Source organism: Nannobrachium achirus, assembly GCF_963921795.1.
Source record: "Nannobrachium achirus genome assembly, chromosome: 20".
Lineage (NCBI taxonomy): Eukaryota > Metazoa > Chordata > Actinopteri > Myctophiformes > Myctophidae > Nannobrachium > Nannobrachium achirus.
Window position 1 is genome coordinate 32,031,211 of NC_137827.1, and position 60,948 is coordinate 32,092,158.

The 60,948-nt window shown below is 42.4% G+C and overlaps 3 protein-coding genes and 1 gene segment (V, D, J or C); 2 read left to right on the forward strand and 2 right to left on the reverse strand.

The window, feature by feature from the left end:
- LOC308306394 (receptor expression-enhancing protein 6) overlaps nt 1–10,440 on the reverse strand; it is a 15,202-nt gene extending 4,762 nt beyond the window's left edge. Inside the window, exons 1-2 of one of the 2 annotated variants that reach the window (XM_080751369.1) lie at nt 10,386–10,440; nt 10,142–10,286 (exon numbers count right to left, since the gene is read on the reverse strand). In XM_080751369.1, the coding sequence (XP_080607495.1) occupies nt 10,142–10,259 (118 nt within the window). In that variant the 5' untranslated portion in view covers nt 10,260–10,286; nt 10,386–10,440. The remainder of the gene's footprint in view (nt 1–10,141; nt 10,287–10,385) is intronic. The other variant, XM_080751370.1, reaches the window with a different exon arrangement.
- Nucleotides 10,441–18,411: 7,971 nt separating this feature from the next.
- Nucleotides 18,412–32,926, forward strand: elavl1a (ELAV like RNA binding protein 1a). 4 transcript variants are annotated; one of them, XM_080751420.1, is made up of 7 exons: nt 18,412–18,490; nt 20,692–20,751; nt 26,057–26,237; nt 26,880–26,983; nt 27,593–27,776; nt 28,201–28,426; nt 28,609–32,926. In XM_080751420.1, the coding sequence occupies exons 2-7, from the start codon at nt 20,716–20,718 to the stop codon at nt 28,931–28,933; spliced, it is 1,056 nt and encodes a 351-aa protein (XP_080607546.1). In that variant the 5' UTR covers nt 18,412–18,490; nt 20,692–20,715; the 3' UTR covers nt 28,934–32,926. The 4 variants fall into 4 exon arrangements, with proteins under 4 accessions (XP_080607546.1, XP_080607548.1, XP_080607549.1 ...); XM_080751422.1 differs by having other exon boundaries at nt 27,593–27,746; XM_080751423.1 differs by having other exon boundaries at nt 20,692–20,741.
- A 1,678-nt stretch (nt 32,927–34,604) lies between these two features.
- On the reverse strand, nt 34,605–51,422 carry slc1a8b (solute carrier family 1 member 8b; the record flags this gene model as incomplete). Its single annotated transcript, XM_080750379.1, has 11 exons — nt 34,605–34,766; nt 34,911–35,043; nt 35,161–35,295; nt 35,446–35,640; nt 36,500–36,733; nt 37,499–37,598; nt 38,654–38,867; nt 39,280–39,322; nt 44,068–44,283; nt 44,997–45,076; nt 51,258–51,422. The coding sequence occupies 11 exons, from the start codon at nt 51,420–51,422 to the stop codon at nt 34,605–34,607; spliced, it is 1,677 nt and encodes a 558-aa protein (XP_080606505.1).
- A 5,121-nt stretch (nt 51,423–56,543) lies between these two features.
- Nucleotides 56,544–57,385, forward strand: LOC308306085 (Ig lambda-2 chain C region-like). The segment is given in 2 exons: nt 56,544–56,628; nt 57,060–57,385.
- Nucleotides 57,386–60,948: the final 3,563 nt, after the last annotated feature.

The following is a 60,948-nucleotide window of genomic DNA, read 5'->3' on the forward strand; positions in this document are numbered from 1 at the left end:
TCGGGTAATGACGCCCCCTGGCGATCATTCAGAGAAACTACTTCAGCTCCCGTACTAACGTAGGTAGGAAGGGCCTGTCACTCAAACCGGAGTGACCCGCCTCCAGGCTATATAAGCCCCCGGAGGCGGAAGTAACATCCTCTTTTCACTCTCTGCGATATCACATTCAGATAAGTTGAAACTCAGCCTTGTATTATTATTCTTCGCGCATTAGCCTAAAGCGGTGGCATTGGAGTCGCCCACTGGCGAGTGTTGAATTAACCCGTACTTAAGAATACTTATTCTTGTTCCGTCCTAAATCGACGGTTATTTCCTTTTATAACAAAGGATTATTACTGCTTGTTCAGGCCTCCGCCGAAGCAAGCGTGGCATAGCATTAGCCGTTAGCTTGTTAGCTCGTCTGCTATTGTTAACGTTAGCTACACTGCTTACCGCTTGTTCAGGCCCTGCCCGAATCAAGCGTGGCCTAGCCTTAGCCGTTAGCTTGTTAGCTCGTCTGCTTCTGGTTAACTCTATCTACAGTGCTTCGCCATGGATCCTCTGGCCTTCCTGCCGAGGCAATGTCCAGGCTGTCCAGGACTCATCGACGGACAGGATCTTCACCATCTCTGTGTCGGCTGCATGGGCGTTGCACACGCCTTTTCTGCACTGAGTCCTCAGGGGAGAGCAGGACCTTTCTGTGACTGCTGCGTGGCCTACGACCGCGATGTACTGATACACCGGTTCTACCTAGCCAGGGCAGGCCTCGGGGCCTGCGCTCCACCAGGTGGGTCCACTGCTCTCAACCCCACAGCCCAGTCTTTCCTTCCCCAGGCGGACCGCACCGTTGGTCAAGGTGCGGCGCTGCCTTCCGGAGATCCGCTTGGCAACCAGCGCGCCATTCCAAGTCAAGATGGCGCCGTGCTACATGAGACACCGCCTGCCGCGCAACCGACCGCAGCTAGCTCCACTGTCACTGGAGCTGGCGGGTCTGGTGAAGTCGCCGCTAAGAAGGCGACCAAGAAGGCTAACATCCAGACGAAATCTCCGGTAGCCTTTTCCCCTTCGGGCGCGGTGCCCAAAAAGAAACGCTTGGATGTGACCGTCGGGGACGTCCCCCTCGACGTGAGCATCACCAAAACAGTCCAGACCTTCAGGCGAGAGTCGGACCTGAGCTCCTGTCAGAGCGAGGGTTCTGGTTCTGAATACACGGCCGAGGAGGAGGAGGACTCCGTCGATGACGAGGGTTCTCGACTCACGGTCACTGTGAAAGGTAATGCCCCTGCGGCTCCAGCACGTCAACTGGACGCCGCAGGGAGCTCCCAGGCCTCCTCAGGCACCACTGCCCCTCCACCCGCCAGTCAAGCGAGTGAAGCGGGAGCAGAGGACGTCGATTCTGCAGCAGAAATGCTGGATCATCTCACAGTCTACATGAGAGCTCTGGCCAGAGTTGGAGAGGAGTTGCCACCTCCTCTCCCCTCTGAAGAGGCCGAGGATGATGATGAAATGCCCGGGCAGGAGCCTTCGGTTCCCGCCCCGTATGTCCTCTCCAGGCTGCCGCTGGTGAAAGGTTTCACCAAGGCCCTCCATTCCTCATGGAAGACACATAAAGACCCCAGGAAGCTGCCTTTTTCTGTGTTGGATTTGGTGGGCGGTGCGGAGGCAGGCATGTCCACCTGCCCTAACCTGGACCACCTGTTGGCACAATCTTTTCTGAGTTCTGTCAGACCCCAGTACAAAGATGTAGGCACGGCTAAAAACGGGCCGTTTGTTGGCCCCGTCGGCACCAACCCGCCGGGGTTCACTGTCCTGGAGGACAAGCTACAGTCGGACAGGGCTCGTAACGCCTACCGGTCCGCTGCTCTGGCCGCTAAGGACCTAAATCTGATCCAGCTCTTGCTCGCTTCCACCAAGGACCTGGTCAAAGGTCTGCCCACGGGGGAGCACACAGCTGAACTGAACACTCTATTTGACATCATGCTGAAGGTCAATTGGCATGCGGTTAAGTGGATGGGCAGGTCCATGGACTACAACCTCCAGTCTGAGAGAGCCCGCTGGCTCGACTATGTCGACCTCGAGCCTAAGAGGGACGTGGGCGAGAAGCCTCTAGGTCCTCGCGGGGAGATGTACAAGTCTCTCATAAACATGGAGAACAGTCCCACCACCCTCATGGGTGGGGGCTTGGAGCTGCTGCAGGGTAGAGTTACCTTCTTCAAGGCGGCTAAGGACATCGTCGAGTCCACTACAGTGCCACAGGATGAACCGCAGCAAGCTAGGAGGACGTCCCGCTCCTCCCGCGCCAAGGAAAGGGGCCGCTCTGCTTCTTTTAAGAAGCACTCGTCTTCCTCCAGGGGAGCCTCTGCAGCCAGGGCGCCTGACAGGCCCCGCAGCAAGGCTGTGGTTCCCGAGCGCGCTCAGCCGCGCCGCCCGTCCAAGGATGGCAGGCAGCAGTCTTCATACCGCGGTGGCCGCGGTAGGGGACAGCGCAAATGACACTCTGAAGAGGGGAATTGTGCTGGGGCGGGGGTCCGAGGTGTCTCTCGGTCCCCCTCCCCCCAAACGAGGGCGTTTTTCGGTACCCCGTGTCGGGGAAATGAAAATGTTAATTTTGATGCCTCCTGTGTCGACAATAAACATGTTGAAAGTAGGGCTGTCACGATTAGGATTTTCTCCAGACGATTAATTGTCATACAAATAATCGCCGATTGACGAATATATCGTCTTTTTTCCCCCCTTCATTTTATGCCACTATGATAATAGGCTTTGAGCTCATACTCACACTGTACCTTAATGAGCAATTTAATTGCTTTTTAAACATCAGTTCAGTGGTGTAAAGTAACTATTAAGTACATTTACTTGCTAACTTTAGCCCTATTTTATACCGTAGCTATTTGAAAATAAATAGCCGATCTGTAGGCTCACAACGCGTCGCGGTGCGTTGTGAAAATAGCCGATCTACAAGCTCGCGGTGCGTTGTGAAAATAGCCGATCTACAAGCTCACAACGCGTTGCGTTGTGAAAATAGCCGATCAACAAGCTCACAACGCGTCGCGGTGGGTTGTGAAAATAGCCGATCTACAAGCTCACAACGCGTCGCGCTGCGTTGTGAAAATAGCAGACAACTGCAAAAATAGCCGACAGCTGAAAATAGCGACAGTAGCCTAATAGGCCTAATGTTTATCACGACCACGATCCAACATCTATAGTTAGTTAGTCGCCGTCTGTGTGTAATCATCATCATCATCCTCTCTCTCCACAGCAGAGCAGCAGTGCTAAGCTTAGCTCTGGTCCATAGCGTTAGTGGAGGGAGAACTCCACTAACGCTATGGACCAGAGCTATGCTAAGCTAAGCTGCAGTAAAGGCACTGACTCCAGTCCTCTGTGTTGAAACGAAAGTGAACGCCTTTTTCTGTATCGTATCAAAGGAATATATAGTCCCGGGATGTGTATGGTACATGTGTCTGTTCCGACCGTCTGGAAAAAACAAACTGTTTAAGCATTTTTAGTTAGCCAGCCAGCCTGCCTGTGCTGTGTGACAGTGCGTGCCGTGCTGCTGTTGTGTTGACTGACTGAGGAGCCGAGAGGACCAGCATTGAGCGTTCACGGGTCCCCGTGGCAACAAGGGGGAGGCGCATTCAAGAATGCAAGTGTTGACGTGAGGTTTAACTTGTTTAAGAATGGTTTTATTGTCAAAACTCACTACTTTTTTAATTAAATTAGATAATTGACGATAATCGCGAATATGAAAAATATTCGCGAATATGAAAAATAATCGCGAATAGACGATTATGTATTAATCGTGACAGCCCTAGTTGAAAGAACAAAGTCTGTCTCTGTCCAACTCTCTCGCACTAGCACAGACGACCCCATCGTGCATGCCTCCTGTAGTAATGATGAAGTCCTGTCAGGACTCGATAATCAATCACAGGTTTTATCAGAAACCAGTAATGTTAATGTCAAACAATTATGTGGTTCCTCAAGCGCGCGAGTGGGATATCCCTCGCGTCGACAATATGAATCCTTTATGCATGCCTCCTGTAAGAATGATGGAGTCCCGTCAGGACTCTTTAATCAGTCAGAGGTTTTATCAGCAACCAGTAATGTTAACGTCAAACAATTATATGGTTCCTCATGCGCGCGAGTGGATTTTCCCTCGCGTGAGCGATGCTATGAATTTAACCTTGAGTCAGAAATTCTGTCGGCCTACTATGAGCCCGGGTCAAGGGACAAGCATAAAGGCCTTAGAGCAGGTATTAAACGTAAAAGTTCCTCTCCTGTCAGGGGAGAATGCTTTAGTTGTGGGCGAGTCTGTTTATCAGTCGAATCGCTTTGCTCTTCCTGTCGCTCTATCGAGCCAAAACCGAACGCTTCCGGTTTCACCGGATACGGATTCGCTAGCTCCCCGCTTCCGGTCCGGCCGCAAAAGAGCTCCGCTAGTCAAGCGGTACAATCGGAAGGTGTTCCCACCTTGCGGCCTATTGAACCCCTGCGCTCCGCATCCGGGTGTCCCGGATACGGATACGCAGGTTCCCCACTTCCGGTCCCGCCGCAAAATAGCTCCGCTAGTCAAGCGGTACAACCAGAAGGTGTTTCCGCCATGCGGCCTATTGAACCCTTGCGCTCCGCATCCGGTCGTTCCGGATACGGATACGCAGGTTCCCCACTTCCGGTCCGGCCGCCAAAAAGCTCCGCCGTCACGGAAGCACAGTGGTGGGGTTTCTCTCGCTCAAAACACGCTAGCACGCTGTGCGCGCCAGTGGAAGTTATGCAACCCGAGCCATTGGGTATTTCGAACGATAACCAGGGGTTACAGGTTACAGTTCGCAGATATACCCCCGCTTTCGAGCAGGGTTATTCATACCAGAGCACGTGGTTTAAAAGCAAGTCTTTTGAGAGAAGAGATCAGCTCATTGCTAAGCAAGGGTGCTATAGTGGAGCTGGACAGGACCCAATCCCGCATGGGATTTTGGAGCCGTTATTTCCTGGTGCCCAAAAAGGGGGGGGGGCTACGTCCCATCCTGGACCTAAAGGCACTAAACGTGTACCTGAAGAAATACGTTTTCAGGATGCTAACAGTACCCACCATGTTACGGTCGGTCAGGCAAGGGGATTTCCACTGTTCAGTGGATCTGAAGGATGCTTATCAGCACGTCCAGATTTATCCCCCACACAGGAAATTCCTTCGGTTCGCCTTCGAGGGTCGCCTGTACGAATATACAGTACTCCCTTTCGGTCTGTCACTGAGCCCGAGGGTTTTCGTGAAAGTGACCGAAGCAGCCATCGCCCCGCTGAGACAGCAGGGCGTCAGGTTGGCGACGTACATCGACGATTGGATGATTTCAGCGAGCTCCGCCCACGAAGTGGCGCGTCACACACAAGTGGTTTTGGCTCACCTGAAGGCCTTAGGTTTCATAGTCAACCACGGCAAGAGCATGCTGACTCCAGCAAGTCGTCTTACATTCATTGGGGTCCTTCTGGACTCATCCGACATGTCGGCCCGTCTCTCAGAGGAGAGGGTGGACAGGTTTCGGGAATGTCTCGACTCCTTTCAAGTGGGCCAGGAGGTCACTTACAGGAGTTGCATGGTACTGACGGGAATGATGGCTTCCGCAGTACATCTGTTGCGTTTGGGCAGGTTTCATATGAGACCTTTTCAAAGATGGATGTTATCCCTCGGGATCCCGCCCTCCTTGAAGTACAAGAAGGTTACGGTTTCCCCTTCCTGCGCGATCGCCCTGTCTCCGTGGCTGGTGGAGGGGTTCCTCACCAGCGGAGTCTCGATTGGCGAGGTGGTTTCCCACAAGTCGATCACGACAGACGCCAGTCTCAGTGGATGGGGAGCCACTTTCGAGGGGCGCACAGCGCAGGGGCTTTGGCCTCTGGAGATGAGGGGTCGTCACATCAACTATTTGGAGTTGATGGCTATACTCCTGGCGCTCAAGCATTTCGAGCCTTGGATTTTGCATTGTCACGTCCTGGTCAGGACGGACAATACGACGGCCATGTTTTATGTCAACAAACAGGGGGGCCTGTCGTCGTTGCCACTGGACCGTCTGGCTCGAGAATTGACGGTTTGGTGCTTGTCGCGCCTCAAGTCGATCAGGGCCTCACACGTCCCAGGTCTCCTCAACAGCGGAGCAGATCTCCTGTCCAGGGGAGGTCCTCGCTACGAGGATTGGTCTCTCCACCCCAGGGTGGTGAGCCAGATTTTTCGCAAGTTTGGTCAGCCAGTGGCGGACCTGTTTGCGTCAGCGGAGAATACGAAGTGTCCGTTGTTCTTCGCGGTGAAGGGCAGTCCTCCCTTGGGGTTGGACGCCTTAGCGCACACGTGGCCGAGAGGTCTACTGTACGCGTTTCCCCCCTTCGACTTAATCCGACCCACTCTGGAGAGAGTCAGGAGGTTCGGTCTGGAGATGCTCCTGGTGGCTCCCTACAAGGGCACGTGGAGATCGGCGATCGCCCCTCTCCTTTGCGAACCGGGTTGGCAGCTGCCTCAGTGCAGGGACCTGTTGAGTCAGGCCAGGGGGGAGATCTTCCACCAAGACCTGCAGGTCCTAGACCTGTGGGTTTGGCACGTGAAAGGTTAAACCTGCTGGCAGCCGGTTTTTCTTCTGAAGTGGTTGATACCATTCAGAGTGCTAAGGCGCCCTCTACGAGGGCGTCTTATGATGGAAGGTGGAATGCCTTTGAGGACTGGTGTGAGTCGCGTGTTCCACCTGTGGTGGCTCATGTGGCGTCAGCCCAGGAAATTCTGGAATTTATGCAGAACCGCTTGAGAAGTGGTCTAGCATTTTCTACCCTTAGGGGGTATTTGGCGGCTATTAATGCCTGTCACCTGGGGGTGGCGGGCAAGGCACCTTCTAAAGTCCCGGAGGTCATCAAGTTCATGCAAGGAGTTGAACGTTTGAGGCCGGTGACTAGGTCTTTGTTCCCAGTTTGGGATCTGCAGGTGGTTCTAGGGGGCCTATGTCGGGCTCCCTTTGAGCCGCTTGTAGGGATGCCTTTGAAACTTTTGAGTTTCAAGACGGCTCTTTTGTTGGCTTTGGCCACGGCTAAAAGAGTTGGTGACCTGCAAGCTCTCTCGGTGTCTGCGGAGTGCATGCAGTTTATGAACAATGATCTCAAGGTGTTGCTCAAGCCTCATCTTAAGTTTGTTCCTAAGAACATGGTGGTTCCTAAGGAGCCTGTTGTTCTTCTGGCTTTTCATCCTCCTCCGTTTGTCTCGGTGGAGGATGAACGGCTGAATTGCCTTTGTCCTGTCAGGGCATTGAAGGCCTACTGTGACAGGACTGCTGGTTCTAGAGCTTCTTCTCAGCTCTTTGTAGAAATGGGCAATGTTCTTGTCAGAAAGCCGGTGTCTAGACCCACTCTTTCGAGGTGGATTGTGGATGCTATTAGGCTGGCTTACTCTAGTGCGGGTGTGGAAGTGCCGGCGGCACTTAAAGCCCATAGCACTAGGGGTGTGGCTACTTCGTGGGCACTGGCAAAGGGAGTCTCCGTTCAGGAGATTTGTGTTTCGGCGAATTGGTCTTCGCCTTCTACCTTTGCAGCCTACTATCACCTGGATATCGAATCCTCTTCGCTAGCGCATTCGGTTCTGGGTGCAGTTGCCTCCTCTACGTCATAGAGGAGTCGGATCTTCCCCTCCCACAGGTGGGCATGTAGCCACCTGGGGTATTTTGGGGGGACCCTGGGTTTTCCTTATATAGTGTGTCTTACTTATAAGGCGGACTTGTCCTTTTCATTTAGTTGAATGAGGCGGACTTCGGTCTGTCAGGGTCTCTCTTTATTTTCTCATGCCTTCACACCCAGGTCCGGTGGGCCTGGGACCTTCTGGGTGATGGGTCACGCCCGTTTGGGCTGTGCTCACCCGTATGAGGGGTGTGTGGGGGTATGAGAGTAGGTTGTGGCTTAGAGGGGAGTTTAAGAATCCCAAGTGGGAGGTCATCCTGGAATATTGACAGTAAACGGTAGGTTCCGTACGGAACCATTGTTTACTTAGATATGGAAGGATGACCTCCCACGTAATGCCCCTCTGTTTCACTGAATGTGGCAGAGAGTGGTATTAAGAGGATGTTACTTCCGCCTCCGGGGGCTTATATAGCCTGGAGGCGGGTCACTCCGGTTTGAGTGACAGGCCCTTCCTACCTACGTTAGTACGGGAGCTGAAGTAGTTTCTCTGAATGATCGCCAGGGGGCGTCATTACCCGAGTGGGAGGTCATCCTTCCATATCTAAGTAAACAATGGTTCCGTACGGAACCTACCGTTCTGGACAACCACCCATCAGACGACTTCCTACCATACGAGTAGTACGGTGTCCACTGTCCACCCACAAAGCAATTTCAACACAGGAAAGAGGAAGGATATCAGCTGATACCGATATGATGAACGATTAATCATTAACCCCTCCCTACCTTACAGTGCCATTGTAACACAATATCCCATTATCTCAGCGTTCTGCATTTGTTTAAAATATCAAAAATTAACTGCAATGTACATAGGCCAAGGCCTAACCTATGTTATATTGTTGTTCTACCACAGAGAACCCAAAGTTACATTTCCATGTGTGGTCAACTCAATATAGCCTTGTAAACCAGCCTCCCCCGGAAATCTTTCAAATTAATGTAGATTTCCGGAGGAGGCTGGTTTATGAGGCTAAACTCAATACTGTTTTTATTCAAGTAGTACAGTAGTTCAATCAAATAGATGCCATCTTCCATTTTACCAACCAGCTATTGACTCCTTCTTTGGAAAGTTGCCTTGCTTTCTCCTCACATTAAGTGACCAAAGCTGCTGACACTTAACTGTGCCACTGGGCTGATTTCTTAATCTGTCCATTTTGTTATTATATCAATGTATGTATGTACCATATATACCAGCACGTACCAAGAGAAAAAAAGGAACAAATCACTAGTAGTATTTTAGTATACTTGTAAATAGTATACTTGTAAAATACGCCCACAAAGTATAGAAAGTCAATGGGAGCCCAACTTGATTTGGCCGCTGTGGCGACCCCGAAGGTCGCCGACTCAGGCGCCCTAGCTAAATCATTAGAGCGAGCCCTGGGCTACATCTGTGCAAAATATTGCACTTTTAGACTGATTGGCACGAAATTAACATTCTATCTCCCTATAAGGCCTCCGACTAAAATTACTTTTTACATTTTAGTATACTTGTAAAAGTGACACTATAAAATGTTCCAGGTGTAGTGTTCCAGATGGCATCACATACTGTAAGTTAGAACAACAATAAGCATTGTATTTCTCAATATCTTCTGATACAACATAGCTGGACACACATCACAGAATTTCACAGATGGTGTTAAACTTCCACATAAGTATGAGAAAATAAAAATAAAACAAGTAACACGAACATCGGTGCTGGTGGGGAACATTGCAACTGATACAGTAGTACATGCAAAGGGGCAACTGTGTGGTTAATTAAATTATGATCCCACAATGGTTTTGAAAGCTACCAATGCCTGTTGAAATGACAATGACATGTACAAGCTTGCTTGTGCTTGTATACATGGACAACAGAGCAATGAAAAGCACTACACTGAGAGGGATACGCCAGTCATAGAATCTAACTCCATCTGAGTGTTGCACGATATATTTCAGGACATGTTAAAAATACCCACTGCAGACAGACCAGCTGTTGGCACAGGGAACTCGAACTAGTTATATCATAATGTACTTCTGATGTGCATAGTCAAAGTATATAGCAGGTGACTGCAGTCTTCTGGCCTATCTTTATGAACTTTGGCATATAAGTAGTAAAGGGGTCATAAAAATGCAAGCAAAGTGGCATGATGTAAAACCAACAGAAGAAAGCTAAAGTAACCCATTTCTGTTGTCACTATTACTTATTTTTGCCACATTTTGTGTGCAAGAACAACTTTTTAACTTTTTAACAATCATTTTAACTTGCGTGGTAAACTAAACAAGATAACCAACTGTTGCTTTGGAGGGGAGAATGTGCTGAACTGGCTATCCAGAATATTGCATAACGTGGCTCGACCATGAGACAAGTGACAACTCTTGCCTTGATACAAGGCAGGCAGGCTATGAACCATGTCACACAAGTAAAAAGGCATATGTTTTAAGTGAAATCCAACATTGTACCCGCGTTTTTGCTAGCTCACCCGAAGAATGAACTTACCCGATGCAATATATTGTTTCTGAACTCCGGTTTTCTGTTCCAGCGTTGTCAACAGATCTGTCACAAAGTTTTTCTCATTCAGAAATGCATCGTAACGGTCTTTCAGTTGACTCAACATCTTCGGGCCTCGTCGAACCTGCGTGTCCTTGACAAACAAAGGTTTTATGAAAACAAATGTCTCACAAAATGCAATGTATATGCTGTACTACTGCAGCAACGATGTCAAACTGATTACTTCCAATACCTTACAAATAAAGTTTCCCGAAAGCGATGCTGGCCGCTGAGTCGGCTTCTGGTTTGGGAGGAGTTGGAAATACTTTAACAGAAACAGACCAATCGTTTTGTTTGGTTCCCAGCCACTGGGTTCCCATGATTCCCATTGCTCGGGACAGCTAGTCGCGCCGTGATAGGCTATTAAGCCTACTATGATTTTATACTAGTTTAACATGACATTTTATAGAATTGATGAATAATGATGATAGATCTTCATACCTACTACTTTATTAGGTAGGCCCTGCCCGCCTTTTAGAAAAAGCAATAGCCTAAGCAATATGCACTATCAGCCATAGAAAGAAAGAAAAAACTCAGGCGCAGGCCTCAACTTTAGTTTTAGACTGTGTGTCAATTCCGCCACAAGGGGACGCCCTGAACCAATTATTGATTTAAATGAAATAATAGCCTAAAGATTCCCTATTGTTTCTGGTGTATTTTACATGCTGTTGTCAGCCTATTCTTTCTTTTCTTTTTTTTTCTTTTTTTTTTGAGCGGTGGTCACAACGCTCCTATACGTGGCCGTGTGTGTGGGTATGTCTCCGTGTCTGTCTGTCTGTCTGTCTGTAGCCTGTCAGTACCTTTTTTGACCACACATGTTAAGGGAGGGGCGCTGTTGTTCAGGCCAGACCAGACACACACACACACACACACACACACACACACACACACACACACACACACACACACACACAGGGGGGAAGGGGGGGGGGGGGGGGGGAACCACCGCTCAGTTCACACGGGTGTGATTTTTTTAACCATGAGGATTTTCTCATTTATAGTTGCTCAAAAACAGGTGTATGTTTGCTTATGGTTTGCCTACATGAGAGGTTTTGCATGACTTCCACGCATGAGTTGCTGTGAGAGTTAAGATGGGTGGCTGTCAGAGCAAGCTTGGAGTCAGTTAGCCTACCTAGGCCCACTAGTCTGGACAATGAGGATAATCAGGACAATGTTTGCCATTGCACTTATTGCCATGCTAGGATCTGTGGCAGAGGGTGAGCAATGTTGTTTTTCATACCTTTCTTGATTTTACTGGCATTTGTTTCCCTTTTTAAGTGTTCACCTCACAATCTTATCACCAGAAATAAATGCAATACGAGCAAAAATACTTGAGGAACATGGCTTTTATAACATTCATGACAGCAAGGTTTAACAAGGTACTTCATATAAAATAACTACACCACACATCTTGCCACACATGCAGGTTTGGTGTTTTCATTTATTTTTATGTGGTATTTTTAGTATTTTTAATTCTTTAATTATTATTATTTTCTTGTCTGGGTTTACACATTGCCATTTAAATAAAACTAATAATTTCACATACTTATTTATTTAGTATATTTGTGTAGGCTAAGTTGGAAGAAGAGCATTCAATTATTTGTCCCCAAGACTATTTTCATTTTTCATTTCCAGTGTCATCTGCAAGCAAATATCTCACTCAGCCTCACAAATCCATGGCTGTTAGTCTTGGAGCCAGTGTGGCCATCAGTGCAACAGGGAGTTCAGATATTGGTTCTGACCTCAGCTGGTACCTACTACAGAAACCTGGACAAGCTCCCAAACTGCTCATGTATTCAACAACAACACTCCAGACAGGAACTCCATCTCGATTCAAGGGCAGTAGAAGTGGCTCGGCCTATACTTTAACCATCAGTGGAGTTCAGGCTGAAGATATTGGAGATTACTACTGTCTGGGCTACCACGGTAGCGGGGTGTTTACACAGTGATTTACAGCCGTACAAAAACCTCCTTCGGTTTAACTGCAGTGAAGCTGATGAAGTGCAGCCTGCAGGTGCTGAGGTTTGAGGGACATGGATCACTTCTCAAATAAACTCTGCTGGACAGAAATGTCAACCAACATGACAGCTGTGTTATGGAGATAGATGTATAATATCATGATAATAATATATAATAATAATTATAATAATAATATCTCAAACTTATATAGCTTTTCTGAGTACCCAAAGATGCTTTACATGCAGGTGCAAGAGAGAACTAAGAATAAACAACTTTATTAGGGGAAAACATTAAGACTAAGGAATAAAAACAATAAACACTAAAGATAAAAAGGGCAGTGGAATGAGTTAGCTGTGGAAAGCAATAATTGTGGAAAAAAAGTACCAAAAGTAAAAAGTACTCATGTAGGCCTCTGTGTTCCTCTCAGCTGCTGCAACTCCACCTTCCACTACTAAATGGTAAATGGTGCATTTATATTGCGCTTTTATCCAAGGCGCTTTACATAGATTGTGCATTACATTCACCCATTTATTAGATAAATTATTAAAGATAAATATGGATCTCTAAATCCATAGTTAAAATAAGAAGAGACGAGCCAAAGGACTATATTTCTTATATTGCTGTATTGAGGAGAGACAGACAAGGTAGACAGACAGTTCTAAATCTCTCCCCACCCTAACGGTAGGTCGAGCATTCTCTCTCTCCCAAAATGGAAGTTACATTCAGTATATAAAGACATACAGTTTATGACAGTAAGAAGCGTGGAACTCATTCATTTGTTCCCAAATCATAACAAGGAAGTAGTAGGAAGAAAGTGCCACGTAGTGTTTTCCACCACTAGTGACTTATATCAGACAGAGGAAGATAGTGAGTCTGGTGACATACAGTATAAACCAAAACATGATTCTATTCAGGGCATTCAAAGTTATTATGACCTTTAATCAGTTTGCCTGAACCTACAGTATGCGACCAAAATGTGGTCTCTTATATACTGTACGTTCAGTTCATATTATGCCTTTATATGGTCATATGAGACTCATACACCAATAACATAATTATGTATCATAATTTATCCTAACAATCTATCCTTTTCATATTTGTATGAGGTTCATATGACCTCCATATTAAACATTTTATCAGGGTAATAATAATAATAATATTATGAAGACTTTAATAATATTTATAAATTCAAATTTCGAAAAGGACTGTAATATTTTTTTTTAAAGGGAACTGGAATAAATCCTTAAAGTTTAAAGAAATGTGACACATCATTCATCGTTTGTACAGATGAATGAAGACAAATAAAGAAAGAAAACAAATAAAAGATGAATTGAAAAGTCGGTGATGACGGTGATGTTGATGATGATGATGACGATGATGATGATGATGATGATGATGATGATGATGATGACGACGTGGTGGGGCATTGTAGAGACGTGAGGGAGGAGGACGCAGGATGCAGTTGATGTGGGGTTGCTTCTGGGTCTCTTCTCAGGTAGTTCCTATACGGGGCAGAGGACTTGGCCAGTTTACTGTTTCCAAACAATTTAGTTCATCATGATAGTGTTTGTACTACACATGGCATCACAACAGTGCAACAGGAACTCACCGACCAGGCACGATTTTTACATCGTGCCGCTGCGGTGGATTGGCATGCACTGCTGGCCTGGCCTCAGGTTGTGGTTCGTCTGCACCCCATCAGTCAGGTGGTTTTCGATGATGACCCGATTCTCCTTCCCCACACTGCAGTCCTCCTCTCTCTGTCAGCGTCAGCCCATGAAACAGAAATATTTCCAATTAAGTTTCAAATAAATCTTAAATCAATGAAAAACCAAATTAAATAAATTAAAATCAAATCAAAATTAAAATATATTAAACCTTAAACTCCCCCCTTTTTTACAACAAGTTGTAAAAGTTAAATAAAATAATTTAAATTATTTAAATCAATGAAAAGGGCTTTAATTCATGCACTCAGTACAGTACAGTGGGCACAGGGGGACAGCTGCACAGTGTCAGTACAGTGTCAGTGATAAGTAATACGCCTCAGGGGCGAGAAGCGACCTTGTGTCTAAAGGTTGTTATGGTAACCAGGGGACAGGAAGTTCCCAACCGAGCTTTATGGGTAATGAAGTCTTAACAGTAAAAGAACAGGGCAATTAAACAAAATACCATAGACAGTAAACAATCAGAACGTTTACGAAAAATAGGAGAAAGGAAAGTCTAAACAGAGACATGTTCCCAAAACAATTCTCTCACACACAGACCATCTGACCTTGACAGATCCAGGTGGTTTCTCATATACACAGTGACACACATACGCACACACCTCAACAGGCATGAATCACAGTCAACACGCACGCTCACGCACACACTCACACAAGAGTGGGGGAGAGGGAGCGGAACAGATAAGGGGTTAAAGCGACATTTACGCACACACAGGCGCATGCCCGCACTCACACATACATTATTGGGACGGCACACACGCGTTGACGAAGAGAGAGAGGGGGGGTTTTGAGCTCCACCTCATACTCACGCACGCACATGCATGCACGCACACACAATACTGTAAACGACCATAATCCTATGGAGGGCTCTAAAATCTTAAAGTTACAACAGTTTAAATTAATTTAGGCATCAATAATTTGAGTTAGTTATTCTTAGTCTTAAATCTTAACTTTAATTTCTCAGAGACATTTTAAAACGTCTTAAAAGTACTTAATATTACAGAAAACAGAACTGGTCCATAAAAACGGTCTTAAAGATAAACATATTGCTTCTGACTCCCCCACTCTGCTTCGCGAGGGCAAGCGAGGGAGTGAGAGGCGTAGAGTAAACACAGTATTATCGGTACAGTGAACATAACAGTAATAAACTGACAAATACTGACCATTCATAGGGTCCAGACATAACAAGCTATAACCACAAACTGACTATGAGCACGGTTTTAATCAGGCTGACTAGAAAGCACACGCCCTAGGTTATAAGCCAAACATATAATGACCATTCATAGGGTCCAAACAAACTGACAAAACAAAAACGACTGTACCGAAAAAAAGTTAAAGTCTGAAAATCAGTATTGTGTCTGCCTCCTCATCACAATGAGAGAGCGAGACCAAACCAGAGAAATAGTTAAAAATAGATTAGGGAGTTACGTACCACCCTTAAACTTTGTAAGATGAAACAAAGAGTTTTACGACCATTCTGTCTAGATAAGGATTAATTTACAACGCGTGTCAAACCAAAACATTCCTCCGACGGAGGGAGAACATATTTCACAAATCATATCAATTATCATTACATTAACATCGTTAATTCAAAATTCAAAGACACGACACGTTACGGGGACTAAGTAAATATGTACTTATCTTAATCATCTTAGGAATTTGCCAGGCGTGGAGATCCCATAGCACCGCACACGGAGAGCATCGGTGGAGATATCCAACCCTTCGTCACACGGTCCGGTGCTGATGGATGTCCACGCGGGTCCACATTAATCCAAAACTCAGATTACACTGTTGTCCAATAAAAACCTTTGTCTGAAAATACAGCAATGTAGAGAATTCCTGGCAGCTGTTCTTTTAAAGCGTGTCGGAGCGTTTTGGCCAGCCCTGGTGAGAGAAGGACCGTACTATCAGTACCGGTTCCTCAAGTCCCCCCCTGGCTGGTCAAACGCACCGCAGCTTTTCCAGTCGAGAAGGACCATTATTATTAGATAAATTATTAAAGATAAATATGGATCTCTAAATCCATAGTTAAAATAAGAAGAGACGAGCCAAAGGACTATATTTCTTATATTGCTGTATTGAGGAGAGACAGACAAGGTAGACAGACAGTTCTAAATCTCTCCCCACCCTAACGGTAGGTCGAGCATTCTCTCTCTCCCAAAATGGAAGTTACATTCAGTATATAAAGACATACAGTTTATGACAGTAAGAAGCGTGGAACTCATTCATTTGTTCCCAAATCATAACAAGGAAGTAGTAGGAAGAAAGTGCCACGTAGTGTTTTCCACCACTAGTGACTTATATCAGACAGAGGAAGATAGTGAGTCTGGTGACATACAGTATAAACCAAAACATGATTCTATTCAGGGCATTCAAAGTTATTATGACCTTTAATCAGTTTGCCTGAACCTACAGTATGCGACCAAAATGTGGTCTCTTATATACTGTACGTTCAGTTCATATTATGCCTTTATATGGTCATATGAGACTCATACACCAATAACATAATTATGTATCATAATTTATCCTAACACCATTCACGCACACATTCATACACCGGTGGCGGAGGAAACCATGCAAGGCACCAACCTACTCACCGGGAGCAACTAGGGGTTCAGAGTCTTGCTCAAGAACCCTTCGACATTAACTCAGGGGAGCCCGGATTCGAACTGGGAACCCTTCGGGAACCCTTCGAACTCTATCAGCGGTTCCTCTACCCCTGAGCTATGCCGCCCCTACAGGGGTCTTAAAAGTTTTTCAGGCCAAGGACCCCTCAGCTGAGAGAGAGATGATCAGGGATATGTTATACAATACTACATATTGTATACAATTGTGTTACAGCACTATCATAAGCGTTGATTCATGTTTTTAGGTTTTTAATTTGTTTATATATAATCTTCTCCATTATTCATGGTTTCATGTGGGTGTGTATTTTCAGACATTTAAACCTTAACTTAGTAAACTTGACCTTTGACTCTGTACTTGGTCTGCTCCCCTCAACACCAAACCTCTTTGCTGCAAGCTCACAACGCTGCAATTAAGGGGAGACATGGCAGGTGAAAACATGTAAAAAATCAAAATGTAAAAAAATGTGATTTTTTACTATTTTGCTTCCTAAACATGCCTTCTTTCAAACAAATGCAAAATTAACGTTCAAAATACACATATAGATGTTCATTTCATATGTGAAAGTGCCGAGTTAACAGCATTTGTTTTCATACATATTTGACAAAATATAGATATATATAGACAATAAAAAATAAATAAAAGATGAATCAAAGAAACATGGCCTCATTAGGAGGACAGTATGAGTCACCAGAACCGAGGACAGGTGTTTTTGATGAATCTAACATGATTAAAATGGAGTTTGAAGTTACAATTGGTTTGAATAGGATGGGGGTGTGTCCAATCTTTAAAGGCCGTTTCCCAAAATGTGTTTTTCCTCATACTTAGGTACATAAATCTCCACTTCAGTTGCACCCACATACACCAAACCTTCCAGTTTTATTCTTATCTATATCCTGAAGATATTTACAGAGGGGTTTGTTGATATATCATTCATAGTCTGATTTACATCACATTATATCACAAAAAACATGGCGAAAATGGGTTTTTTATGACTGTTGACACTATTTTATGATTTATGGAGTGATAAAAAGAGATATCCAAAATCCCCTCTGTAATTTTTTTTGTCTCTAATATGTTAAGAAAGGGAAACAATAATTTTGAACCTGGCATTATCCAATCTTCAGATTTATGTACCTAAAAAGTATGCAAATTAGGCATTATTAGCGCATATAATGCCTCATTTGCATATCTGAACATATAATTTCAGAAAACTTGTAATTTAAAAAATCTTAGTCTTGATGTAAGTAATCAACTGGAAAAGTTTCATAGTTGTAGCTATTAGTTATTTTTTTTACCCTATTCACCTGTAGTGTCTCGCCTTAAGGAAACATGTCCCCAGGCCTTTTGATTTCTTTAAGCAAAAGTGTTTTACTGTGCTTCTGTGCTGTTTACATTTTGACTAGTAAAGTAAAAAAAATAAAAAAAAATGACATCACAGGTTTACAGTTCTAAAAAAGTGGGTGAAAGTTTTCGAGAAAAGAAGAAATGTAAGAAGAGATAGCATCACACACAATAGGCCTACACACTAAAAGTACCAAAAGTAAAAGTAGGCCTACACTACACATAATGCAGAATGTCCCATTTAAAGTTTACAAATGTATGAAAATCTTTTGAAAATAGCAGGTTTTTTCAAATGGCCAAAATATAGACCTATGTTTTAGTTTTTTGATCATCCAAATCTACAAAGTAGCCTAACCACTAAAAGTTTTCAAATAATTGTAGTGGAGTAAAAGTAGAAGTATGCCTACTGAAAATTTGAAAGAGCAGTAAATTACCTCAAAAATCATAATGTATTTAGTTACTTTACACCACTGCCAGCAGCAAAGAGGCGCTGCAGTGCAGAATAGAAGTAGGCGTGGCGTCTTTCATCAGCTCTAGCCTACGTTTTTTTTTTTTTTTTTTGGATCACGAGAGTACTGCCCAACGTCGTAGCCGCCGCCAAGAAGAAGAAAATACAAGACAAGAAAAACGCCGACATTTTAAGCTGGTAAGCATTGCAAAGTCAACAAACGTCATATATTAACGTCATGAGGGATTTTTGTTATAACACTTGCGTACGAAGGAGACACATTTGTGGCCATGCTGCTTTGGGGCCTTGGTTGGATAGGCATGCTAACTGGCTAATGTTAGCCACCGAGGCCTTCAGTTCACGGACCGTCGTCGCGTTACAAAGAAATGTGTGGCACGTCGAATCCTGTGACTCACGTAAAGGAGGCTGTTCCACGACGAGTGCATCTATGCCGCAGTGGTGTAAACATTTTTCACAAATAAGTAAAAGTATCAATACTGCAATGTAGAAACACTGTCTTTACAAGTAAATGTCGAGAAATCAAAATCTACCTTTTTCTTAGCCATAAATCATAACTCTTGTAGGGGTTGCTTGACTGGGACGTGGAGTAAACGTCCCAATAAGCGACCCCTACAAGAGTTTGATTTATGGCTACCTTTTTCAAATATTTGAATACATTTTGAAATGGGACATTTTACTTTTGGTACTTAAAGTACATTTTGATGCCAATACTTTAGCACATTTACTCAAGTACATTTTGAATTCCGGACTTTGTTTTAACTATTTAGGCTGCAGCCTAAATATTTAATATTTAGGCTGCAGCCTAAAATATTAATACATTTCATTGAGAATGGAAACCGCTACATTCTCATTGAAAGGCTTTGGCGGATTCCACTCTAGGTGTTGTGGTGTGGCTGCAGCAGCCTAACAAGAGTATTTCCACATTGCAGTATTGACAATGACACTTTTACATTTGAGTACTTTTTACACCACTGATTAGGTCACCAGTTTGAACGTAACCGTGGTTGCGTGCGTGGGAGGAACTGCACTCACGCTGAAACAGCCGCTCTCTAAAATGGGGCCGAGGTGCGTTCACTTTGCGTCAAAAGACGAATAGAATAGATAGAAGGATTCACTTGCATTCAGTGAATGACTGGAGTCGACTGTACCAGGACATTTTGATTTCGTGTATTTTTTTGTTACGTCGCAGTGTGTAACGTTTTGCAGGCGAATAATAAATCCTGCAGACAGTTGGCTTGCCAGCTAATTTACATTGACGCTAGTGGTGTAGGCCCACTGCCCCAGATCTCAAGTCAGTGCTGGCTGGCTATCAGAAACACACTACAGTGTTCATTGATTAGGTGTGTAACCAAATAAACGTCTATTTGGTTACATTATTTTGTGTACATTATTATGAGCTACAAGGACAGTCATTAAAGTGATCCCTGGCTAATACGACAAATATGCCTGAATACATTATAATTGTCCTCTATAACTACAATGTAAAATTAAAAACATCTAAAATATTGTATTTCTTCTAGATATAGCTAATCTTTCAGTCAATAGGGGAAATGCCTGTCGCAAGTTGATGATGTCATAAATGTTATGTGTGGTCTAATTTATGGCATGCATGTGCAAAATAAACCACAAACACACTTGAAATATTGATTTGATGCTCATATTAACCATAGGAAGTATTACGTTTGTTTTTATTTGCACATGCATTCCATAAATTCCATAGGGATAGATCACAGATTACATTTATGACATCATCAACTTGCGACAGGCATTTCCCCTATTGAGTGAAAGATTAGCTATTTCTAGAAGAAATAAAATATTTAAGGTGTTTTTAATTTTACATTGTAATTATAGAGGACAATTATAATATATTAAGGCATATTTGTCGTATTAGTCAGGGATCACTTTAATGCAGTGTAGGAAGTCAACGCCCCCAGGAGATATTTGGAAAAACAGCTGTGCTTGCTTACACGCCTTTCAAGAGAGAACGTGAATGAATGGCACATTTGGAACGAATGTTGGGCGGGACACACGCATCTCCAGCAAACTGAAATATTGCTCCTTATGTAGTTGTCTTTAATACATTTCCATGTAAACGTGTCGTATTGACACCATCAGAAGATTTCTCCTGTTACATTCAGAAGAATAATCACCTGGTCTTTTTCAACCCATTAGATTAGATTGAATGACCCTATTTTGATTGCTTTTTATTTTATTTTTCTTATTACATTATGCATCCAAGTTCATGGCATAAGTGGTCTGTCAAATGCGTGGCAAATGTTAATTGTTAATCCTTTTGAAGAAGCAACCTTGCTCAGTTGTTAAAAAGTGTCCTGCATTTTTGTATTTGTATTTATTTAATTGTGCTTATCGCCCCTCAGCCTCAGGAGCAGTGAAGTGTCTTCATGGCAGTTCGGAGAGGACACATTAGGTACTTGAAAGTGAGTAAAGATCGCTGTTGGCGATTAATAGTGTTGCATTTATGGCCTTTTTAAGATGTGGTGTCTTGTATCCAGATTGATTACTGTATAGATTAGATCCAGGTTTAGTTCTGTGATTGCACTTTGAAAGCATAAGGAATTAAGAAAATAACGTTAAGAGAAACTACGTAAATTTCAAAGGCAAATCAGGAAATGGAGTTGTGAAAGTGATCACAACATGAGTAGGTTTCCAGAAGAGATTACACCTAAATGAGACAGAATTACTTTGACCACCTGCAGGAAGCTTTAATATTTATACATGACCTAAATATAGAATTTGTGTTTCTGTGTGACCATAGAGCAGGGGTCCCCAAACTAAGGCCCGGGGGCTGGACACGGCCCGCCTCCACATTTGACCCGGCCCCCTGAACAATGACGCAAAAAATATATATATACATGTTGCTACTACAACCTCACTTTGCCCCAGTCATAGAACGTGAACGTGAGCCCCCCAGAACGGAATAATGGCAAAAAGGTTGGGTAAGACTAAGAGAAAATGGATTCAGAATGCAGGGTATTTAACCCGCAGTGGACACACGATTATTTTTTTGTTCAATGCAAAGAAAAGGCTGTTTGTCTCATCTGTCAAGACACGGTGGCGGTATTCAAAGAATACAATCTGCGCCGACATTATGAATCCCGTCACAAAGACAAGTATGATAGCTTGCAAGGCCAAATGCGAGCAGACAAACTCTCAAAGCTAAAAAGTGGACTGTTAGCTCAGCAGACTACATTTGTACGCCAAACTCAGCTGAACCAATCGTCAGTTCGGGCCAGTTTCCGTGTTGCTCAGCTGATCGCAAGCGGCGGTAAACCTTTCACTGAGGGAGAGTTTGTCAAGAAATGTTTGAATGTTGTTGTGGAGGAGGTGTGTCCCGAGAAGAAAGACGTCTTTAATGCCGTGAGTCTGTCGGCGAGTACAGTCACCAGACGCGTTGAACCCCTGCGATAGGCACCCCTGCGATCGTCACACTTTTTCTGTTACAAACTGACCCTGGCCCCCCATCAGAGAAGGGAAAAGTTATGTGGCCCTCACTGGAAAAAGTTTGGGGACCCCTGCCATAGAGTATCTTGTAATCAAAAGGTAGCCAGTCAACCCCCAAATTGCGCATCCTGTGTTGAAGTAGCCACACACTTAACCCCTAAGTTGCCATATTAATGTCACCTCCTCATTGCGTAATACTTAGGATGGATAAAATGCAGAAGACAAATTGAATGTATGCATGTGCAAGTGCTAATTCTTAAATTGGACATGGATATGTTGTTTTCACACCACACTACATATCTGGACACGTTCTCCTTGCCACCTCCAAATGTTTTAACAGAGGGATTGGATCCTATACATTTTTGAGGATGTACTTGATGTGTTAAAAGGAGTTCACTTGTGATTGTATCATCCAGGATGCATATTAAATGCCAAGGTACTACCTGGATGCCTTAGCAGGTGTATGCAGCAGGTGTATGCATAATATTGTTGCCAGATATCTGACTCATAAATCACATTATTTTCCCTATTTTAACTTTTCCGTCAACCTATAAACAAGTCTCCCATGTCCTAACATGGTCTTTTAATGTTGACCTACTTCAAAATACTAAGCAAGGAGTATCAAACAACAGATTAAACTAGAAATACTGTTCCTTCGAAACAGTGTGGGCTCGCTTCCAACCCAACAAATAGGATACTTTAAGGTACTGTAAGGTACAGTACCTTACAGTATTGTACTGTACCTTACTATACTGTACTGCACCTTACTGTACTGTACTGTACTGTACTTTACTGTACTCTACTGTACCTTACTGTACTGTACCTTACTGTACTATACTATACTGTACTGTACTCTACTGTACCGTACTGTACCTTACTGTACTATACTGTACTTTACTGTACTCTACTGTACTTTACTATACTCTACTGTACTTTACTGTACTCTACTGTACTGTACCTTACTGTACTTTACTGTACTCTACTCTACCTTACTATACTGTACATTACTGTACTCTACTGTACTTACCTGTACTCTACTGTACCTTACTGTACTCTACTGTACCTTACTCTATTGTTTTGTACTTTACTGTACTGTACTCTACTATACCTTACTGTACTGTACCTTTCTGTACCTTACTGTACTTTACTGTACTCTACTGAACCTTACTGTACTTTTACTGTACTCTACTGAACCTTACTGTACTTTACATATTCTCTGTGTTCTAGAGGTGTATATTGAGTGCATATACTGTAGGTTAACAATCCCAGATCACATCTGTCCTCCACTATGTCTATAACCAAGGCGTTCTTCTATGTGGCCACTCCAGACTGAGGAGTGGAGCATGACTTTTATTGTGTTTGTGGATCTGATTTGAAAATGCATTGGTTGTGATATCTCCCTGACAACCAACAACCACTAATACGACTGAGTGTCCCTGCGGGTTCTAGGATATATACTGTAAATCCCATTGCCCGGGATCCTAAAACCTTATTCTTTTTAACTAAAATGTCTAACACTACAAAACATGTCTCAAAGACAAATACAAGCAAACGTCTCCTCAGTAGCACAGTAACAGTTGTTTGTGTGTGTGTGTGTGTGTGTGTGTGTGTGTGTGTGTGTGTGTGTGTGTGTGTGTGTGTGTGTGTGTGTGTGTGTGTGTGTGTGTGTGTGTGTGTGTGTGTGTGTGTGTGTGTGTGTGCGTGCGCACATTGTAGATCAACTTCATAGCAGTATTAAGTGGTCCATCTATGTTTTTTTATTAATAATAAAATCTGCAAAGTAACAAGTAACTGAAGCTGTCAAATGCTGTATTTATAGTAGAGTATATGTAACAAAAATGGAAAGTAGAGTAAAAGTACCTCAAAATTGTACTGTAGGTACAAGTACTTGTATATACTTGAGTAAATGTACTTGGTTACTTTGCAGCACCACAGAACAGCCAATGACAGACAGGCCTTTAATCACAGCTGTTTCAATCAGTAGAGTGGAGAGGGACATTTAGAGATATGTGTAGTTTTAACTCAGAATATATACATCACACAGCTTAGATATTTGGATCAAATCAGAGAGCAGACCTGTGTTAACGCAATGATATAAATAGCATATCTGAAGTGTGAATATTGCAGCCACAGCGCCTTAACATAAACATGGGTCCCTTTCCTCTGTCTCACTCTGTCCCCACTCACTAAACCCATTGGAAATGCATTGGGTGCTTAAAGTTAAACATTTTTATTTTTTTATAATTATTCTACAAAACATTTCAAAACGAAAAATACAAGCACATGTGTCCTCAGTAAGCTGAACACATAAAAATTTGAATGGTGTTGAAAGGTGTAAGCGTGTAGGAGATGAATCGCGCCAAAGTTTTGAGGAGATACACATATAGCTATAAATAAACAAATAAATAATGAAGATAACATACGTGTGCTCGCCTTCCAGGCGAGCCCACAACTAGAAGCAGTGCTCTTCCGAGCACAGGTCTCCACCAGGCCAGGCAGCCTGTTATAGCGCCACCATGAGGCTGATTTGAAAAGTTTGATGTGGCATTTCTTCCTCAGCCTAGTGGGAATGTGCGTGCACAATTTCACAATAAGTGGAGTTATAGGTGAAAACATGAATCGGCCTGTTATAGCGCCACCATGAGGCTGATTTGATTTTTCTTAAGTGGCATTTATTCCTCTGCCTATTGGGAATGTGCATGCACAATTTCACCAAAATCGCACACAGCGTTCAGGATTTCAGGCATTTTATTCAAAACTGACCAATCCTGCAAACTTTGAAAGCCAGTTTTAGCCAATCAGGATGGAATATGGAAAATCTGACACATCCATGTCGATCACATGACTGTAGAGATACTGTCTACTGATTTACGTGATTTTTGGACAAAATCTGTAGGAGTACTGGCAAAGGTTAGTTTTGCAAAAGTCGGCCTCCTGGTGGCGCTAGAACAGGCCCATGTGAAATATTTGGGGCAGAGGTTCTGAATTGGTATCGAGGGAGTGTGTGTGCACAGTTTGGCAGCGACCGGGCCAACGGCGCCGGAGATTAGCTGGTAACGGACAAACGGACGGACGGACGCACGCACGGACGGACGGACGGAGGGGAAAACATACTCTCCCTCAGCCTTCGGCTGGTGGAGACAACAATCTCTGTTGACTGAGGGGTCTTCGAATGACAATTTGAATAATCGATTCTCAGGGTATAGACCGAATGTATCTCGCTAATAATAAATTCTCTGAATTGATTGAATATTTGTAATTATCTCCAAAGGAAGGCATTGAGAGAATCAGAAATCCCCTACCACAGACTTGCTCGCAACAACATTGCCCATGTTTACTAGTTTTAATACAGGACTCATTCATCCTCTTAGGCCCATCTGTTTTACCCCACCAGAATACCCAATCACAGCCATTCCATTGCATGAATGGAGTACTGTCAGGTTCACCACACGACTAGTTCCCCATTCAGTCCTGATCCCATTTCAGCCACCGGCAACTATGTCCACTAGAACACATGAACAGAGGAAATAACCAAGAAAAGGCTATCTTAAGACTGAGCGATAAATCTGAGGCCCTTTCAGATTAGCGTACGTAAGCATGTTGAAAAACGAAATATGACTTAAAAGATATTTAATTCTGTGTTGTGTGCTGTATTGACAATTATGTGACATACTTGTGGCATCGTCATTAATGTACATACTTGCTTATCAGATTTGCTTTATGCAAATCACTATGCAAGTCCAGCCTAATAATAGTCAACTACTGTATGTTTGAATTTGAAAATCAGGTTCTTGCTTGTACTCTCAATATTGACTTATAACTTGGGAATTCTCTGATCCACATTGATCTTTGTTTTGTACTATTGGTGGAATGACAACAACATTCTGTATGTAGGTCATGTTAGATCACAGGCACAGGCCTGCTATGTTAATGCTCCTATGCTTTGGTATCCATATTCAGCGCTGCCCTTTAAAGTAGTGTCAAAGGGTTAGCTGAGGTGACTGGCAACAATATGAGGTCTGCCAATATGTTATTCTTGACTTGGTCTATGATCATAGTGTAGATAGACAGCTGCAATTAAAGTTTGGGTGGATGTGTTGGCAAGTAATGTATTTTCAGTCCAGACATTTCTTGCAGCATTTATTAGTATCATTGATGCTAGTAAATGTGTGTAATCTAAGCCATTTTCTGGTAAGATTATTATAATTCAAATTCTGCACCTGTAACTAGTAAACAGTTGAAATGACCACTAACTCCATGCTCCCTCTCGTCCATGTGCAGGAGGTGTATGACATGTCTAACGGTTACGAAGACCACATGGGAGGGGACGAGGGCAAAGATGCCAAGACCAACTTGATAGTGAACTACTTGCCTCAGAGCATGACGCAGGATGAGCTGCGGAGTCTCTTCAGTAGCATTGGTGAGGTGGAATCGGCCAAGCTAATTCGGGACAAAGTTGCAGGTATGGCTTACTCAACATCCCATGTTGAGCTTTGATGCACAGTTCAAGCCTAGAACTCAGACATACTCAGGCAGGGTTCATTATCACAATAGGTTTTGAATGTCAAGGGACTTGAGCTCAGACACCATGGCTACAACACAGTTGGGGGGGCCCAACCTCTGAAAACCTCTGTTCTGTTACTTGTGGACTTTGTATCCGGTCCACTGTTTGTTACCTAATAATATTGACACGTTGCGTTTGGCATCATCAGTTGTTATTTTCTTAATTGTTTTTGCTATGCAGGCTCAATGTTGGCTCAAATTGGCATACTTACAGGCCAGCTCTCTTTCTGGCTCCTACAACCTTAGTGACTTCATTGGAAATGGCAAATTTATTTTCATTCTTGGGTTATTTGTTTGTCAAAACTCTTATTGCATTTACCACCCCACAGGCTGCTGTTGTATTTATTTCAACAAATACGATCTTGTTTAATTGAAGTCCTTTGTTTTGTTTGTTTGTTCCGACTAGCATGAAATGTGTAGATTTGTTTTGTTTAAAACATTTATTTATTCAGTATGCAGTTTTGTTTTTTTGTTTTGTTTTTTTGTTTTAACTATACAACTTTTTTTTGTTATTTTATTGTTTTCCTTTTTTTTTCTCTAGGCCACAGTTTAGGGTACGGATTTGTTAACTATCTTAACCCTAGTGATGCAGACAGAGCTATCAATACACTGAATGGACTAAGGCTACAGTCCAAAACTATCAAGGTAACGTGCAATAAGGTGTTCTATTGTCAACCCAACGATGTCATGTCATGTAACTCCTGTGGCTCCTGTGCCGTGCGCTACCTAGCTAGTACATGTCAGCCCAAGGAAATGGAACTGCTTTGATAGCTCGCCTACTGCCTTATTTAACAATAACAGTCTACTGAATTTTACTTACATTTTATTTAAATTTTGTTTTGATGCTTTGTTTCGTTCTTTCAGAATTCATTTATACATTATGAATTTGGTTTGCTATGATTTTCTTATGTACTTTTGAGCATACTCATTTTGCACAGTATCTAGACCAGCTCAATCAGGGATTCACAGACAGATCTGCCTTTGTTTTTTGTTTTCTCTGTTTTTTATCATTACATTTGTTTAGGCTTAAATATATGAACAAGGCTTGCTGTGTTAACAAACTATCCACTGGATTATAGTGACTTGAATGCTAAGCAACAACAAACATAGACTTGTTGCCCCTTTTATAAACGTTAAATAACCCATTCGGGGCTTGTGATAAATGTAAGTCATAACAATAGCCGGTTTTCTTTCTTGTTTATTGTGAGTGTAATTAAGTGGTGTAATGAGCCTTTTGTTGCTTCCTGCTGCCAGGTGTCCTATGCACGGCCCAGCTCGGACACGATAAAGGACGCCAACCTGTATATCAGTGGCCTGCCTAAGTCCATGACCCAGAAAGATGTCGAAGACATGTTTGCCCGCTATGGACGTATAATAAACTCCCGCGTGCTTGTCGACCAGGCTTCGGGTAAGACAGCAGGGCCGGAGAATGAAGAAGGTATTGCTGTCTTATATGCACCGTACTGTCAGATCATTTCTCAATTTAGAAAAAAAGGGTTCCACTCGGATACCAGCTCGACTATGAAATGTCTCTTCTGTCTTACTTTTGTCTGCCGGCCTGGACTATTTGTGGATCAATGTTTAGGAACTTATATTTGATGTTTTCACATGATTTTGAAAATGTATTGCCCCTGTGCAATTTGTTGAGTCAAACTTTGTGCTAGTATACTGCTATCAATATATATTAGTCCATAATGTAAAACGATGTAGAACAGTTTTCACCTTTTTTCTTCTTTTTTATTTATTATTATTATTTCTTTTTTGTCATCACTTGTATATCAAAACTTTTTGAAGGCTAAAACATATTAAAGAGCTTGTAGTTGAATAGGCATCCCTTCAATCACCCATTGCCTCTTACTCAGGTCTGTCCCGTGGGGTGGCTTTTATCCGGTTTGACAAGCGAGCTGAAGCAGAAGACGCCATCAAAGACCTGAATGGCCAGAAGCCTCCTGGAGCCTCTGAGCCGATTACAGTAAAATTTGCTGCTAACCCAAACCAGGCAAAGAGCACCCAGATCATCTCCCAACTGTACCACAACCAGTCTCGCCGCTTCGGAGGACCTTTGCACCACCAGGCACAGAGGTTCCGGTAAGGGAAATTATGACCGATGTGCAAAGACCACATATACTCTATAGAGCATTAGAAAATGCCATCATCTTGGATCAGACAGCCTTTCTCCACTAGAGCCTAAATGTATTCCACACATAAGGGACTTTGTTTAATCTTCAGATGTTATATCTACAATCTTGCCCATGTTTCCTTATTCTCAGGTTTTCCCCCATGAGTGTTGATCACATGGGTGGCATGGGTGGGGTGAGTGTGCCAGGAAACGCCACCTCAGGCTGGTGCATCTTCATCTACAACCTGGGCCAGGATGCTGACGAGGGCATACTCTGGCAGATGTTTGGGCCCTTTGGTGCTGTCACCAATGTCAAGGTGATCCGAGACTTCAACACCAACAAGTGCAAAGGCTTTGGCTTCGTTACCATGACGAACTACGAAGAGGCGGCCATGGCCATCGCCAGTCTCAACGGCTACCGACTTGGAGACAAGATCCTGCAAGTGTCCTTCAAGACCACCAAGGGTCACAAATAGAGAGAGAGAGAGTGAGAGAGAGCTGGACACTTTGGACGAGCAGGAGAGAGATGGACACAATGACAACCATGCGCCTGACTTTCATTGCAGACAATAGAGGTATAAGTTGGCAAAGTTTGGCATAGCAAATTGGTTCTTAGTGTATTCTCACTCAAAGCGGAATTAACTCTTTGTACTTGTGTCTAAAAGAAAGTGCGTTTGTAGGCTTTTTTTCCCCTTCATTTTCATTTATTTTCCTATTTTTCCTTTTTCTTTATACTCATACTTGGGAATGCTCTGAATATAGTTGTAATTATGGGGTGGGGGGTGACCAATTTCATACGTTTTTTCTCTTCCTGTAAAGCTGTAGAATATTGTCCTTTTGTGCTGCATTTGAAATAGACATTATAGGGACCAGATGTGGGATGAAGGCCTGTACGTGCCCTGAGATAGGCTTTCGCCAGCGTGCTGGAAGTGGACTATAAGTTACTAGAGGGGGAAGCGTTGCGCACCTCTTCCCATTTGTCAGACATTTCAATAGTTGCTTTATGATGTGTCGGTTTACTGAAAAAAAGAATATCACGAGAGAAGAGTGCTTTGCTTGGAGGCATTGGTCAATATTTCCTTTTGTTTTTTAATTTGAGATAACAGTGCTGTGTCCTGGACTCTTATGTAGAAATAGATGCCTTAATTTATCAGAAAAACCCACTCACAATGGCTCAAGTCAATCTGAGGAGCAAAAGCACTTTTAACCAATCTGTTTTAGGCTATTGATATCAGTCTTTTTCAATGTTATCTTATGTTATTGCTTCCCTCGCTTGGTGGGGCAGAGTTTTAAACATGGCCAGCTTATGAGGGGAAAATGTGTTTTTGTTTCGTAATCAATGTGGAGGTGACTTTTTTTTAAATATATATAGTATATATAAACCGCTGTATCTCAAAGATTAGTCCTGTGACAAAAGCACAGCCCAAGTTAAACATTACGGAAGATGGACCAAAGACATGGGAAATTTGGATTTTCTGCCCTGGATGTGTCAGACCATGAATATTTTGAGAAGCAAAATTTGCCCCTTGAGTATTTTTTTTTACGGGTTTTTGTAACCAACCAGGGTTTTAATACACAACTTTGCTTGGTATTTATGTTCAAATGAAAGTCGGTCACACCTTTAACAGCCATAACGCAGGGCTACAGTACAAAACACGCACAAAATCAAAACAATTCAAGCCATCAGCGCCCATATACAGTAAATACACAAAACATACTGTATTTGCTTACTTAGTTATTATACATTCTTGTTTTCTTCAGTGACTGTTCTTGTGTGGACAGGGTCGAGAAAGATCTTAATTTGGTTCAAAATCTCCAGACCTTTCCATCTTCTTTGATCTTCCATAACATGAGCTCGTTGCAAGCCCGGGCTTGCAGTGTCATGGCCACAAACACTGTCCTGACATGGTGGTCTGCAACGAGGGTGTTCAGGCAGGGCCACCTTGTGAGGTGGCCCCAGACGGTTGGGGAAGACCACCGAGGTGTCCCCAACCACACCATGGATCAACTTCAACAGACATAGGTCCATATCTAGGCTGTTAATAATCAGAATGGTGTCAGCGCGAATGAAGTTCTACAGTGTCTTATGGACGTTTTTGACAGAGACTTTAATGTCTTTCACATCCTTCTCACTGATTACTGAAAATCTGGTGTTGTAGTCGACAACGTCATTCGCAGGTCTGACGATGGTGTCGTAGAGAACATGAAGGCTGGAGTTGAGTTGACCAATGTTACTCTGGACAGCTCCACACCACGAGTGGTGTAACACTTCTCACAGTTCAGAGAGTAGACCCTCAGGACAGCTCTTATGTGAGGCTGGTCTGGGGGCGAGTGGCCACATGGACATGCAGCTTGAGGACTGTCTGGCTCTTTTCTTTCTTTCTTTTTGAAACCATTTTAGTTTGAAACTTTTTTTTTTTTTTTTTTTACCTTTTCTGGAGGTGTAGAATTCTAATCCTTCAAGTTAAAAAGTTCAAGGAGAATTAATGGCCTTTAACAGTCCCCCCCTCTCTCTGTTAGGTTTGCTTTATTTTCTTTCTTTGTTTTGATTGTTTCACTTTGAAAATACAACCATTAAATTTTATTTTGTTTTGCTGAAAGTTTTGTTTGGTTTGTTTTTTTTATTTACTTATCGAGTTCATTTACATTTTTGTTTAACCGTAGAGTAACTGATGCATTCTGCGTTTTTATAGACACTACCCTTCCTTGCCGAGGTGAGTCTTTGACTCAATGATTTGGATTTGGTTGCTGTTCAGTATCCACTAAATAAGTTACCTAGCTACCTGCCCCTTTGTTCTCTTAAAAACAGCCAGCCTAGGACAAAGAATGTTTTTTATGCTGTCAACTTTGAATGGGCAAGGGAACTCTTGGATGCAGGGTGGGAAAAGATGGTGTCCTCCCTTTAGTTAAGATGGTGAGAGTTTTCAAAATCCCTTTGTGCGTAGGCCAGTGAGTAAACTACATAAATTAGCAGGGGAAAGCATGTATTTCACTAATTTCAGTATGGATAATAGTTGCTGTTGATCCATTCCAACCAACAGCCAAGCCTGCAACTGACTTTTAGCAGTCCTGACATCTGAATATAAAAGTGTGTTGAAATATTCTACTTGAGAGGGAGATTGAAAATACTTTGGAGAGTTGAGGTAAGCATAAGGTCAGATCAACAAAAAAGAAAGCTTCAACTAGTCAGTATTTATTTTTCTCTTTCATGTCCTTTCTCCAAACAACGGTGTTAACATGCATGAAGTTATTGAGACTTACCGTAATCATCCATGTATCTAGCATTTTCACAAACTAATATATTTACTTTATTGTAGACCCTTGACATCTGTTCGTCACCAACTTAAAAAGGACGATCAGCAATTGGAAGGCTATCACATTGCTGCCTCTTCCTGATTTCTATGAATACTATCAGCACTTTTCTTTATAGTTAATTTTCTCGACCCTCTGCTAAAATCTGTGGCCCCTGGAAGTCTTCATAATGTAAGCTTAAAGCTGAGGCCTTAAAATTAATATTTTAGTTTGAATATAATCGATATCTTGTCATTTTCATGTCACATATCTTTGTGCAGTTTGCAGCTTGCTCAGAGCAGGTAAGGTACTAGTTTGTCTTGCCCATTACCGTTTCTATTTGCTTGAGTCCAGTTCTTAATTTGCTGGGAGTAGCACAAAAGAAGGTAACATTTAATGTCATGGCCTGTTGGGGTCTTGGTATTCAAGGTACATTTCATTTACATGTACATGTACATTAATTTTATTTTTGCCTTAATGTTGAAAAGGTTTTGAGTACTTGACAGCAGCAAGCATAGCATCATTTATTTTATCTTGATACTTGTTCTATTCGAGTGGTGTTTCCTCTGAACGTTTTTACATGGGTTATTGATTTTAACTTTTGACACCTCAAGGCAACTGTCTTCTAACAATTTAAAAAATCTCAGAGTTGAGGAAAACAATGTTTTATTCAGTGTAGTTTTGTTGGAAGGAACACTACAAAACAAGATGGACAGCCCAAAGGTGCACACAAGCACTTCTAGATGCCCCGTATTCTATGAGATCTTTGAGATTTACTGGTTGAGTTTATTTTGGTTTATTTATTAGTTTTCATAATGCATACTAAATTTCTAAATGCCAAAAATGGGACTATTCTACATACTGAAATATGTTGTCCGTTCAGTCACCTTAATTGTATTTGCTATGTGTGCCGTTATTGTGCTATCCTTTAATTTATATTTAAATGTACTAATTTTATTTTGTATTTAATTACCTGTTCATTTCAGTTTACTGGTGGTTGGTGAGTTGGAAAAAATGTAGACAGGAGAGAGAAACATTTTAAAGTCTGAAATGAAAGCTTTCCTTAACTGGCAGGCAATTATTGATCATATCCATGATGAACTAAATTACATGTTTTTATAACAAAATGGTAAAAATCCTTGTCCCCTGTAACCTCACAAATAAAAAACAAAACAATAAAAAACTGGAAGCAATCATTGTTGCAGTGGATTGTACTCTTCTCTAATGAGTAAATGAAAGAAGATTGGTTATGTGACCTCTGGCCTCTGGGGCCCATTTGTCTTGTGCATTTATATTACCTTTAACTTTCTACCAGTGGAGGAAAAAGTACTATTTATTTTGTACTTGAAAGTATCAATACTGTAGCAATACTCTGTTACAAGTAAAAGTCCGGAATTCAAAATTTACATGTAAAAGTACAAAAGTATTGGCATGAAAATGTACCAAAAGCAAACGTACTCGTTATGCAGATACCAAGGCCATGTGCTTTCCTGTTGGGTTTGTGCATTTTCCTGTAAAGTATATTGAATTTCCCTTGATGGTAACATTGAGCATTATTGTCTCTTATATATGGTATGGCTATGTGTAGAATCTATTCTACAGTTACTTGAGTCAGTGTATTAAATAATGTGAATTTACCCAAGACATTCTAGGTTCCAGTAACTGTCTCGGCCAGATGGGGGAGACATGCCTGTGTATTTTCACTGGGCTTTGATGTAATGTAGTGTGTTTGAATATGTTTCAGTTTGAAAAACCACACAAACTCTCAAAAACGTTTTATTTTATTTTATAGAAAAGCCCATGAGCAACATTGCATACCAATTAAAATGTAAAACATTTGTATAAAAACATGATGTCATAATGTCTTAAGACACATGTAATGTGCCATAGTTCTCTTAAGGGCCTTTTCCACTGGCAAATAACCGGTTCTGGTTCTTTCTCCCACCTATGGGATGAACCAGAGGTGAGCTTTTCCACTGAGAACTGGAGTTGGTTCCGAACCGTAAAAGTTGGTTCCGAACGGGAACCACAAAATCCTTGGTTACTCTGGTTCAATCATGGTTCAATCTGGTGGAAACGCAAGCCGGTTTCGCAAGAACGAACCAAGGTTCCAAGAAAGTTGAACCGGCACTGGTTCTGGAACCGGTTCTTTGCTGGTGGAAAAGGCCCCTTAGATAGCATGTCAACATAAAAATCCAATGTTTTCTAAGATTGTGAGATAATCATTAGGTGCCACATGACAGGGAATATCTTAATGTAGCTATGGTCCAGTGCTGTGCCACAGCTTTGGGGAACTCCAAAACTTGATTCAAAGGTAAATCTATAAATGTATAATAGAATATAGCCTTGGGTACCTGATGACAGAGTGGTTGGGTTGGGTGTCACATGGGCTCTATAATGCCTGTCATTGTGACTGTGAGTCCCCCAGTTCGATTCCTGGGCAGCGTGAATATTTGGTTTGGTGCATGTAACTTCCCTACTCTATCCCTGTTTCCTAACTATCTCCAAGGTCACTATGAATAAAGGCTCGGAAAAGCCAGAAGAAAGTGTCCTCACTAAAGTTATATATATATATAAAAAAATACAAGTTATATATATATTTTAAAAAAAAACAATGTCTAGGTTTTGGAAGTTTTTTTTTTCTTCCTTCATGGCACAGATGTGATTTAATATAATTGCCCCTGGAACATCACAATGTAACACAAATATAGGCATGGAAACATTGCCAAGGCAAACATTGTCAACTGAAGCTGTTCTCTCCAACTGAAGGTTTAAGTTTAACTTCTTGGACACTGGTGGTTCCTTGGTTGTCCTGGGAGGTGGTCGCAAAACATTTCCAGTTCATCTTGTGTTGCCTCAAACGTGGCGGAGGTTGTAGCAAGCCACAGGTGTCTCTGTTACGTTGTCCCCCTCCACCTCGAACACATAATCACAGCGATGTGCCATCAGGGGGGCCTCAGACAAAGCTATGCTTTGATTGCCAATGCTCTGATTGCCAATGGAGATTACTGTGTCTCTCTGTGGGGAAAGAGGCCATAACAAATTTGATTAGCTATATACCGTATACAACATATCCAGCAATAGCATCAGCTAATTACTCAAGTTGGCTTTTGCGCTGTCGCCTTCTCATTCTCACAGTCAGTGACCATTCCTTCTCCTTACCCGTCCTACCCGTCCTTTATTGGTGGGAGTGGCAGAAGCAGCTGCCCTCTCAAAGTCTTTCTTGCATAGATGGGCCATTATCCCAGCAGCCAAGCCATCCCCAAGAACGTTGATCATCGTACGGAAGCGATCCCTGAGCCAGTCAGAAAAAAATCAGTTCTATGTTCAGTACTAACCTCCCCAGCAAAAGAAGCTATTAAATATATTCCCCTGATTAATGGCTATTATGGCAATTATTAGTGATACTCACAGGACCCAGTCGATGGCCACAATCAGTGTGATGTCGGCAGGTGGTAACCCTACTGAGGTCAGGACAATCACCATGGTAACCAGGCCAGCCTGTGGAATTCCAGCTGCCCCTATGCTGGCCGCGGTTGCTGTGATACTGATGAGAAAGGATCAGGATGTTAGGGATGTGATGTCTGTAATATATCACACAACAAACTAGCTACGTTCAGGGGAGAGAGACCGAGGCTGAGACAGAAATACAGGGAGTAAAAGTGACAAAAGGTAGCAGAGGTTCAGCCATTCTCACCTGATAGTGACCAACTGACCAAAGTCCAGCTCATAATCGTTGACCTGAGCAATGAAGATGGCCGCCACGGCTTCATACAGGGCCGTGCCATCCATGTTGATGGTAGCTCCCACTGGCAGAACAAAGCGAGCAATCTGCCTGTCAACCCCACAGTTCTCCAAAAGACACTTCATGGTGATAGGCAGAGTGGCTGAGCTGCAGAGACAGTAAGAATGCGAATAAGGATCCTTTTCCATGATCCTTAAAGTGTGTGTGTGTGTGAGCAGCGCGCCCGCGAAAAAATAATAGGCCTAATATTTTTTATCATTTTTTAATACATTTTATAATGGAAATATGTATATATATATATATATATATACAGTATATAAAATATATATATATATAAATGAATAAATAAAAAACGACAACAACAGGCAACATATTTTTGCTATGTTTGAAAAATAATAGGCCTAATATTTTTTATAATTTTTTAATCCATTTTATAATGGAAATATCTATATATAAATACAAATATATATATAAATGAATAAATTAAAAACTACAACAACAGGCAACGTATTTTTGCTATGTTTGATTTGTTCTTTTCTTATTTAAATAAAAAAATGAAAACTTCCCCATGGGGGGCTGGAACACCTGCAGCACCCCTAGTTCCCACGCACTGGCAGAGTCCTGCACAGTGGCCACTGTGCCAAATTCACTTTCACTTTCAGCGTGTGGATGCTCGGAAGCAAAGAAAGTCACCACAGTTTGATTTGATCATTCCTTAGTCAATTATGAATGGCCTTTGCGATTCGCTAATCGCGGGATTTCGCATCGCGATTTCGGTTTGAAAACGATTAAGTGTGTGTGTGTGTGTGTGTGTGTGTGTGTGTGTGTGTGCGTGCGTGTGCGTGCGTGTGTCGCGCATGCGCAGATCCTGTTCAAACTCAACGGGACATTTCTCACTTGTGAGACTGGACACACATTCCTGCTCATAGCGGAGCTCTGTTCCACACAGCTCCAAAAAGGCGGAGGTGGAGACAATACACATAAAACAAGACCCGTCTCCTGTTACCTGGATGAGGTGGCAAGTGCGATGACCAGGGCCTGCAGCAGGCCTCTTATGTAGGTGAATGGATTCTTATGTGTCAGCAGGAAGAAGAAGAGAGGGAGGAGAATGAGGCCGTGGACAAACAGGCCTGCAAGCACTGTGATGAAGTACATGCCCAGTTTCTCTCCTAGGTGGGCTGGGTCATGCATGTCCAGAATCTTTCCTGCCACCAGGAACACGATGCCGAATGGAAAATACCTGCACAGAAAATCGGGAGGTGGAGAAAGAAAGAAAGACGAATGATGTGTAGGCCGGGGGTCTTCAACAGGGGGTCCGGGACCCCTAGGGGGTCCTCAGAGTTACTACAGGGGGTCCTAATTAATAATTCAATGAACTAGATTAGAATAACATGCTAAACATTACAGGCAGCACAATAAGTCGAAATGCAGTTCAACATGAAAGGAACATTTATCATGACAGCTGGGAGGCTAAAGTAGCCTACACGTGGCGTGAGCATTAAGTTGTCATGTTTTCATTCTTGTGCATACACGCTGTCGTGTAAGTGTGACCAACACGACAGCAGCTGTCTTACACGTTACGCCTGTATTCTGGCTCAGTGTTCGCATGTTTACATGTTGATCGCTTGACCCTAGGCTTGACCTAGAGCTGCTTTAGGAAGTACTCACCCTTCATTTGCTTGGGTGTCACTGTCACATCCTGAACTGTGATCAAATGATGTGATTTTTACTTTCTCACAGGAAGAGAAGACACACTCCTTTTCTTTTCTCTTTCTGTTTTCTCTCTTTCTCTCCCTGTATCGCCATGAATATCCATGGGATTGATTGTAAAGCCACAGAATTTACAGGACTTTTCAGAATACCTTAAGCCGTGTCTCCGCCAGGTTGCCTGTTAATAGTGCTTATTCTTAGACATAATCTCACCTACTCTGTAATCGGACACAAGTGTTTCTGGTTGTACACACGACAGAGGGAGACACTGAAACACTGTGATCTAGGGACGTACCACATTGCTGCGTTGATAATCTTCATGACACACTCATTGATGCACTGGCACACGTTGACCAGCGGTGCACCACGCTCCCCCATCTTACCCAGCAGCAGGCCTGCATAGGACAACAATGTAAAAATGTTCAGTTTGTTATTGCTATAGAATGTGTGTTCAGTAGCGTTCTCCCTGTCTCTCCAGCTATTTAATAAGCAGAGAACACATTTTCTGGTGGGTTGACAATTTCATCCAATCGGAAGAGTACCCAATTATCAAGTTAAATTTGATAGTGTTCCAGTAACAGTTTTGTCTGCTAATAAATAAAGGGACAAGGGCGGAATTAATTTGCAAGTGTGACTTGTGTCGCGTGAACCACACTGGTTAGACTGATACATACAATATGTCCATATATGGGCATTGCCAAATATGGGCTTAATATTGATGACATCAGGGATCTCCATATATGATTACCAGAACAGGCTGTCTTTCTTGGTCATTGAGTCAACAATGTGATGTGACAACAGGTAAGCAACAGACATTGAGGCGTTACCCACTGACTCACTGACATACGGACAGGAACTGCCTGGTTTCATTGTCTGTCTGTCTGTCTGTCTGTCTGTCTGTCTGTCTGTCTGTCTACTCCTTTAAGACAATTAAATCCTGTGTTGCCACTGCTGTTGCACACTACAGGCTCAGCTGGCTGCCTGCCAGTGAGGAGCCCCCAATAGGAGGATCTAATGCCTCCATCCTACTCTTCCCATTCAACATCTCCTGCTGTTAGACATAGGAATCGCTACCACAGAAACAGAGATGGCCCTCCCTGCCTGCGTGGATTGAGTGGATTCCTGGTCGTATACACACGGCCAAGATGATGTGGGTTTGAATCCTTGGTGTTGGACAGTTACTCTACCCATGTGCCACCTGAGTGCCAATACTCAGAATTTTACTGTGTCTCTGTCTGTAACATATTGTCACCATCTACCTATTTCAACTTAATAGCAAAAATATTCGATCTATAGGGGCCTAAGCTCGTTGGAAGCATGTAAATCAGCTATTTTTGCTTTGCTATTGGTAACCCAAAGAAGAGTACTAACAACAGTGTGTGTACTAGATTGGATCCGATTGGAACACAGTTTGTTTTGGACAACAACCATATACATTTGTGCACCTTACCCATGGTGGTGGAGAAGATGACGATGCCCAGCACGTTCATGCCCTTGCTGCTACCTGGGATGATCTTGTACTTAATGTCAGGAGCAGGGGTGATCTCCAGAAACACTGGGTGCCCTAGCTGAGGGTTGTTGTAGTCGGGCATCACATACACAAAGTTGGCCTGAGACCCTTTCACATCGGAGTTCTGCACGATGGGAACCAGTTCTGTTTTGTACTGTGGTGATGAAGAGAGAACAGCAAACAGGCTGCTTGAGAATGGCAGAGCAAACTTAGGGCTCAAACAGTTAATCACTTTAAACCCGCCGTCCCTTTTTACTTGCATTATAAGCACAAAACGAACGTACGGAAAAAAGGTTTTTCTAAATATATCACCTTCTCCTTCTTTCCTTTTCTTCCCAAACATTAATTTTCTTTTTTCAAATACCAGGTAGCCTATACAAGCACACAATACATCACAAAATCACACGTTGCAAGCTTATAAATACAGCCTTTCCAAAAGTATAAAATAGGGCCTAAGTGGTTATACATGCATGCATTACATACATGCACAGTACGTAGTTTGAATCCAGCTAAAGGAAAGGTTAGCAAAGAAAATGTAGAGAGGAGGTCAGACCTTATCCACTCACCTGTTGGAAAGTGGCTTCAATCAGATTGGAAGGGATCATATTCCTGTAAAAGATAAAAGAGATATTTATTGTGACCGTCAGGCCGCAGTTACTATCAAAAGTCTGTCACACGTCACACGTCACACTTTTGCTCTACTCATATCTCCGCCACCGTTGCCCGGATCCATGCCAAACTTTGCACACACACTCCTTGGCTGCCAAACCATAACCCCCACCCCTCTTTTCTCACATGGCCCTCTTCTAGTGCCACCATGAGGCCGATTCTTGCAAAACACATTTTTGGACACTGCTCCTACAGTTTTTGCCCTAAAATCACGCAAAGCGGTACACAGTATCTCTTCAGTCATGTCAACAAAATGCATCTTTCCCATTTTCCATATTCCCTCCTGATTGGCTACCATTGCCTTCTAAAGTTTGTGTATGCGACCTGATGGTCGCTTATCTCCCGATTAGGGAGTCTTACTGGTCTTATTGTGACCGTCAGGTCGCAGTTACTGTCAAAACCTCGACCAGCTGTCCGTCTGTCAGTCAGTCAGTCAGTCAGTCAGTCAGTCAGTCTGTCAGTCAGTCTGTCACACGTCACACTTTTGCCCTGCTCATATCTCCGCAACCGTTGCCCCGATCCATGCATCAATTCTCACATGGCCCTCTTCTAGCGCCACCATCAGGCTGATTCTTGCAAAACACATTTTTGGACACTGCTCCTACAATGTTTGCCCTAAAATCACGCAAATCGGTACACATTATGTCTGCACACTGGACTGGTCGGACAACGCGCAGGCGATTCACAGCAAGGGGAAAAGCAGGCTGTTCCTCCTGAGAAGACTGAGATCGTTTGGTGTGTGCAAAAGGATGTTACAGATGTTCTACCAGTCTGTCATGGCAAGTGTTCTCTTCTTTGGTATAACATGCTGGGGTGGCAACAACAGAGCAGGTGACACGTTAAACCTAAACAGACTGGTGAGGAAAGCAGGCTCTGTCGTTGGGTCCTCTCTGCAGGGGGTGGAGGAAGTAACCAGGGTGCGATCAGCGAGGAAGCTGGACTCCATCTTGGAGAACTCCTCCCACCCCCTCCATCTTGAGATCACCAGCTACTGGAGTAAGAGAGGAAAGGACCGCTTTGCCTACCCAGGACGGAGATGCGAGAGATTAGGAAAATCTTTTGTACCGGCTGCCCTTAAGCTGTACAACGAGACACATAACGGACGAATGAAAAGGACTTCCTTCCTAACTTAGACTGACGGAACTATTGCTGTATTGACTTTGACCTCTAAGGACCTTCCAGGGAAAGTGCTCATGTGCGTCTTGCGGTGACATGCTTCCTAGTTTCTTCTTCTCTGAGCTGTTATTGTTTTGTTTTTTTCGCACTGTTTTTTTTACTTTGCACTATTAAGTTGGAACTATTGCTGTATTGACTTTGACCTCTAAGGACCTTCCAGGGAGAGTGCTCATGTGCGTCTTGCGGTGACACGCTGCCTAGTTTTTCTGTTTTTTTCGCACTGTTTTTCGACATTGCACTATTGGGTTGTGTTGGTAGTTTCTGAGTATGTGTCTTGTTTAACAATGACAGTGAGATACTTGTTGCACTAACTAGCATTGACTGCTTTGGTCTCTTTTTGTGAGACACTTTATGTATATATACTTATATTTAATTCGCCCCCTCTATTTGATGCACCTTCTCTTTTTTGGTACTGTACTGCTCTTGTTTTTTACTCTTATCTATTTTTTCCTACTTCTCTGTAACTTTGTAAATAACTGTATACTGCTGTGCTACAACTGGACAACTAAATTTCCCCCTTGGGATAATAAAGGTATCTATCTATCTATCATCTCATCAACATGGATCTGTCCCATTTAGCGCCACCTTCAGGCCGATTTTTTAAAACACATTTTTGGACACTACTCCTACAGATTTTGCCCTAAAATCACGCAAATCACTACACAGTACACTACAGTACTGTATGTCTACACTCATGTCATCAACATGGATCTGTCCCATATAGCGCCACCATCAGGCCGATTCTTTCAAACACATTTTTGGACACTGCTCCTACAAATTTTGCCCTAGTTGACAGGGGTCCCCCAGGGTTCAAATCTATACGCAGAAAACAGCCTATCTACAAGCTCACACAAGTCACAACGTGGCACCACAGAATGTTCACCCCAGAGTAGGGACGCTAAGGTTCATGTGGTTAGTAAGGCAGATTTATGGAGCACTGGCCTCTGACACTAAGCTCATCAAACGTGTAAGAGGTCACAAACACATACCTGGCTTTTGACCAAGTCCATCGAGTCTGAACACACAGCTCTAAATATAATCTAAGCTAAGACGGCTTTATTGGATCTCTGACATGGATGTACGTGTGTAAGCCTGTGTATGTCTACCACGTCGCAGGCCCTGTGCAGTGAAGTGAACAGCACACAGGGTCCTTCTGTTAATCTCCTGCTTTCGCAGAACTTATGTGAAAGCAGGAGATCATGATATAATGGCTGTCTATTCTTAGGCCAGTCGCTGTCGCTGATGCAGGAGGGTGATGCTGCAACTATTGAACTTATCACCCTTTGAAGAACGCTGACCACTGGCCAAAGCTTAGTTGTGTGAAGCTGTCTACTACAGAGGGCATATTTAATGCAAGGGCTTGCCTGAGCTGATGGGGCCAGTGATCTCCACAAACAGGGCCCCAAATGTTGCTTTTTATATAAAATATTAACTAAAATCTAGATACTAAAAAAAATGTTGTTCACCTACAGGGTAAAATAACAACATTAACCAGTGATGAACCACTATGAATGAAAATGTTCTATACATTTATTCCTGTGGTTGGCTCCACACTGGCCTGGGAACGCCTCGGTATAGAGCCCCGCCCACCCTCACTCCGGTGTCTGAAGCGTTTTCCTCCATGCATTTAATTAACAATTAATTAGAAAGCTGAGAAAAAGACGAGGATACAAGTTGTACCCTTGTCTTTTTTCAGCTTTCTAATTAATCATTGCATGCAAAAAACAGTGTTTATTTTCATGATTCCTCACCAGCCGGGGTGGCTTTGTCAGAGGCTTAAAAGACGTTTAAATAAATACTTTATGAAATGCCTATGGATGAAATGCATGGGGGACAACGCTTCCGAGTGAGGGCGGGCGGGGCTTAAACTGCGATGCTATATACTCCCGGAAGGAGTTGAGGAAGTTGCTCAGGATAGGGAACTTTCAGAAAATCACAGTTGGAACTGTTACCCCTGCGACCTGATTCCGGATAAGCGGATCAGCACTCACAATTTAAGTTCACTTAAGAGTTTGTGATTATGGAGGAGCTCAGCTTCTTGGAAGGAGTAATCATAAGGAGGGCAGTGGAGTTTTGTTGGACATGTACTGGCTTTAATAGGTCGGGAATGGTTTTACAAGGAATTACAGGGTGTTACACAGCAAATCCTCATGCCTTAAAAAAAACTATAATCTGAAAACCAAGAATCGCTGTAGACCAGGGGTCTTCAACAGGGGGTCTGGGGCCCCTAGGGGGTCCTCAGAGTTACTACAGTAATCTTCTAATACTTTTTATATTAACAACTGGTACACTAGTGTCCATATTCGGAGAACTTTAGCCAAAAATAGCAGATCTACAAGCTCACAACGCCTCACGCTGCAAGGCATTGTGAGCTTGTAGATCGGCTATTTTCGACAAAGAGGTTTGGTGTGGAGGGGAAAAAGAGCAGACTAAGTACAGAGTAAAAGGTCAAGTTTATTAGTTAATGATGGATCAAGTGGTTAAATATCTGAAAACACACATTGACATGATTCCAAAATACACTGTTGATTGTGCTGTCAATCGATGAAACTATATGGAATCTATGAAAAGGTTGTCGGGGTTCCTGCTTCGTCTCTCTCTCAACTAAGGGGTCCTTGGCCTGAAAACATTGAAGACCCCTGCTGTAGACTGATGAATGATCTTGTGATCTACCAGACTTATCAGGAATGAAATAGGCCTACATGGTTCCAACCGCATCGTCTGCTTCAAATAACTTTGTTGTCATGATTCCTCACCAGCCGGGGTGGCTTTGTCAGAGGCTTAAATAAATACTTTATGAAATGTCTATGGATGAAATGCATGGGGGAAAACGCTTCCGAAACCGGAGTGAGGGCGGGCGGGGCTTAAACTGCGATGCTCTATACTCCCGGAAGGAGTTGAGGAAGTTGCTCAGGATAAAGAACTCTCAGAAAATCCCAGTTGGAACTGTTACCCCCGCGACACGATTCCGGATAAGCGGATCAGCACTCACAATTTAAGTTCACTTAAGAGTTTGTGATTATGGAGGAGCTCAGCTTCTTGGAAGGAGTAATCTAAGGAACATCCCCACCAGATTCCTCAGAGACGCAGACGACTCTATTGCTCCCATAGTACTAGCCCACATTACAAATGTATCCAACAGTCAGTGTCACGTCCCACAAGAATTCAAACTGTCGGGAGTAATCCCTCTGTATGAAAAAAAAAATTGCTGGACCTCCAAAAGGCTTTTGACACTTTTTTTTCAATTCTACAGAATAAGATGTAGGCGATCAGTTTTGTAAACAGGATGAAATCCTACCCTGAGGGAAGAGAACAAGTGGTTGATATCAATGGAACCATGTCCTCGTCCCTCTCAGAGAACTGCAGGGTTCCCAAGGAAGCATACTAGTGCCGTTACTGTTCCTTCTATATGACGACATGAAAGCTGCCTGTAACTGCAAATTGTTCAACAAAATGTGTGTGTGTGCGTGCATGTGTGTGTGTGAGAGAGATAGAGAGACAATCTGTACCTGATTAGATCTAGAAGAGCATCAGCTGATGTCATGACAGGCCCTGATCCTGCATGGTGACCTTCCTTCTCGGTTCCCGTGCCTGGGTGAATGAGTAGAACCAGCACGATACCCACAATGACAGCGATGAAGGTGGTCCACAGGTAGTAGGTGATGGTCAGGACCCCTAGCCGACCGCTAGCCTTCGTGTCCATGGCTGACAGACCGGACATAAGACTGGGCAAAAAGGACAGGTTAGTTAGGACAGGTAGTTAGTCTAGTTACGTATGTACCCCCTGGAACCCCATCAAGAACCCCTGAGTATCCTTAGACCACACATGGAGAATCAGTGGATCTCAACCAGCCTCCAAATAATTGCCAATAACAACTAATAATGTATTTTTCTTTATAACCTTGGAAAAAAATAGTTTTCATTATGATACCGATAAATAGGAACTTAAGTATACTATGTTCCGTTGATCCAACTCATCCAAGACAGAACCCAATCGATTGATTGATCATTAAAACAGGAGGCCCATGTGGAAAATGTGGGGCAGAAAAAATGAATTGGCATCCAGGGAGTGTGTGTGCACTGTGCACACTTTGGCAGCGGCCGGACCAACGGTGCCGGAGATTAGCTGGTGAAAGACAGATGACACACGGTGGGACAGGGGGCAAAACATAGTTTCGGCCATGCCTTTTGGCTGGCGGAGACGATAAACATGCTCTGAAAAGCACATGGTCCATTCACCATGTAGTGGCCGTTCGGCTGCCGTGTTAAGTGGCCAGATGGGAGCGGCGCAAACAGAGACTTTCAATTAGGCCCTCTACTGATCCAGCAAAGGTTGAGAACCACTGGATAGTCGCCTATATGATTGTATCTTCTAACATTAGCCTAGCATTAAGTTAACATTAGCCTTGCATTGCTATAGTCTAGTCTAGTGTTCTACCTAGAGGTGATGAGAGGTAGAATCAACATCTTGAGCATCCTCATCAGCAGCTCTCCAGGGAAAGAGAAGTAGATCTTGGCCTATATGGAGAAGTGTATGAACATAGGAAAGCATATACGGTTGTAAGTCTTCTTAAACTAATGGGAACAGACTGTATTTGTACCTCATAGACCGATAAATCACTGGTTCCTTGAACACACTGTTTAAGTTGAACATTAGTTCAAATGCAGTGGAATTGATTAATTAGTAATAACAGTGATCATTATTGCACAATACATTTATAGGAATATTGTCTGGCCAATCTTTATTTCAAAGAATAATTGTGACATGTGGAAAGTTGGATTTGTTGGGCTGGGGTGTCTGTGTGTGTGTGTGTGTGTGTGTGTGTGTGTGTGTGTGTGTGTGTGTGTGTGTGTGTGTGTGTGTGTGTGTGTGTGTGTGTGTGTGTGTGTGTGTGTGTGTGTGTGTGTGTGTGTGCGCACTATAGAGCTCTGTAGTGTAGCAAATCCTTTCCAGTGACACAATACAGTAGTACATGCACAATAGTAGCATGGTCCAGCACCCTGACTCTTTAGTTTAGTGTTAGAACCTTATTTAGTATTAGCCTATTGGTACCTATGCAGGACAGAAATATTACTCTACTATTTATGTCAATATGGCTTCCATGAAGTAGTAGTGGCATTTGGAGCAGACATGTTCAACACATCTGTGTAGCCGATCTTCTGTAAATGATTTAGAATTCAGGCATTTAGCAGACACTCTTAGTAGTGTCTGCTAAAGTCAACAAACAGAGTAAATGGTCAAATAGAGTAAAAGGAAAAAGTGCTCGAAAATAACCGGGATATACTTTTCTGAATCTAATTTTAGCTGGTAAACACTGTGTAATCGAATGTGCCAAAGCCTGCCATCTCATCTTAAAAAGAAGATTAGCTTTTCTCAGTACCGGTTCATAAACTGCCCCACTGTTTATTTTGCATGTTCTGTGTATTTGTATTTTTATGTCTATTTTTGTATTGTTTGATTCTTTTGTGTAACTGTTTTTATATGTTGGTACTTTAATGTATGTTTTTAACTTATTTTGTCAACTTAAAGGTGTCTCACAACTCCTAGTGAGTGGTCCTCAAACTGTTATATTAAATATGCTGCTTTGTTATTAAATTGTATGGTCTGAGGAGTGACACTATAATAAAGTTTTCTATCTATCTATCTTTTTCTTCTATCTATAATGTATCTAATAGTCTAACTGTCCAAGTCCCCCACCCTCAATTGGTCACATGTCACTGTTCTGAGTCCTACTGGGGGTTGTTGATGAGACCATTTAGTATTTAAAGCTTTTGCGCTTTGTTGATACATAGGTGCATATGGTGCACCAAGACTATTCACATTAGGCTTGATTCCTAATGTTGTTTAAACCAGTGGTTCCCACATTTTGTCATGTCAAGGACCCCCTGATTAAAATGTATATGTCTGTGGACCCCAATCTGAAGATATTTTGTTCCAGAGACCCCCATATAAGATTTTTTGATGTTACAATGTTTAAAAAATATGCAAACACATTTTCCCAATATTATTTTGGAAATATCAGATCTAGACGTTCACATGCCACGATGCGACATGGTGTGAGCTTGTAGATCTGATATTTTCAAATAGCCTAATAGCCTACTATTTTAGGCTTGTTCCTCTATTTGGCAACAAACTGATTACCTGTATTACACCTGCATCCTATTAGGGCGGAAGTGACCAGATATTGAACGAAGCAATAATGTGAATAGGCTATGTGTGGCCCAGCCTAGCTGGGTCTGCTGCTTCTTGAAACAGTACGTATTTAAATCAAAGTCCATTATAACTGTGCAGTGTGCACCATTTAGCCAGCTTTCTCACTCTCAGCTCAGCTGGCATTCTCTCTGGTGTTGTGTCCTGAAGGGAACGCAGTGGGGAGATAAAAATGTAGGGAGGTTCGAGGTTGAAGACCAAGCTTGCTACAGCATAATGGATCAGATAGGGGGTTTGATGGGCATGACCTAGCCTCGTAAACCGCCCTCTTCCGGAAAGCATTTTCAAATCTTCTGGAATCCTTCTGGATTACGAAAGTTGGTGGTTTCTAGGCTAAGCATGACCAGCAATTGCAATAGTCTAAATCCTGGTGGGCGAGGTTAGCAATAGTCAGGTCATGCATATTTAGGGCACATACCAGTTACCACATAGGCTGTACTGCCTGACAGCGAGTCCTCAGTTCAATTCTCTCACCAGGCTGACAATTTGCTGCATAGTCCATACCCGCCATTTCCCCAGTAGGAGCGAGATCATTTAGCGACCTACAACTGGGTTGCAACCTGGTCGGTAGTTTTCACCGACTGGGTCGCTAAATCTACCGACTGGGTCGCTAAATCCACCGACTGGGTTGCTAAATCTACCGACTGGGTCGCTAAATCTACCGACTGGGTCGCTAAATCCACCGACTGGGTTGCTAAATCTACCGACTGGGTTGCTAAATCTACCGACTGGGTCACTAAATCTACCGACTGGGTTGCTAAATCTACCGACTGGGTCGCTAAATCTACCGACTGGGTTGCTAAATCTACCGACTGGGTCGCTAAATCTACCGACTGGGTTGCTAAATCACCGACTGGGTTGCTAAATCTACCGACTGGTCGCTAATACCGACCAGGTTGCTAAATCTACCGACTGGGTTGCTAAATCACCGACTGGGTTGCTAAATCTACCGACTGGGTTGCTAAATCACCGACTGGGTTGCTAAATCTACCGACTGGGTCGCTAAATCACCGACTGGGTTGCTAAATCTACCGACTGGGTTGCTAAATCTACCGACTGGGTCGCTAAATCACCGACTGGGTTGCTAAATCTACCGACTGGGTCGCTAAATCTACCGACTGGGTCGCTAAATCACCGACTGGGTTGCTAAATCACCGACTGGGTCACTAAATCTACCGACTGGGTCGCTAAATCTACCGACTGGGTTGCTAAATCACCGACTGGGTTGCTAAATCTACCGACTGGGTCGCTAAATCTACCGACGGTTAGGGTTAGGGTTAGGGTTTGGGTTAGGGTTAGGGTTAAGCCCTTTGCACACAGGCGCGTTTAACCGCACGGATAAAACGGACAATATAATTTTTTGAAAAGAAAACAATGATTCTCTATGACCTCATGCACACCGGCTCCGAATTAGCTGTGCGACGAGTGGCTGCCGCTTTTTTCTCGATCGAACCCAGTTCGATTCGTGCGTCTTGTCGCATGCGGTAAAAAACTCATCACTCCTTTTATGACTCCTTTTTGGATCCGCAGCGCCGATTCGGCACAGCCTTGCACACCAAATCCAATGCGTTTTATTCATGCCGCAAACGAAAAAAACGCAACTGTCCTGTGTGCAAAGGGCTTTAGGGTTAGGGTTAGGGTTTGGGTTAGGGTTAGGGTTAGCAGCCCGGTCGGTGGATAAGCGACCCTGTCGGTAGATTTAGCGACCCAGTCGGTAGATTTGACAACCCAGTCGGTAGATTTAGCGACCCAGTCGGTAGATTTAGCGACCCAGTCGGTAAATTTAGCGACCCAGTCGGTAGATTTAGCGACCCAGTCGGTAAATTAAGCGACCCAGTCGGTAGATTTAGCGACCCAGTCGGTAGATTTAGCGACCCAGTCGGTAGATTTAGCAACCCAGTCGGTATATTTAGCGACCCAGTCGGTAGATTTAGCGACCCAGTCGGTAGATTTAGCGACCCAGTCGGTGAAAACTACCGACCAGGTTGCAACCCAGTTGTAGGTCGCTAAATGATCTCGCCCTCTCTCCATTTCCACCCACTATTCGTCCGGGCTATGGAACCACCACAACCACGACTACAGATTCCATAGCCAGCGAGGACAGTTCACAGAATAAACAGCTTAAATTTGGGAAAAGTGAAATGTTTCATATGCCAATAACCAATACCTGCAGTGTGTAAGTTCAGATCAACTGTTCAACCTAGCTCCTTTCGGAACCCCTCACTCCACTGCTACGCAGCTCCGAGATGGGGTTCCTACTGGTCGGCTGCCGAAATCCTGTTGTTGGATCCACGATCCGCCGTTAGCGATCACTTCTTACCTTTGTTGAACACTCTATCCAAAAAGTAACCGGCCTATGTGAACGTATAATCGTTTTACTTTTTAAGCGTGGAACAACCTCGATGTACTGGGGTGAAATGAAGACTTTATATCGCTCGAAAGACCAGCCGGCTCTGTGTTTACCCGTGTTTTCCCCCGTTGTAGTCTCGCGTGGCCAGACTGTTGCCTCCGCGATTTGGTCAAATGCTCACAGCCACGCGAGACTATAACGGGGGAAAACAAGGGTAAACACAGAGCCGGCTGGTCTTTCGAGCGATATAAAGTCTTCATTTCACCCCAGTACATCGAGGTTGTTCCACGCTTAAAAAGTAAAACGATTATACTTTCACATAGGCCGGTTACTTTTTGGATAGAGTGTTCAACAAAGGTAAGAAGTGATCGCCAACGGCGGATCGTGGATCCAACAACAGGATTTCGGCAGCCGACCAGTAGGAACCCCATCTCGGAGCTGCGTAGCAGTGGAGTGAGGGGTTCCGAAAGGAGCTATGTTCAACCCAAACAACCCACTGAGGAGAAAAATGTATAGGAATACAGATTTTATAGTAGGATGCCACTCCCCAGCTCTCTCCTAGTTCCTGTCTCTCTTCAGTGACCATAAAATAACAAAAAGTCTTGAGATGAATAGGCCTGGATAAGGAGCTGGGCAGCTTTGGTGAGGAAGGGTCTGGATCGAGTGATCACTGCCTGAAATTACACAACTTTTTTTAAATCTGCAAATGGGAGAGAGAGAGAGAGAGAGAGAGAGAGAGAGAGAGAGAGAGAGAGAGAGAGAGAGAGAGAGTGTGTGTGTTTGTGTGTGTGTGTGTGTGTGTGTGTGTGTGTGTGTGTGTGTGTGTGTGTGTGTGTGTGTGTGTGTGTGTGCGTGCGTGTGTGTGTGTGTGCGTGCGTGCGTGCGTGCATGTTTTTTTTAAACATTCAAACATACAGTAAATCAGTTGTGTGCAAACTTTGCAAAGCCCCTTTGATTATTCATGGATGGTGTATACTGTATAGGCTAACTAGGCTACTAACTATAACTTGATTATCTATACCATTTGTCTATGGGCACAGAAGAGAAGCAATTAAAATATTTGTCAATAATGATGCATACAGCTTGCAAGCTAGTTCAGGCAGTTTGTTTGCTCCCACCACCAGTGAGCTCTGCTTTCCCTGAGGGTTCTGTTTTCCCCTGGGTTGTCATGTATATTATCTCCCTGCTCCTAAATGATTGTCTTCTAATATGCTGAGCAGAGAGTAGATAGATAGATAGATACCTGTATTATCCCACAGGGGAAATTCAGTTGCCCAGAGGCAGCACAGCAGTTAAGGTTACAAGTTACAGAGAAGTAAGAAAAAGAAAAAGATTACTGTAGTATACAGTCCAAAGAGCAAGCACAAAAAAAGATAAATAAAACATAAAGTGTCGAAAGCTATCGCAAAAAGAGAAGAAGAATATATACATAAAGTGAGAGCCTGAATGCCTCTACTATTAGATCAGATATAATATTGACAAGAGCCTGAATGCCTCTACTATTAGATCAGATATAATATTGACAATTGTATTTATATTTCATAGATGCCCATGTTGTGTCCCTGATGTGACTGTTTTGCCACTCAGTGTGCCCCTCCCTTGCCCTGCTCCCATTTCACCTCAGCCAATCTTCTGCCTGAGGCCAAGAGTCTGATTGCCCTGAGTCTGATTGCGCTGGTTGGGTGACGAGCTCCTGAGACTATAAATACTGTGTTTTTCTGTGTGTTCAGTGCTGGGTCATAAGTGTATGTCAGATTCTCTGTTGCCAGTGTCTATATGAGTTCAGTTATTGTTAGTGTTTCTGTGAGTTGTATTATTCTACGTCTTTTATTAGTAAACTTAGGTTTGTTATCCTCATCTGCTGCGTTTGTCCTGCACTTGGGTCCTACAACACCACCAGTTCCTGACAGTTACAGAATCTTTCAAATTAAAAGCCATTAAAAGCTCCACAACACAAAATCATGTTTGTCTGTATAGTACAAAATGTATGCATGCATCGCATGGGACTCAACCCTTCTCTTTACACTTTTTCTCTTTGCACCGTGCAAGCAAGCTCCATAAAGATCCATAGCCCATCATTCTGCTGATATTGTTGATCATTAATCATTAATTCCATGCATGTATCATTCCATCCATACCTGAGTAGACAGGTTCATGGACCTGAGGAGAAATCCAAGCACACAGCCCGTAACCACGGCTAAGACTGAGAGCGTCAGCAGTCCGTTCCTCTTGCAGAAATCCTTCACATACTCCCAGACTTTTACTGACACAACACTCTTAACTGCCTTCTTTAACATCTCCATTGTGATCCCGGTCCAGTCAGTACTCTAGCTACACTCTGGGTGACCAGTGCCAGTGTGGTCTTTTTATGAAATTAGGTGGATGTGTGCGTATTCCCAGCGGAGGACAGGTTGTTGTCTGAACAGGTAAAAGTTCTCACAGTGAAGAGCTCATCTAGTCTGATGGATGACTAAACGTTCCCCTGTACATCAGACCCTAACAGGATTAGCTGCTCTGGGCATATTCAGGGCTTCAGCCACGCAAGCTTGAAGGGTTTAAGGGCAAGACAACAGCACTGATTAGTGACTTAATTCATTACACTGCAAGTTATTACTACTTGTCTCTCAGGTCACTCCATTCATAAAACACCTGCTTTCATGGTCAAGAGATGCCATGAAGTTACATTATATGAAGAGCTTTTTTTTACTCAGTATGTAATGTATAAATACAGTATGTGATATATAGACATACTGTACATCGCATGTATGTATGTTTATTTTCATTGCGCTGTCGCTGATGCATCTTTGCATCTTACTTTAATAAGAAAACCTGTCTGTAAGTAGGGGGATGGCTGATTTAAGCAGTCACTGGCCTGGGTCAGACTAGTGTAGATAGACGTTAGGTGTGACTATACATCTGTTGTGCGTCGACGCACACATGATATACCAGGAACAAATTCACGTTAAAGGAATTATATGTAACTTTTAGACTATTAAAAGATATATATGTATATACATTTTTAGCAGTCATTTCCCTTCATCAGTAACTATATTATTGTGCTGGGGTGTTTCCTTGCAGAAAGACACATCCCCTGGCTGTATTTCTATTCTGTTCCACTCTTTATGTTGACACTAAATGTAAACAGAAACAGTGGAGGGACGTTTTTGTCAGGGGGAGCTCAGCCAGGGCTCTTAATTGCTCCCTTTAAACTTCAAAGGGGTTGTGCACAAAGGTAATTGATTGGGACATAAAAGTGTCAAGTCCTCGTTAGTGATCTCTCTAATCAATGAAAGCATCAAAGACAACTACTTGTTTGATGCCTGTCATAGAGGGGAGGGGGACGGGGGAATGTTTTTTGTGTACACACAAGCTAGCATATTTTTCCTTTAACTGTACATTATTTGCTCTTCCCTGTGCCATTTTTATTGTTCTGTGTGATATCTACCAGAGGTTTATGTCTGTGTCAAGGCAAGCACAGAGTTATGCAATCACAAAGAATAATTTAAAAATAGTTTTGTTGTTGTCGTTGTTGTTGAATATTCTTATCAGGCTTTTGGTCATTTTAGACAGGACAGGGGAGAGGCACAGGAAAGCAAAGCTCCTCATGAGGCGGGAATCAAACCCATGCATGTTGATGCACTGCCTGGTGAAGGTGGCCATATATGGACAACCCATTCGAATGATATCAACGCACTGAATGGGAAGCCCTGATGTCATTTGTGACCATATTTGGGGATATATGCCCACATGGGCATATCGGTCAGATTGGCGGTTCTGGACAACAAGATCTCCATTCCTGTACGTATATGGCCAAATGCAAGCTTAACGGTTGGATCTGCCTTTCTTGACAAGACAAAGTTCTGCCTATCCAACTGACTTAACCCTGTGCACCGCACTCCCTCAGATCCTCAGTGATACAATTAGTTAATTAGTCAGCTAGTTCTCAAAGTATGATTTAACTCAGACCTTTTACACTTTCAGAGTTAACACTGGACCGTGAATTGGATTTTGAAAGTGGTCAGTTGGTGATCATAGAAAAAGGCTTAGCTTTACCCATGTTGCTATCAGCCAGGTTAATTATGTAGCTTATGTGTGTTTGCTGACACCAAAGGATCCATGTCAGGCAGGGAAAAAGGTCGAAACTTCTCTGTCCTGCAAGACAATGGCTTTGTACGTCACCCATAGCCAATCCAATAACCTTTAATCCCTATCTTGGACAATGGTTAGAGAGTGCTTCTGGGACACTCAGTGTCAATCAATGCAGCTACACGCATACCTACAGTACATACATTGTACGCACGCACAAATGCACGCACAGTGCTGCAAGACAAGATCCCCGCTTTCTTTCCCTTCGAAAAAGACATTGTGCATATAAGTACACATTCTGAGAACATAAATTCAACTTTAGAGTCAACACAGCACAAATGGGATACCTGCAAACTGCTTGGCATCCTACAAATATGACATTCTGTGGTATTTCATTATTTGCTTTTTAAATGTTGATTTATTTTTGAAGCCTGACAATCTGAACTACCTGCTGCATGCTAAGAACTACACTTAGTGTAATTACTGTAACCATGAAAAACAGAGTTATATTAAAGTGATCCCTGACTAATACGACAAATATGCCTTAATACATTATAATTGTCCTCTATAACTACAATGTAAAATTAAAAACACCTTAAATATTTTATTTCTTCTAGAAATAGCTAATCTTTCACTCAGTAGGGGAAATGCCTGTCGCAAGTTGATGATGTCATAAATGTCATGTGTAATTTTTATGGCATACAAAAAAAAAAAAAAACACAAACACATTTGAAATATTGATTTGATGCTCATATTAACCATAAGAAGTATTACGTTTGTTTTTATTTTCACATGCATGCCATAAATTCCATAGATATAGATCACACATGACATTTATGACATCATCAACTTGCGACGGCCATTTCCCCTACTGAGTGAAAGATTAGCTATTTCTAGGAGAAATAAAATATTTAAGGTGTTTTTAATTTTACATTGTAGTTATAGAGGACAATTATAATGTATTAAGGCATATTTGTCGTATTAGTCAGGGATCACTACACATGTCCAACACTGAATCAAAATGACACTTTTAGAAACTGTGTTCAGTGGTCTGTGTCAGAGTCTCTTCCCCTTGAACAGCTGCAGTAGGTTCCTGCTGTAACAGGTGTCTATGCAGTCTGACTGATGGAGGTTTTTGTACGACTCTAAATCACTGTGTGAACATATGGACACTGTTTATGTAATGATAACTCTGACAGTAGTAAACGACTGTATGGTCTTCAGTCTGAACTCCACTGATGGTCAAACTGAAGTCAGTGCTGCTTCCACTGCCACTGAACCGAGCTGGTGTTTGGGATTCACGCTGACTTACAAGTTTTATCAGAAGCTTAGGGGGCTCTCCAGATTTCTGTTGATACCAGTGCAGATAATCTCCATATGTAGAACCTCTATAAACAGCTGGGTTAGTTTTACAGGTCAGAGTAACAGCAGCTCCTGGAGTAACTGTCATGAATGGAGGCTGAGTCACAGTTACTTGACTGCTGGATCCTGCAGACAGAAACAAAAATATTGATTAAATCTCAGAATAAAATATGAATAATAAACTGTGAAAAAGACATTCTGTTTACCCATACTGACCTATGAAACAGCAGCAGACCAGTGTCCAGATGAGGATGGTGATGAGAGTCATGGTTGCTGTGGTTTCTGTTGTGTTGAGTGACAGCTCAGAGGAATATAAACCTTCTTAGAATCAGCTGACAATGCAAAACCTCCTCTCTATGGAAATTATCTATCTGCTCTCAACACACTGAACGTTACAGTATGTGGAAAACTGAATGGATGGGAAATACTGTAGTAAAATAAATTCACTGGAATAAAAATACTTTAAATTAGATATATTAACATTAACATATCACATTTAGATTATAGGGGTTGCATCAAAGGCCTCTAAACTTCTCTGTCAGTTGACAACGAGGATTTTTCTATAACACTATAAAGTTTCCCATTTATTAAGTGAATTAAATAAATACATTTAATTGAATTTAATAATTTCAAATAAAAAATACATATTTGATCAAACTATAATGACAATATTGGATTAGCTGCATTATCATTGTAGCTATCATAAAAGACAATACTTATGTATTTAACTATGACTAATGTTTCCTATTCATTAAACAAATAGGGAAATCAAAGTACAGCATTAAATAAATCAATTGTATTTTATTAAATAATATCGATTAACATATTTGATAAAACTAACCACAATATTGGATTATTTGCATTTTTATGACACAACAGATTTTGTGAAACTGTAGCGTGAATTGTAAAGAGGTGTGTTTTAAGTGCAGGAGGTTTTTGTACGGCCGCTCAATGAGTCTGTATCACTGTGGTGGACTTTTGGTGGAGGCACCAAACTCACCGTTGACTGTAAGTACAACTGATTATTTACTTATTACAAACAAACCCATACTTTTAAGTGTGTGTGTGTAAGTAAATATTTATATACCGTATATTTCAGTTTTATTTCCTTTCATTTAGAACAAAATTCTTAATCTGAGCCCTTTCATCAGCAATGTAGTTATAGTTATGTGCATCACAGCATCATTCACTTTCAATATATATATGTAGATGTATATATATATATATATATATATATATATATATATATATATATATGTGTGTGTGTGTGTGTCCCAGCGCAGCTGACGGCTAGTCATTGCATTTTTTTCCTCATTTCCATTTTTTTTTTTAAAGCTGGGGATCATAGCTACAAAATGATATATTGGTTGTGGAGATTGACCTAACAGTTTTGAAGATAATGGCTTATAGAATGATGCCATGCTGAAATAGTACTTTTGAGATATTCAAGTTCTAAATAAATGTCTAACCTGCAAATGACCTGACGATCTCTCACATTAATTAAAAAAAGTCTTATACATGCAGAGTTAAGCTCTGGCGTTTAAGTAAAATGTAGCCTAGATATTTTGAGATGCATTTGTGGCTTTTTTCATTTTAGGAAAAAAAAAAAAAAAGTCATATTAGCAGTAGTGAAAAACCCTGCCTTCCGAAATGACTGCCCCTCAGTCACGCTGAGTCACACACATACATATATATATATATATATATATATATATATATATATATATATATATAGTCTTTGTGTGTGTGTGTGTGTGTGTGTGTGTGTGTGTGTGTGTGTGTGTGTGTGTGTGTGTGTGTGTGTGTGTGTGTGTGTGTGTTTCGGATTTCTAAAGATGCATATCAATATATGGATTTTCAGATTTAATTTGATAATCTCATTAAATAAATGTGACAGCTAAACTAAGAACAGATTGTAATGTGTTTTCATGGTTGAATAGTTTGGATGTACTGAAAGGGAAGTGAAAGAGACAGGGATGACTGTATCAACTGAAGTCTTTCACTATGACACCTTTGTCAACCTTCAGTCACCTCTGAGAGGTTCAATATTGGTCAAGCACTGTAAGGCAGGAACATGGAACTCATTCTATATTACTATGATGAACTAATATTACATTTGATATCATTTAGTTTATGCTCAGAAACATTTACAATGAGCTACTGCGTGTCCTCTCATATCGTCGTTGTCGAGCGGAAACCTTGTATCTCCAAGTTTCAAATTTTTACTTTACTTTTGTAAAGTACAGCCCTGTACTTTACAAAAGTACAGCCCTGCTTCATCATACAAGGCGGTCCCACAAAAGTAGTGAATACAGCAGATCTACAAGAACACAACGCCTCGTTGTGTGTATTTTTTATATGATAAATACAAAACAAACAGTTTTGGACATACAAGGTTTTCATCCGACAACGACGATATTGTAACGCATGCATCTCTCTTCTCCCTGCTCCTCTCCATTCCTCCTCTCTTCCTCTCTCTCTCTCTCCTCCAGTGGGTTTGGTGCGGCCCACCCTGACCGTCCTCCCTCCCTCCAGAGTGGAGATGGAGCAGGGCAGTGCCACACTGGTGTGTCTGGCCAACAGGGGCTTCCCCTCCACCTGGACTCTGGGCTGGAAGGTGGGGGGCAGCAGCAGGTCCTCTGGGGTGTCAGGCAGCCAGGAGGTCCTGGGGGGGGATGGCCACTACATCTGGAGCAATACCCTGACCCTCACTGCAGATGAGTGGAGGAAGGCGGGCTCAGTGGGCTGCGAGGCCAGTCTGAGTGGCCAGACCCCTGTCACTCAAACCCTGGACCCTGGACAGTGTTCTTCTGTGTAGAGAAAAGACAGCAGTGATATTGTGGAGCGCTTACGGCTTTTATTGGTACAAACATCTTGATATAAATCTGTTCTTCTTTCTATTTACCAACCTGAATTGATAAAATATACGCATTTGCAATTCAACTAACCTTGTTTCTGTTTCTGTGCTTGGATGAATTGCAAAAAGAATGTGCTAATAAAGTGTGATATTTTAGGAAAAGTCTATGTTTTGTGCAATTACTTTAGAAGCAGCATAATGTTTGTGATACATGGCTGTCAGCAGTGAAGGGGTAATTTAATTATAAACATGACTTGAGTAGGTTGAACATGTGGGGAAAGAGATGTGCTTATCTTGAAATTACAGTAATTCCCTATTGTGTTTGTTCAAATCCAGAGCATTATGATTGTACATTGACATTTAGAGGAAAAGGATTGTGAACGATTGATTATTTGGGGAATGTATGCTTTGAAATCGTAGTTTTGTGTTCAGTGGTCTGTGTCAGAGTCTCTTCCCCTTCAACAGCTGCAGTAGGTTCCCGCTGTAACAGGTCAGTGATATGCGGTCTGACTGAGGGAGGTTTTTGTACGACTCTAAATCACTGTGTGAACACACCGCCACTATGATAACTCTGACAGTAATAAACTGCTGCAAGGTCTTCATTCTGAACTCCACTGATGGTCAAAGTGAAGTCAGTGCTGCTTCCACTGCCACTGAACCGAGCTGGTGTTTGGGATTCACGCTGACTTATAAGTTTTATCAGAAGCTTAGGGGTCTCTCCAGATTTCTGTTGATACCAGTGCAGACGATCTCCATATGTAGAATCTCTATGAACAGCTTTGTTAGTTTTACAGGTCAGAGTAACAGCAGCTCCTGGAGTAACTGTCATGAAGGGAGGCTGAGTCACAGTCACCTGACTGCTGGATGCTGCAGACAGAAACCAAATATTGATTAAATCTCAGAATAAAATATTAACAGGACAAATAGGAAATAGGAAAGAAATAGATTAAAGATTGATGAACATTTTGTTACACATATTGACCTGTGAAACAGCAGCAGACCAGTGTACTGATGAGGATGGTGATGAGAGTCATGGTTGCTGTGGTTTCTGTTGTGTTGAGTGACAGCTCTGACTATAAACCTTCTCAGAATCTGCTGACAATGCAAAACCTCCTGTCTATGGAAATTATCTGTATGGTCTCAGCACACTGAAGATAGGAGGAACACGCAAAGATAGAACAATGTTAAGATATCCTGTTTGGAAAAGTAAATTGCTACTTACTCTATGTGGTTTGTATGATTTCATGAAAACTACTGTTGCAAGTAGAGAAAAGACACAATCGATATTATGGAGTTGCTGTTTTTGGTACAAACACCTTGATGTAAATCTGTTCTTTCTATTTTCCAACCTGAAATGGTTTCAGCTATAGAATTGATCTAAAATACTATACCCATATCATGCAATTCATCTACCTGGGGTTTGCTTGTTTCTGTTATTTGTTTGAATGAATTGCATGATACATTTGCTAATAAAGTGTGATGTTGTAAGATATATGAATGTTTTGTGCGAGTACTTATGTAACATCTGTTTGTGGTATATCATGCCTGTCTGCAGGGGGTAAATTATAAACATTGACTGGTGGAGGTTGAATCATCTGGGGACAGAGATGTGCTTTAAGGAGTGACAGTAACTCTAACTAAATTGTACATTGACTTTTAGTGGAAAATGATTGTGACCAATTGATTATTTGGGGAATTCTTTTTGAAACGATAGTTTTGTGTTCAGTGGTTCAGTCTCTTCCCCTTCAACAGCTGCAGTATATGTTCCCGCTGAAACAGGTCAGTGTCTATTTATGCAGTCTGACTGAGAGAGGTTTTTGTACAACTCTAAATCACTGTGTGAACACAGCAGCACTGTTTCTCTCATGGTAACTCTGGCAGTAGTAAACTGCTGCATGGTCTTCAGTCTGAACTCCACTGATGGTCAAAGTGAAGTCAGTTCTGCTTCCATGCACTGCCACTCAACCGAGCTGGTGTTTGGGATTCATGTAGATTTGTAAATGTTATTAGAAGCTTAGGTGGCTCTCCAGATCTCTGTTGATACCAGTGTAGATAATGTCCATTATAATTTCTATGAACAGCTTTGTTAGTTGTACAGGTCAGTGTAACAGCTGCTCCTAGAGTAACCTGTCATGAATGGAGGCTGAGTCACAGTCATCTGACTGCTGGATGCTGTAGACAAAAACAAAATATGAATTAAATCTCAGAACTAACCATGTAATTTCCATGAAACAAACATTAAAAAAATATTCTGTGTGTCTTTCAGTGGGACATTTTTCATTTTTAATTAATTAAATTGGGGAAGAACATCTGTGTCTGTCTGGTACTGTTCAATTGTTAGAGGGAGAAAAAAAAATCACCATCATGTTTATTCAAATCTGTGTTTCACTTCCTCTTTTGATTTCAGATGACGATAAAGGGGATGTACAGTATACAGCATTTATACTGAGACACAGGACCAATGGTCCATGTCAGAGTTTTTGAGCGGCTCCTGGAACAAGAGCTAAACATCTGGCTTTGTCCGGTGTCCAAACTGGTGGAGAAAACCATGTTCAAAAAGTAAAGCTTAAGTAAACGAAGCGTGGCCAGATGTAGGCCACGCTTACTTAAGGTCCGGAACACGTAAATAGCACCACTCACTCCACACTAGGTGTGATTTTTACTACACTGGTGTGGTGTTGGGGCAGGTTAACCATTTTTGTATTGCTCTAACTCACTGTGTGCGTAGCACTGTCTGGATTATCAAGTGTAATATAAAGAGTACACAATGTAAAATGTTGAACACATTACTGTAACTTAACACTATAGCTCATAATAAAAGTTAAATTGCACTGCTTTTTTATTAAGGCTCAAATAAAGTCATACAATAATAGTATTTCACCTAACTATTCCAATTATAGGAATAGGCTATTAGTTTGGTTATCAGTGAAGCATAACAGCCATTCAAATGGCTTCCACCATAGGCAAATACACACCTGTATCCACTGATGTGGGAAAATGTATGACTGTGCAGTTGAAATGGTTAATTAATTTTCAGTTCTTTTTTTGATGGGCCCTGGAGCCATTGTAGCCCCAAAGCGAGATCCCACTGTACTCTTATGAGGTGAGGTCTTATTTTGGTACATAGAAGAGTCAATTGCCTTTCCAGTGCAGATACTAGGACCTTTTTCAAAAGCAAAGGACATTTTCCCTAAACACACATATGCAACAATCACTCAATAAGTTCTTCATTAGTTCATATTGGCAAGTACATTCATGTTGAAAAGTACTATTTAATTGATTTTGCGAAGGAGTAACTTAGTAAGTCCTTTCACCAGAACAGATAGTCAGGCGGCAATTCTGGAAAAAGGCCTTCTATAAGCAGGTTAGAGGCATTTGGGGGTAAAAGTGGGTAACCAGGCCATTTTACATAATTCAGGGGTGCAGAATCTGAAAAACCTGGTTACCAATCAAAATTTTGAGTTTTTGACCTTCTAATTTGCATAACAAAGTGGCTACCGAATTGTACATTTTGAACTATTTAT

Bases quoted from the DNA above. Each gene is read 5' to 3' on its own strand.
- elavl1a (XM_080751420.1), top strand. From the start codon at position 20,716: ATGGCAGTTCGGAGAGGACACATTAGGTACTTGAAA. The intron at 20,752-26,056 runs GTGAGTAAAGAT...GTCCATGTGCAG, and splicing joins GACACATTAGGTACTTGAAA to GAGGTGTATGACATGTCTAA. The intron at 26,984-27,592 runs GTAACGTGCAAT...TCCTGCTGCCAG, and splicing joins TACAGTCCAAAACTATCAAG to GTGTCCTATGCACGGCCCAG.